At 38.4% G+C, this 72,089-nt stretch overlaps 1 protein-coding gene and 1 pseudogene across 6 annotated transcripts; both read left to right on the plus strand.

The window, feature by feature from the left end:
* The first annotated feature begins 12,773 nt into the window (after window positions 1-12,773).
* On the plus strand, window positions 12,774-27,798 carry LOC124408539 (homeodomain-interacting protein kinase 2). 6 transcript variants are annotated; one of them, XM_046885527.1, is made up of 18 exons: window positions 12,774-12,897; window positions 14,484-14,825; window positions 15,500-15,826; window positions 15,991-16,083; window positions 16,534-16,752; window positions 16,868-17,240; window positions 17,318-17,535; window positions 17,676-17,999; window positions 18,793-18,987; window positions 19,103-19,249; window positions 19,846-20,067; window positions 20,619-21,064; window positions 21,226-21,315; window positions 21,874-22,140; window positions 22,265-22,424; window positions 22,718-22,941; window positions 23,214-23,558; window positions 25,732-27,798. In XM_046885527.1, the coding sequence occupies exons 1-18, from the start codon at window positions 12,889-12,891 to the stop codon at window positions 25,898-25,900; spliced, it is 4,170 nt and encodes a 1,389-aa protein (XP_046741483.1). In that variant the 5' UTR covers window positions 12,774-12,888; the 3' UTR covers window positions 25,901-27,798. The 6 variants fall into 6 exon arrangements, with proteins under 6 accessions (XP_046741483.1, XP_046741484.1, XP_046741486.1 ...); XM_046885528.1 differs by having other exon boundaries at window positions 23,214-23,525; window positions 25,702-27,798; XM_046885530.1 differs by having other exon boundaries at window positions 23,214-23,525.
* A 13,422-nt stretch (window positions 27,799-41,220) lies between these two features.
* On the plus strand, window positions 41,221-42,681 carry LOC124409049 (annotated as a pseudogene).
* The last annotated feature ends 29,408 nt before the right edge of the window (window positions 42,682-72,089 follow it).

Here is a 72,089-nt window from a genome sequence, read left to right on the forward strand (position 1 = left end):
CATTTGAAAATTTGTGACATTCTGTTACCACAGAAACAAAAACTGATTCCGACATGCAAATTGACTAGTAAGAGTGGTAGCATTGATTATAATAATAATAAACAATGGAAATTTGTTTACTTTTCTATCTCAAATATGCGCTGCGGAAAAATTGTGTTACCAACAAAGTTGGGAGGAAAACTCGAAAGTTCTATTAACCTTTGGTTACTTAATCACTCAATCACCCAGCTCGATTCAGGTGGTAATGTTTTGCAATTGGATGTCGAATAAGGGTCCTATACTGAAACGTTGAGTGTCACATCGCTGATTTAAACCATTGGAATACTGATGCGGACAAAGTTGGATGATCTGCGGTTTTTCTTATGTTTTAGGTCTGACTCACGCGTCTTCGGTGGTCATCGCGCCACATGATGCGGCAGATCGGCATGGAATGGCATCGAGTCGAGAGTATAATTTCCAATGAATCAAACGCGGATAAATCTTAAACGGCTCCACACATTTCACTATATCGAAGGATCGACGGCACGGAGGTAAATTGCAGAATCCCGCGAAAAAATGTTTCTATACGATCAGATAAAATTATATGAAATTATATCTTGAATTTGAGATGGTAAAATTATTATACGCATATAATATGTAGCACTAATTTTGTGCAAGTTTAAATAAGTTTGAATAATTTTATCCAACTTCATAAATTTTTACAGAATCACACCAAACTTCGAAAAAAATGTAGGTTTGACATAATCTTACATGATTTCATAAATTTCTCTAGAATATTATAAAATCGTATAAAAACGCATAAAAAAAATGACATGCGTGTAATTTTATATAATTTTATCATGTTGTATGAAAATATTCTCTTCCTGGGATACCATGTAATCACTGAATCAGCGGATGTAACACAATCTGCTGATTGGACGTGATTACTTAAATCATTTAATGAAATTACTTATCTCGGTTTTCTTTCACGAAAGAAAAAGAAGAAAAGAAAACTAATTTATTATTCTGATTCAAAAGTACACTCACTTAATTATGTAACAAGTGAAATTGGCAATTTGGTCAAGGCCACTTTCACACCTCGTTTATTCGTCATCCTGTGACTCGAACTGCGAACGACCAAGTTTTCGTGGGCTGCACTGCCATTGAACGAGTTCGACAAATGGCGAGTATTTATGACCAACTAAGGGATAATGAGATCGTAGAGAAAATCGTCTTCTGCAGCCGGCAGTTGGGCTCGCTGCTTTGTCCACAAGAAAAAGCACAGGCCGTTTTACGATCGGTTTTCATACTGCAGGATGCAATTTGTCCCCTTCAGTCAAGGGATATAATAAGAAAACTTCGAAAGTCCCTTTTCGATCATCTTTGATGAAATTTTCGATGCAATCGACACTAAAATTGTTTTTACTGCCTTATTTTCGAATCACTGATAATTCTTTCGGTTCTCAAATCAAAGACGAACCTCAAAGAGTCGAGAGAATCTTTCGTTGCTTTTTCTCTTTATGACGCAGTTATGACTCATGTTATTGTTTAATTCATTATCTTGCCAGTCGCCGCAACGAACGAGCTGCAAAATCGCCGAAGTAACCGACCCCTACGACTTTCTGCTCCGATGGTTAACCACAGTTGGAATGGATTTTAATCAGGGCAACTTACAAACGGCTGCATGCTGTTTACGACAAATGTGGGATTCCCCACGTCGCTATTCGGCATGCGCTGCTTCTCACCACTTTGCTTTACTTTTTTTTCTTGGATTTGGTCTCTTTTCCCTGAACAAACAGCTCATTTTACATTAATGGTAAACCTCAAAAGAAAAACACAACATGCTCTAATCTGTCTTGCAGTGAATCTAAGGTTCAATTTCATATCGGAAAAAAACAACAACTTATCAATCATACGCGCCCTAACCACCATATCTTGATGGAATGGAAGAGAAATTTCGTAAGTATAAATTATTGGATCATATTTTTTTTTCTTCGCACTGACGGTGTGTTTAATAAATTATACACGTTATGGCAACAAAATCTCCGGTTATTTAATCCGTTGTTCGATTCAACGAAAAGATGGAACCGTTTACACGTAGGTGCGTCGGGTGTAATAGCTACATGTGTAGGTATATTGTATATATACAAGTTGTGCTGCAGGGCTGCGAAACCATGCCGAGCGATTGCAGCGCGGTAAGAAAAAGACTTGACCCTTCCACACTTTTTATACATCAATTCAATCCCCGACTCGTTTCTCTCCGAGCTCCAATCTCCTCGGTAAATCGATTTCAGGATTCATTAGAGGTGAATTAAAGCGTGCAGGTTACACGCATGCATTCATCGACGCGTGCTGGCACGCGGATCATGAATTTTCTCTGACTCAAAGCTGCAGCGGGGAGTTTGTAATAGTTTATATTGACCCGAAAACCGTTACGGTGTCCACAAATAGGCGGATGACTGAAAAGCCGAATCATGTGTGCAAAAGGCTGCACGCGTAGGCATAACAAACACCCTGCAGTGCCTGCAGGGTTGACGGGAATTCATGGTGAATTATTATATCTATACTTTGTTTCAACGTCACCGTGAACTGACGACACGCGTGAGGTGAAAATTCCTGTTTGTGCGGGGGTTTCTACTTTCTGGGATCGGGAACAGCTGAACCGTGACTTCACGCATGCCGGACAGATGTTTCTATTTTCCATAAATCAATGCGACGTTGGTTCACGCATTACTATCGTTATTATCGCAACGCCGTGCCGCACGCATTCTACGATGTGAGTGTGTGTTGACTGGCTCGCTAATTGTATCCCGTCATCGTTCTCCGCAGCGCTAAGTACCACGACAAACAACGATTAATAGACCGCCGCGCTGTCCCGAAAGGTACCTACGTACTGTGCCTATGCCTATGCCTACGCGTATGACTAACGAGCTCTTGTACTTATACTTCGACCCTATAATCGGTCAGCTATGATCGTTACATCAGCAATAGAGTCAATTATGCGCTGTGCCGTGCGGAGCCTTTGAAAAATTAATATAACTTTATATCTGCCAACGATTTCTCGACCCAGTTCATTCGATTATTTATCTTTCGATAAGCTCTCTCTATCTCACTCTCCGATTTTACCTGTGTAATTCACCCTTAGTTATTTTCATTGCAATTAGTCCTTTCTCGACTAATCAACGATTAATTATAGTGAACTCGGTTTTCCGTTGCGTTACAATTCGCTGCTGCAGCTGACAATATGCAGTCTATACGTATAATACGGTATATGACACGTCGGATATGCGTCTCTCGGTTATGTTATAATACACGCTGTATACTCGCATCCCGTACGGAATTGATCGGGTCAAGTTTCGAAAGTGTCATCTGCCCTGCATGGCTTGATGCATTATATACGCTTGTATGTATATATTGATAATTTGATCCATTACTATCGAGTTTCATCCATCCAAGCAGTAGGTACGTCGTCGCTTCGATCGTCGAAGAGAACGAAAAAAAAAATAAAAATAAAAAAAATAAGAAGAAAACTAAGAAGAAACAAATTTTGTGAAATATTTTATTAATGCAAAATACCGGACAATTTCATTTTCCTTACTAGGTTATAGTATTGTAATAACGAACAGTCTGCAAACAGCGAGAAAACGGTTCGAAAACCTGTTATTAATTCATTTAGATGCATTATGTATGTACAAGGCATAATGCATAAACACGGGATTTCTTCGATTCCCACAGAAATCAGTTCACGTTGACCGGAAGTTGGTCACTTTTAGCCCCGAATTCCCATCGCGCTGCCCTACGTATTTCACATGCATATATACCTGTCGTATTATTATTCATATAAGCAATATATGCACAGGTTTAAATTTACTTTATTTTGTTCTATTTTTATCACTATTTTGTGTATTAACACAACGTTTTGTAACGTGGGATGAAAAGTTTCGCAAGTTATTATCGAACTATTCTACAATGCAAAAATATGGTCTCTTATTTTTTTCTCTCTTCTTTCCTGTTATTCGTATACTTGTATACTATAAGTATACATGTATACTTATTCGTCATTCATTCGGTATTTCGTTTCCGGGAGGATGTCGGAAGTGGGTGGACATTTCTTAGATTCAAGATTAAGGACCGTGCAATAGCCGAATGACCTTTATAAACCTGCGGAAGTGAGGTGAGGCGAAACGGGACGAAAGGAACTCGGAAACTTCCTGACTTATTTCCACGCGTTATATTTGCGATCGACCGAAGTTTTTGTTTAAATGTAACATAAACTATCATCGTCGTTGCATTATCAATATATATGCTCAAGTTTGCGAACAATAAAAGATTGATACACGTGCAATCGAGTTTCGCCCACATACATCCGCAGCTTTATCTTTTTCCGGTTGTAATATAAAGTCGTGGTGAAAAAGTGTCGATAAGAAAATTGTGCTCGAAAATTATGCTTTAGGCCTGATCCAAAAACACGTGTATCTTTTTTTCCACCTTCTAACTCATGAGTGGGGTCGATAACGACCCCGCGGATTTCTCATTCGTAAAATCGTTCTAAAAGCAATAATGGGATTCGTAAGTAGTAAACTCACATTTTTGCGAGGTTACGACCTCATCCCATTGTGGGTATCCACAGCCCATGTATTAGACATCTAATAGATAATCAATCTTTGCGCTAGTTTTTTTCACGTTGAAGTCAACTTTCGTCCAAAATACGTCTTCAACCCTTAAGTCAGCTTTAAGATAACGGAAAACTGGCTCATCGGTTATCTATAAGACGTTTATTCGACGACTGATATCTGCTACAACAACTTATGCAAATATTTGTGATCGTAATATCGAATACTAGCAGATCATTTCAATTTATGCTACGCTTACGACAAAGTTTCTGCAATAAACCTATAGAATTTGTTGTAAAAACGTATTGGTGTCGCCCAAGCAGCACGAAAATATTTCCGATAAATCCAGGATTCTCCTCAAAGATTGTAAACATTTTTACTAATAATAATAATAATAATAATAATAATAAAATAAGCTGTTCAACAACTGCTACGAAGTACGGATGTAATTTCGAGAATACTCTGATACCTTGAGTATCTTCCTATAAAACTTTTAATTTGTCTTTCCATTAAAAGTAAGTAGATACTCTGAATATGTGTCTCAGCTTCCTTCCTGAGGTAAGTGAAAATATTAACCACACAGTCTTGTAATTAAACAAATAGTAGGTACCTGAAGTATCGTCATAAAAAAAAACTGTAAATTAAAGTTACATACATTATCTACAGTTACGTTAACAATCAAGACATGTTTTTCTAGTCTCGAGTAAGGCCAGATCTGCCGAGAATTCTCGCTTCGATAAGTCTCGACCAGAAATCCTAAATTCATTATCAACAATTCGTCGTCATCCATCAGGTGAATGGATGACAACGGCAGTTTTCTCTTCTACAGTAAATTTAAAAAAAATCGTTTATACGTTTTTACTTTTTTCCATTTTCTGTTTTGTTCTTCTCACTTAGCAATTCTCCAGCCAACGGTTATATTACAAAAATTTCCGTTATTTCCGGCCATGCGAGGTATGTTATACATGTAGAAGCTCGTGTTCTCTTATATACCGCATCCTCGATGAGAAACCCTTTAAGCGAACATCCGATATCTATAGATACTTCCGGATTGAACGGGAATAGGGTAGAGTATTATAAACCATTCACTCATCCGACGTACCGAACCGTTCGATCCAAAAACGCGGGGCTTCTCCTCGGGTCAACCCTAAACCGAAATATATATCTATACGGTATCTGTATGTTATATCTAACAGAATTTATCAAGAACGCCTTATTTTCTTTTCACATGTACACTTTTTACCCGGTAAAAATAAAATATAGGTATATCAATTTATTAGACTGCACTTGCACATATTCGGCAGTATTATACAATTCAGATCTTGTTCTACGAATAGCCTCAACGGGTGTTATAATTTTTAAGTCAATTAACAACCTGGATATATCATATTTTCTATAATCGCCTCTTGTCCGACTGTGTAATTTGTGATCAACGGTTCTGCAGCGCCTGAACTGTAAGGGCCATATTATAACGAGCTATTAATTCCATGCGGGGGACATGCGCGCTGGTACATCGGCCATATGGCGAATATGGAAGAGAACCCCAGGTAATGCATGCCTCCTTGGTCCTGCAGGCGACGAAACTCACGACCGATTTTTGTAACTTAAACTTCGCTCGTATTATAAGGTTTCACATCGAAAGGATACAGAATTTTTAACCCCTCCTCTTCTATTTGTGAACACCTCTTCCCTTCTCCTACATAATAATGGCACGAATGTACCGAGAGGAATTCGTGCCCCCTGCAATTATTACAAAATTAGCAACCGCATGATGTCATTCGTTTTAGCGATTAGATCTGGTAGAGAAACTGTAATTTTTTCTTCCAAGTACGGTTTTCCTGTGTATCATCTTTTCTTCTTTTGAATACAGTTTTGCAAAATTTTCTACAATTTTGCAGCAAAGGCGACAAGAAAATTTCGTTAATGTTTCTCTTGGGAAGGTTTTCCTTTATCAACGAATGATTGAATTTAAGAAAATGAATTTGAAAAAAAAAGTCGGCAAAGTTCACAGTTTCCCGGCTTTTTTTTCAAACTCATTTTATCGGTAATTTTTTGTAACGTGCAGGGTATGGGAATTAATATACACAGACCTGAAATGCAGCGACGGGATATTCGGCACCATACATTGAGCAGCGTGCGTGCCATGTGTCGCGCAACGGGGCATTAATTAATTATTATTTACACACGACTAGGTAGCCGGTAACGCGCGTATATTGCGCGATGCATTGGAAAATTCGCGGGTCGTATATCTGCACAACGTCTGGGGCCACCCAGATATCAGGTTATATAAATGGAGGGTTGAAAATTCGTTACAGAAATATATAGGTTTTTAATTTGGGGAATTTATTTTATAAATTTAAATTCATGCGATTGATCACTGAAATTTTCCTTGTCGCAATCTTAATATAATACCTCCATAAATATCGTACGAAAAATATTTGCAGCATGGTTTGACGCTAACCTTATGCACGATAACAGATAAACTTCGGTAAACTCTTTGCGGATTTTCCTCCTTTCGGGTAATGTAATGTTTTGTCGCAGTTAATTCTAACACAGCATTTAATTATTTATTTCAATCTTATCACTTTTTCCCACAGGCTTCCATAAGGCCACGTGTCTACACGGCAGTCTCGGATCTAGCGGGAGGTAAACAGGGGCGGCAGCTTAAGAGGGTGCAAAAATTCTACGGTTTGAAAAAAAAAATTTGTTTTGCTCAAGCGCTTAATTCAGGTTGTACGTGTAGGGGAAGGTCGAGCAATATGGCCACCCTGAACCTTGAATGACTGTCCATTAGATCAATATCAACATTGTTACGTTACTTTGTGAATTTATTCTCTCAAACTAATATAGTTTGGAATCTTATCGTTACTTTGACTTATATAATGATATTTGATAGTATTTCTGAGTTTAGAATCGAAATGGGAAATTAACCACTTTATCTACGGAGTCATTTACGTTTTACGTAATGTTATTTTTTACCTTTCGTTTTTCATTTTTACCCCCCTCCCCGTACCCGCCATTGTAACACAGCACATTGAAAATAAAACTGTTTATGAGACAAACTTTAACGACGTCGTAGATTCTTTCGCGGAAAGAAAAGCTTGCCGTGTAAAGTTATAGCAACACTAGATGGTAAATAAGTAACTAATAAAGATTACAAAATTCAAGTGTTTTTATCCCACCCAAAAATCCTACCCGTTCCACCAAGTAGATACTTATATTAGTTTTGTGAGTTTTCCAATATCATTAATCTCAAATGGTGGGGATGAGAGGCGCCAGTGTCAGATGTTTGCCCCCCCTCCTCGGAAAAATCATAGATCCGGGGCTGCTACACGATTATACCGTTCAAATTCTTCAAATCTTATTAAAAGAAATTCTCGTTCAGCTTTGAGGCGTATGGTCAGGTCAAGCAGGTATAATTCATATCCTCGGGCAATAATGCACCTAGAACAACTTTCTGAAATGGGGTTTACCACTTTTCGATAATCCTGGAACAAAACACGGGACGCGCCAATAACGATATATTTAGGTATACAAAATTTTGCATCTGCGTGACTAATTGTCTCGACCTCAATTCGCTTTATGCTTGCCAAATACAGCGTACTTTTGTCTATTCATGTATAAAACCCAGGTAGATAGATATTAATTTTATGCGTAGGTATGTGTTTCCTCGCTCTATTCAAATATTTCAAGAAGTCGCTTGTTGGGAATTACGGCCCTCTATGAATACAAGTAAAAAACTATTCGTCGATTCGAACAAGTACTTACAAATGATAAGTTGCGAAAGCTAAATAATTATCTTACCATATCTTTCATTGCTCTCTGTCGGTCGTGAGAATTTCGATCTCACCTACCGAGCACGGAACTTACGGATCACATCAATGCGTGTTGAGTTGCCTATTCCCAGGCGGATGCCATAATTATTTTTTTTTTATATACCTTTTATTGTTGCACGATCAAATGACCGAGCATTTGAATTAATACGCTAATTTCTTATTGGTTAAAAGGAACAATAAATACCCTGGGAAAGTACCTTCGTGTCTGTTCAAAATGAATTCTTACACACCTCAATGGACATTGCAAGCCCACTTTGTGCGAAATTTGAAAAGGAATTTCCTCTGGTTTGTCGCGACGCGTATACATAATATTCGATTCCTAGGGTATTTATAAGCGCACGGTCAGAAATACGCAGGCGGATTCTCGAAAGAGTTTATAGTATTTATTTATATGCATACAGATCACCGTGCATGGCGATTTTCATTTTCGCATGTAGAAATAGAGTGACAAAATTGAATCTAAATAAATACACTGAATTGAAGTATACAAAGAGAGAGTATATTTTGAGTTAACCGGGGTGCATACGAGTATTAACTCGCTCACCTATGTAATTTTAGATTTTCGTTGTATGTATGTATGGTATAGTTATAGTATGTATATAGCGTAGGTATACGTATCGCGGATTCTTTTATAATTTTGCGCACGGCACCTCCGAAAGATGCGAATCAGCCAAAAGAAAGAATAAAAGAAAATTTTGCCAGCTAATATTACCTGCAGTTCTGCACTAACAGAAAAGAAGAATAAGAAATGCACCAGTCAGACAAATATATATACATGTACAGTTATGATTATGTATTCTGGTTATACATACCTATCATGTACTGGTCAGGTAAGGTCGATGTAAGAAGGCTGGGGAGGGAAGGGGTAGGAAATTCTTATAAATAGAAATTTTTCTTCGAAAATCATATGTCGAATTTCAATTTTTTTTTCACTTTCATCTTTTTTTCCTTTTCTTTCCCTTTCAATTTCGGATCCTGAAACGTTTAATCATCCTATGCGGTGTTTATTTGTTATATACCCAATTCCTTGTCAATTTGACTGACAGTGAGAAAATGCTGTCCTTTATTGGCAGACGACGTCACGCGTGGAGAAACCCAATAGCGAACGAAACGGGCGCTATAGATTATTATGTACCTATAATTTGGAACGTTGGAAATGACGAAACCACTGAAAGTCAGCAAGAAATAAATGATTTTTATAGTCGCACAGGTGTAGACATGCGGTCTATAATTGAGATTTGATCAATCTCATATTAAAAATTCACTCATTCAATACGAGTGATCGAGAATCAAGTTCAGCGAGTTATACGATACACATATGTATATGTACAGACGCCCGCCGATAGTGTGGATTCCGGATTTTGCACGTATAAAAAATACGTACATACACACACGTATCTCCGGGCACGAAGAGCAGGGCAATAAACGGGTCAGCGATTGGGCAAAAAAAAAAAAAGAAAAAGAAAAATGGAGGTAACAAATAAGAAGCGGTACAGCCATAGTTCAATAGTCACTTTTTTCTTGATAGATGCGATTACAATATATTTAATTATCATCGTTAGTTCTTCTCGTTATTCGATTCGCAATATTGGAGGATAATTAACGAAAAGCGGCGGGCGGCTGGTGAAATCGTTGAGGGGCCCCTCCAGCCAGTCGCTTCGTCATCGTGACCGTCGCCGTCAGAGGCGTCGCGACGCACACGAACAGCTTCGCACACAATAACAGGTGAGCGGAAAGTGCGCGCACGTAAAGAGCCGAGGCTAGCCGAGTTCTGACGAAGTTTCCCGAACGGCCACGCACTGGCAGCACTGGCAGCAGCAGTCGTCGCCAGCTAGCGAGCGGCAGGCAGGCGAATTGTCGCCGAGAGTAGAGTCAGCCGTTTCGTTCGTCGCGAGAGTTTCGCGATCGTGGAAAAAGTAAGAAGGAAAAAGAAAAAGAACTGCCGGTGGGTGTAGTGTGTCTGGCGGTGCGCGGCGAGAAACGAAAGAGGATAGAGCCAGAGAGAGCGTGAAATGAGTACTGCTGAAGCGATATCGAGGGTGAATGGAAGTTGGACTCTCGTCCCTCGCTAAAATATTATTATTTATTTAAAGGATTAACCACAAAACGCGTGTAACTCGGCAGTGATACGCGGCGCACGTAGGTGCGATAATATGGATGAATATTCGTGCTCGCGCCGGTCGGTCGTGGTGCTGGTGACGATGATTATGATGACGATGATAATCTAAAGTTGAAGAATATTAAACGGTGCGTAACGTCTCTCTCTTTCTCTCCCGCTCTCTCTGCGAATGTGAGTGTGTCCTGCGCTGCGAGCGAGAGAGCGCACGTTCGCGATTGCGTTGAATATAAAGCACACACATAATAACATGGAAAATAACAATCATCCAGTAATATCGAGGCAGCAGCAGCACCAGCAGTGGTGGTGCGTTTCATATTCGATGTGAAAGGTGTGCGTGTGTGTGTGTGTGTGGGTGCAGTGTTTGTGCGTAGGGAAAGGGATGACGTAGGCTTCTCGCCTCTGTGACTTGTGTTTGGTTCTCTCTGTGTATGCGCGCGTGTTCTGTTTTTTTTTTCTTTGTTTTTTAAATATCGGACAGCAGCCGCGAGCTGCGACTGAACACAACTTTGTGGAAACCCGACTACAGGATCGTGCGTGTCTCTTTCGTGCTGTCCAAAAACAAACGACCCCGAACTCAGCACCAGCCCAGCAGCAGCAGCTTGCTTGGCTCATTTTTGGGGACACGACAAGATGGCTGAGAATATCGTCGTCGACTGTTACTGCTGGCGCTTCGCCGAAGGCTGACCCCGCCGACGAAGAGGAAACCTCGGCCAGTCTCGTTGCGGATAGAAAGAGAAAGAGAGAAGGAGTAACGTGAAAAAGTCATAAAACAAAAACAACTGGGGCGGAAAGTCAGAAGCGAAGGATAAACGCCACCTAGTGCGTTCTCCCTACCCTGTTGTTGTTTTTTTTTTAATTTGTTACGTGTTGGTTGGTTTTTTTTTTTTTTTTTTTTTTTCATTTTCGAACCTTTTATTCGTGTTCAGTTATTGTCGCATCCATGAGACAATACTGCTACGACTGCTACTACCGCTACTACTACGATGATGTTGACGATGTCGTTATGAAACTACTACTGGTGGGCTCCTCGGAGAGAGACCGGCCGAATTGTGAGAGGTAATAATATAGTAACCCTGGATTTGACAGCAAAACAACGCTAACCGTGTATTATTATCAGATCTTAATATACATGTTCGAATCTCGCCGAGTATCGAAGCGAAAGAAAAGAAAGAACGGCGGAGCTATGCGCAAAAGTTGAGCAAGCTAACATAAGGCTCAGCGTTTCGCGCTACATATATACCTGTGTTGAGTATACACGCATAGGTGTGACGTTATTCGTTTACGAAAAACAAGACCGTCGAAATGAACAATTGCTTAGCCGCATGCGGAGGAAAGAAAAACAAAACAAAAACGGAGAAGGCATGGAGAAATATGAAATGTTGAATGAATGGAGCGAGGAAGTTACGATATGAGAGATAGGTGTGAAAAAGGAAAAGAAAGGAGAAATTAACTTCGAACGAGACCATATTATGCGTCCGGTAAAGGAGGAACGTTTTAAAGACGCGAAAATACGTCCAGCTCCACAATATTCTCATCGCGGGTCGAATAATACAACGGAATCGTCGTCCTGGTCGGCCATATTGGAGGGGGGCGGGGAGCTCGATTACCCTCCTCACGTCTGTTCCTCCTCACAGGCTACGTAGAAGAATTCTCTGTCGCGATCATTCTCATTTCATGTCCATGTTATACGTTTGTGTTCTTACCTCGGCGTTGTTTCTTCGAAATTTTGACATCCTCTCGTCTTGTAAAAATACGTGTACGTATACATACATACATGTGCATATAAAACACATGCACTGCTGCTACCGTCCCTACCAACGCACTACGTATGGTTGTGTTGTGATGTGATGTTTTCCTTCACATTTTCTTCTTTTTCCGGTGGTTTTCGTCGACGTGTAGGAGCGGTTTATTCCTGATCTTGTGTTTTCATTTCAATTCCTTGTTGTTTATAAACTCCGTTTTAATTCTTCATCAATGGTTCGTTTTCACCGTCAATAAACACCTTCCCAAGTTTTCATCGTCATCCACGTTGTCATCGTGAAGCAGCTATCATTCGTCATCTGCTGGTGGATGTTCTACAGAGCTGCGAAGCTACCAGGCTTCGCACACCTCATGATACATATATCTTAGAATTTAGTTTTCCAACGATCGGACAACCGATATTATTCAACAATTGAAAAAACTAATATTATAAATAAATAAGTGAGAAGAAACAAACCAGTGAAGTAACAAAAAAAAACACAAACGTCCGCCGCTGACATTTATTTATTGAAATCTTATACAACAGAGAAAGAGGAAAGAAACTGTAAAAGAGATTCCCGTCTGCACAGCTGCTGAGCTAATGGAAAATGTAAACAAATATTAGTAATGCCAAAGTTGTTATCGTTGTTATTTTTTTTAGTTTTGTTACAAATTGCACATCCTGTGACACTTGTTTTAGCCTTTATCTGGTTACGCTCGCTCTACTTGCATTGCCTCCTATGTCTTTTGCTTGTGCTCTTTGTTGATCGCTGTTTTTTTTTTCTTCCATTCCTCTGCGTGACAGGAACCACTTCATTTCCACTTTGCCAAAGATCACAATTTATGCACACGTTGTTTGAACATTACTCATTTTTTATTACCAATATGTTGGATTTCTTGTTCAGAACTCTCCGTCTTACCTTCTTTCTTTTCCTTGTAAAATAATGGCTCACTTTTACTCGGCGAATGTCTTCTTGTTTAAACCATAGATTTTCTGGCTTACAGTTTCATTGCATCATGCTTTGTTCGTTCCCCTTGACAATATTTCATTTACCTTTGCGTATAGCTGATGAATGTAATGAATGCAGAGAAGAAAATAATTTTGTAGCGTTACATACTTACACTTCTTCATCTCGATTGCATGAACATAGTTGCAAAGAAGAAAGTGTTTTGATAGTTGATTCGAGAATGGTTAAGTAACTTTGAAAGAGTAGTTCTTAAACTCGGCTAGCCATGACATGTCGTTATTTAGTGATCAGTTATTGGAGTAATAATTACGATATTCACGGCGCGATTTGTTATTTTATATACGTTTGATTAATCGGTCGATGAAAATGGTACCACAAAATCAGAATAGATCTCCAACTGAGTTTTCCATTGCAATCAAAGTTCTTGCTGTGTTCGTCAGTTCAATAATTTTGATCGGGTTTATTGCCTTGGGTGTTTACCTTGTCAATCATTAAACATATTCATCGTTATCTTAAATTCTGCATAATTTCACTCACTTCAAGGTACAAGAAAATGGCTGATGGATGTTTGGTTCCGATATTCGATATTATGGTGAAATCCGCTGAGAAAAATATATTCAAACTTCTCCAAGCGTCAGTTTTTCAAGTTAACTGAATCGTGGGCCTTGCTAAATTGGCGTTGTGCCAAGAACAAATAACTCACTAATTCGTATTCTTGCACCTTTATATATATCTGCGAGTTTTGAATAATTTCTGATTTGAGATTTGCGATATGGTTGATACGCTCAGATGAAAATATCGTTTTATTCTACAGTATCAGATGAATGTGAAAGGAAACTCAGGATTGTACTTGAGGCGACTGGATAGTTTATTTTAAGAGTCAGACTTTAGTACTCTCTCATCTCGTATTGTTTTTCGTTATGGATCGTATCCTCAGACAGGACACGGAACGTTACTTTTCGAACAGTTTGTACAATTGTCAATAGTTGATGAGCATATAGTGTATTTTTAAACCTCAGCGACGACGACGAATGTCTAATTATTGTTTTAATAGCCTGCTGTATGATATTTTTTTGTAGCTGGCCGTTTTTATTGCTAGTTGAAAAGTTAATTTTATTTTATTTTACATCCAAACGCTGTTACCAGACTAGACTTATTGTTAGCACGTTAAATATAGTTATTGATAACAAAGAAGCTGTAAATGATACTGAAATTCCAACTCTTTCAGGGAATGCGTGACATGTTCATCCAAGCTCAGCAGACGAGCAGCAGCGTCAACGGCAGCAGCAGCAACAGCAGCAGCAGCAACAACCCTGCTCACCAGCATAGCAAGAAACGAAAGTTGGACTACAACATTAGTCAACCAGTTATCCAGCAGCACGGACAAGTCCAATCTGCCGATTACCAGTTGGACAACGCAACTAGCATCCAACAGTACGCTGTGAGCGGGGTGAACACTGTGTTTGGTCCGTTGCATAATAATGCGCTGCAGAAGAGCCCGAACCAACAGACTCTAGTCCGCGCGTCGACTATTAAACTTTTAGACACGTACCAGCGCTGTGGTCAGAAGGTACTGTGATAAATCTGTAGTTTTACTTCGTGTCATGTTTTTCTCAACCCCCTTTAGTATTATGAGCAGGCGATTCGAAACAACTTTATGCCGTTGGAAGCGTTCCACGTAACTTTTATGCCTGGTAGATAAGTTCTCTATTTCTCAAGTCTAAAGAGGTAGCAGAAGTTTACTAAAGATAACAGAGTCGATATAGTAATCAACTTGAGATAAAATTATATTGTACCTTTGGAAGCCGTAATCCCCTATGCGTGTGTACGCGCGCACACCTTTTGCCCATTACTTCGTTTCGATGAACCTAACAAGCGACAAAAGTTTTTAAAGTCTCGAGTTTTGCATTTGAGCAGTCAAAAGTATTATAGGAAAATTCTAAAATTCTGTCTTTGCATAAGATACAATGATTTTCTATCAAACTGAACAATTTATCTCTAAAGACTCTATATTTTGGATAACAAAATTATTTGTATGGTTCAGCAGTTGGTCAGATTCAAAGTTTTTTCGGCATAAGATTATGCAAGCTCACTATTGGTATTTTGAAACCAACTTCAACGCAATGTAACTGCTTGCTTATCAGTCGTTATTTGTTCATAATGAAGAACGAAAAAAAAAAATGGTACTTTACCAGATTTTATTGACAACATAAAATTTTTTTATAAGGTGTATTCCTTCTACAGAGAAAGTCTTGGTCACGAGAAGGAGGTAATGGTGAAGGACTGGCGATCCAATCGACTAACACTAACACGACAAACGCCACGACCAGTGCCGTAAGCTCGCAGCACCATTCTTCACAACAACAACAACAGCAGCAACAACAGCAGCTTAATAATAAACAATCAAGCATGACTTCGCACAGTAAACAAGTTGCCAATGGGGGCAACGGCGGCGGTGGGAGTAATCCGCAAGGGGATGGCGATTATCAGTTGGTTCAGCACGAAGTTCTTTACTCTATGACCAATCAGTACGAAGTTCTGGAATTCTTGGGCAGAGGAACATTTGGACAGGTAAACATTCCTTTTTCTCTCTTTCTATCCACTGGGAAATATAGAAAAGAATGAAAACAGCACAGGATCGACCTTCACTCGAAGGTCATTTCTAGGGTTGATCACTCACCTACCGCCTGTAAAGGGTAGTAACATTCTCATGGTTGTTGTTGATGTGTTTTCAGGTTGTGAAATGTTGGAAAAAGGGTACCAATGAAATAGTAGCCATTAAAATATTGAAGAATCATCCATCATACGCGCGCCAAGGCCAGATTGAGGTGAGCCACTTGATCCTCTTATATTCCAGTTCATTGTACTGTTGCGAATCAATGTCAGTCATAGTTAAAAAAAAATTGTTGCAAATGATTGTTGTATAATTTTTACTGGTAGTGTCATTTACTCGTTTCATTAAATTCAATCTTTGGTACTAATGGTCAACGAGAGCACTGAGACAAGAGAGTATCGTGTTCAATTGGTGCCAAAGTGGTAGATACTTAAATAGGTCAACAACTTTCATTTAACTTGGAGGGGAAGAAACTGCCCGCCCCTAAAAAGATACGACACTATGACCTTCATTTTACTTTCCCCAATTTTGTTACTCAAGCTTCTCTGTCAAACACACTGAAATGGATCGAAGAATACATATGAACAATGTTTCATTGTTGGAATAAGATTTACCCTTCGTTTACTCGTACAAATCCAAAAGTCGTAATGTTTTCTATTTTTAGGTCTCCATCCTGTCACGACTTAGCCAGGAAAACGCGGACGAGTTCAACTTTGTGCGTGCTTACGAATGTTTTCAGCACAAATCTCATACTTGTTTGGTGTTTGAAATGCTGGAGCAGAACCTCTATGATTTTTTAAAGCAAAATAAATTCTCACCGCTTCCTTTAAAGTATATCAGGCCAATTCTTCAACAAGTGCTTACCGCTCTTCTCAAACTTAAGGTAAACAACAACTTTTCGTACAATTTTGTTGCCCGTATAATGCGTTTTTTTTTTTTTTTTTTTTATTTTTAAATTTATTTCTATAAATTTAACTATGCCGTCTTTGTTTTTTCAGCAATTGGGTCTAATTCACGCCGATCTTAAGCCTGAAAACATAATGTTGGTAGACCCTGTGCGACAGCCGTATAGAGTTAAAGTCATTGACTTTGGTTCTGCCTCTCACGTTTCAAAAGCCGTTTGCAATACCTACTTGCAATCCCGTTACTATCGTGCGCCAGAGATCATACTCGGACTTCCTTTCTGTGAAGCGATAGACATGTGGTCTCTAGGCTGCGTTGTGGCTGAATTGTTTCTCGGTTGGCCGTTGTATCCGGGCAGTTCGGAATACGATCAGATACGCTACATCAGTCAAACCCAGGGACTTCCCACCGAACATATGCTGAATAATGCTAGTAAAACTACAAAATTCTTCTACAGAGATATGGACAGTAAGTTTAGTTGATCATTTCCCCAATATTTTTATTCAATTCGACGTGTAATAGTAATCATCTGTATCGATTTCCAGGCACATATCCATTCTGGAGACTAAAGACTCCGGAAGAACACGAGCAGGAGACTGGAATAAAGTCCAAGGAGGCTAGAAAATACATTTTCAACTGTTTGGACGATATTGGTCAGGTGAATGTTCCGACCGATTTGGAAGGGGGTCAGTTATGCGCGGAAAAGGCCGACAGACGAGAGTTTATAGATCTATTGAAGAGGATGCTCACAATGGACCAGGTAGTAATATCTAATTCACGTTTAAATTCGATCAGCGGCGATAAAAAAGTTGATGATGAAAAGTTGTTTCGATGCCGGTCAGATTTGGCGAGAGCATTTTTTCTAACGGTAGAGCGTAACATACAATTCATTTTCTTTCTAAGGAGCGCCGAATCACACCGGGAGAAGCATTGAACCATGCTTTCGTAACGCTAGCTCACCTCGTCGACTACGCTCATTGCAACAACGTCAAAGCCTCCGTTCAAATGATGGAAGTCTGCAGACGAGCTGGCGACTTTACTGCCAGTCCGGCTCACCATCAAGCCCCACCCGCGCCTCAGCCAGCACCGCCGACTTCGCTGGTTGCCAATTTTGTGCCGACGACAAACGGAAGCGCGGTCACTCTCACTTTCAACAATCAACTGACGAATCAGGTGCAGAGACTCGTCAGGGAACACCGCACAGCTCCGTCGGGATACGACAATCTGGTAAATATCCATTTTTTCTCTCTTATTCGTCTGGTCCGAGATGTGTGTCGGTTTGGGTGTTTCACTTAAAAAAAATTCAGATCTTTCTATGGGTGCATGCAAGAAATGCTTGCTTTCGCTCTAAAAAGAAGCCTCGAAAATACAGCAGACTGAGCAGGGTGTGCGAAAACGATTTTTTTTAAATTTGGAAAAATCGACTTAGCATCCCTTTAATACGTCATATCTCCCTTACATTTAAAAAAAAAATGCATTATGGCCAAAAAGACTAGCTAAAGCGTATTACAGAGAAATGCTGATATGCAAGGATCGTAAAAAATTGTTATACTTTCACATTTGCAATATCTTGTGTCTCTTATATATCTTATATTTTACATAGAAACATATTACAGTATTTTTTGGCAACCAATTTTCCCCTAAAAATCCGTACTCGACTTGTACTCGGAATATTTTAGGCAATCAGTTCTATAGATAGAAAAAAAATTACCGACTAATTTTTCGCTGTAAAATTTCACCAATAAGATCACGAATCCTGAAAACTTGAACTTTTTCAAATACCATTTGAAACATAACCAAAGTCTAAATGAGATATTCATATGATATACTTAAACTGATGCTATGTATCCAGAATAAAAACAAACTTGCGAACGAATAAGTACTGTTATAATGGATGGTATTCAGTTTATTGAAAAAATACTCATTGAATGATACAAAACTTACGCAATCGAAGCTGAACCTTTGTGTTCGTTATTACATACTGTATCTAACTGGCCTGTTTCTTTTTATTTGACAATAGTATCAAATATACACAAATACCAGTCGGAGAGCAACACAGTACAGTGGTTCGTCTAATGGTTCCAACAGCGGTCGTGGCGCGGTGCACGATTTTCCGCACCAATTAGTACCTGGGATTCTTTGCCCACCGCCTGGCTACCAGCCGATGCCTAGTCCGGCAAAACATGTTGTTGTTGCACAGGTCAGTGTCGAAATGGTAAAGAAACACATTGACGCCATGATTTCTCGTACGAAAACCAAACAGATAGACTATATATTAGCAAAGGAATAACGAATCTCGTTAATAATTGTGAGAAATTATTCTTTCGCAGCCACCTCAAGCTCAGCAAGCTCCCCTACAAATCCAGCCGTCCATTATATCTCAACAAGCTGTTGCAGCCGCTGCAGCAGCGGCGCAACAGCAATACGCCGCGGTTCCAGTTTCCATGGTGGAAAGCGGCAGACAAATGCTACTCACGGTGAGTTTCACGTGATTTATTATTCAATTATTCTCTTATTTCAATGTCTATATAATGTCACTTTACTCAGCAAAGGTTTCTGAGCAGCGCTGGTCACGGATTATTTTGCCAACTTTTAGGCACATCTTTTTTCTCTAAATGGTCGCTTGTTTCACATTAACATTGAGAATAATTCGTCCAGACACACCAATCAAAAAAAGTTTTGTTATTAGAATTTCTTTTTTTTTGCTGTCTTGAGCCACGATGAATTGCACTTCCTTTAAAACCGTTTGCAGGCTAAAAGCTCTGTACCAACTGACCTCCATCTCAATCCTGTAGTTACCAATACTCAACGGAATAATAATATATTTACTTTGCTTCTTTCTTCATGATTCGCACTCACAAAGTTTACAATGGTAAATATCTGGAACATGCAAATTATGCTAAATAACTATTTTTCGTATTGCTAACACCCCATTTTCTTATGAATATTATAACATTCATAGTGGCGCTTTGAAAATTGATGCTAATTTATAAACGTTAGTATGCAGCTACTTGTTTATGTACAATTTTATTTATGTTTTTTTTTTTCAAACTTACCGGCGAAAATCTTTAAGAAAACTGAATTTAACATTCTCCCGTGTGTACATAAGTATCCCATGGTTGGGTTACAGAACGCGGTACAAACGTCGTGGCCAGGTGGTAGTCGACAAATGGCTGCCATCGTACCGTCTTGGCAACAATTACCACCACAGCATGCCGCTATACAACAACCCCTGCTTAGTGACGCAGGAGAGTGGGGCAGACCACTCATCGTCGACAGTTCTGCCATACTACAGGTAGGATTCATTTTGCGCAATCATTTTCCTCGCACCATACCTAGAACATACCAAATTGAATGCCTTGAATTTTTTTCCACTGGTTTATCTGCTCCCGAGAACATTGATTACACTCATGTTTAAACGTAATTATTAGGCAACTAGTGTTCCGAAATAAAAACAGTATGTGTAAAACTTTCTTATCAGTTCGATATATATTGTATAAAGGGATCTTTGAGACACGGCAGAGGCAAGAGACGAATATTAGCCTGTGTGTTAGATGCCTTGGGAAGAGGATTTCGTTTAGAATGGAAGAAATTGTGAAATATCTACCGTCAGAACAGGAATCGGGTAAATTTTGCGGTTATAGAACCAATTCTCATGTTTGATATACGATATTCGTAGACAAACGCTATATATTGTATTAGTAATGTGCAAATACATTCGAAGAGGGATCAGGTAGCCAGAAAATCCTCATTCCTTTATCCCGTATTGTCCCAATATCTCTGACGAATGTAAAACAACAATCAGAAAAGCGAACTTCTGAACTAATATTCCTTGTTTCGGGCAAGGATCAGAGGCCCGTGTTCCCGGTAACCGAAGTTTACAACACAAGCGCGCTCGTCGAACACCCGTCGCAAAGCTGGGGGAAACGAAGCGTGACAAAACATCACCAGCACCACTTGACTGTGCCGCAACAGCCCCAGCATAGACACGAACACAAAAAGGAAACTCAGCAGTTGAGTCCTGTTAAAAAGAGAGTCAAGGAAAGCACACCGCCCAGTAATATGAGGCGTCATTCACCTGCGAACAGTCACTGGCAGCAACAGACCAATCAGTCTCATCATCATACCGGCAGCAACACCAGTAGCAACAAACATGGAAGTAATAATCATGCTAACGAACATCAACAGGTCACAACTGTCAGGCAACAGACTATAACCATACACGATACGCCTTCGCCAGCTGTTTCCGTCATCACCATAAGCGACAGCGAAGACGAAAGTCCTGGCAAATGGTGAGCCATGAAAATGTTTTGTTTACGTATTATAAAATTATACATATCGCTAAGTAATGAATCTTTGAAACACAGGTCGCGTTTCGTATAAACGTTTTACACATTTAGTTAGATTGACTTTTTTAGATAGTTGTAGAATTATGCATGAATATTATTGACAGCTGCGGAGACCGTCAATGCGGGGCTTGCCAAGGTTTGGCGCCTCGCTTGTCTGGCGATGGAAGGCCCGTTCGCGAGGATGTTATTCGAAGGTATATTTATACAATAGAATAAACAACCTGTTACGTGGGTACTTTTTTCGGTTTTCACTCTGTAACAGATGTAATACTTTGAGGCGATTGAATAACTGGTGTCGTTATCGGGATTATTGCCCTTGTATCAGTCTAACCCTATAATTCATTGCAGGCCATCCACCAAACTTATTTCCATCACTTCTTTCTTTGCAAAGGAATTGTTAAAACTTGAATTAACCAAAAACTATCAAGTTTCCTTAAAGGATCCCTGGTTTCGAACAGTAAATTAAAAAAAAGCGGTACTTAGGTCGTCAATTGGTCAGTATATTTAAATTTCTGGCAGGTCTGCAATCGTAACTAATTGTAACAATTTCATTTCTAAACGCGATCGTGTTTCTCACGTTCACCCATGTTTACTGGTTGTGGAATTTGGAACATAGCGGTGTACTAACAGGTGGTCTATGATACTTTTATTGATTAACATAGTTGTATTCAACAGTAACAACGAATTTGGTGGCAAAAAACAGAGTCTCGGTACAACGATTAAATCTTCATTTCGAGATATTCTTTTTACAGCACGCAGTCTACGCCTCGTGTTGTACAGAGCTCGCACCAGACTCATTCAAGCAGTCAAACGCATACGAACGGTCACAGCGGTTCCCTCAGCTCTTCGCAAAGGGCGCAACGTAAGAATGTCATCAGCTGCGTTACGGTGGGTGACAGCGACGGGGAGGCAAGTCCAGGTCGAGTCCACGCTCACTTGTATCACCAGGTCCCTCAACATCAGCATCAGCAGCCTGCCCAGCACATAAAGCACGAACCGCAGCCCCAGCATCATGTCAGGTAAAAGAATCAATCTTTCTTCAATGTTAATATTTGCAATGAACCAAAGAAAAATTCATCAACTAAGACGAAGGAAATTGATTTTTCAATGGAATTTCTTAATTTTTCTCATCCTGCAAAACAGTTCTGGCTATTCTTCGCAATCGCAAAAAAAACGACTACTGGCCAAAGTTCAGTCGGAATGCAACATGATCAACGTCGCCACCAAGCCCGAACCTGGCGTCGAATATCTAGCTCCGCATCCCTGCCATGCACCCGCCTGCAAAGAACCTCCAACTTATCAGGTTGGTCTATCATATTTTTTAACTGACAATTGTTGGTCAATTAGTGATTTCTGAAAGTCGGTACTTTGGTGTTGGTACTAATATTCATCAAACTTTCCCTCTAAATCAATTTCTTATTTCAATGTACCGCCTGATTAAATTCATGTTTTCACTTGTTTCCCCCCGGTTGAATTGATTTCACCGTGTATACAGTAGAATTTCAGCGTCAACAACATTCGATGGACGAAATATCGGTCGTATAATAGAAAATTGTGATTTATTAACGTTTCTTTTTTTGGGTAATATTCTTCTAGGATGACGCCTATGACATGCATGACTACTTCTTGCAGTATGTGACTACTAGCAGTGCTCATCCCCACCTTCAGGAACAGCACATCGTCTACACAACGGGTGCCGACAAGCGAGTATCTTGGCCCGGTAAACGAGCTGAATACAAACACGAGTATGTTCAACCGCCGGCTGCACATTCGAGGGATCATCAGAAATGGGCGGTAGCAAATCCCGTTCATCAGTACAGGTAAAGCTTTGATTTTCTTCTTTATTTATTTCTATCATCTCTACTCTGATCTTCTTCCTTCTCTAAACATTCAAATGTTTTGCACGATTATTATTAAACTAAAGAACGTTATTCGGACGCGAATGAAATGGGATGTTGGGGAAAATTTTATCTGAAACTATTCTCACACCTCTCCCCGCTCACAAACACATGTCACTGACTGGAATCAAGATGCAAGAGTAGTAACGACGATGTCGATTAGAAGAAGCATGAGAGTTTGACATTAAACAAAGGTATGGGTTTGTTTGTGGCTCTTGTAGGCAGAGCCAGGTGGTGGGTTCGACGGCTCATCACGGCCACCACGGTCATCCGGCTCATCTGAGTCCAGGAGGCGGAGGAGGTGGGGGTAGGAGCCCGGCTGCTGGCCCGGTGGTCGGGGGTGCCCAACACCTGGGTCAGCCTCTGTACCAGGAATACGCCCATGTACGATCACGGGGACATCCTGTGGCGCCCCCACCTGCGGTTTACGTTACCGCAGCTCCTTCTCAGGCACCGAGTGCCATCCAGCAACAGCAAGTGCCCACCTACCAGGGATTCACACCCGGGTGGGTACCTAGACGTCTAGTAGATGCATGCATGTGTGTATCTTTCATTATATTATTATAATTTCTTATATATTATATTTATACTATGTCTGAAGTTTTTTCTTCTGGTAATAATGTATCAGTTCGTTGATCGTTGTGAGAACACGCTACGTGTATATTCTGTTTGCGTAATTGTCGCAGACGTTTACCTAACAGGATGTCTAGCATTACGGGAATTTTAGAGAGAATTCTGACAATAGTACACAAATGTAAGGGAATGTGACTAGACGTTTTGTTAATTCTATGGAAAAGGGTCTTGCAGGATAAGCATGGCAAAAATGCTCTAGAAGCTTTTTCTACGTGCACTTGGAGCAATATGTTTGACACGATGAGACATAAGTTACCATCAAGTTTCAACCACGTTCCTTTTCTACTCAAACCTCATTCATAAGAACTTTTGGATTTGAAAAATTTCACGACGATGTACAAAAATCTTATTACGTTGTAAAAATATTTTTTTTTATTTTGGCTGGAATTCCGAATAGGGGAAAATACGAGAACTTTCTTTCTGATGATTCACTGTGATCGAGTTACGCCCACTGTTGTTTGTTCTTAAAAAGTGCTTTTAAAAACTACACGACCTCGTATTTTACTCTTATAGATCAAATTGACTCGGGAATTTTCGTGTACGTAGAAATCAAATGCCTGACTATCAAACTATCAGATCACACAACACAAAATAAATTTTGATCCAACTAACTGAAACTATGTGCTGACGACTAATCTATTGTCCAATAGGTTCAAACACTCGTGTGTTTTTACCATAATTAAAGCACCTTTACACGTAATGTAAATATTTATTTATTTTTTTTTTTTTTTCTACAACTTACTATTATCAAAATGTTCACAAAATAAAAATTTCTGTAGCTTTTAAAAACACTGCTCAAGAAAAATAAAATAGTGGATGCAACTCGACTTGATCACAGAGAAAATCATACTCATGATCAATAATCATTTTACATACGTAAAATTTTTCCGATGTAATAGCTCCAATGAAATATGGTTAAATTAAAGCGGTAAAGCGTTAAAACTTGATGGAAAATTTTGGTTCTGGATGACCAAAATTTTGCCCCGATTGCATATCTAAAACATTCAGAGGCATTTTTAAAATGCTACTCTGGCTAGACCTTTGATATGCGATTGATGCTAGACATTCTGACTAGGTTTGAACTGGAATTTTGAACTATCTCTAGTAGTTGAATTACTATCATGCAACATTTCCCACATGATGATGAATTTTTTTTTCACACTGAATCTTGTGTATATGCGACTTTCAACAACGTTTGACCCACATGCCTTTCGATTTTGACATTAATTTTTCACCTTGCAGTATTATTTCAAATACGAAGCCGTGATTTTTTCAAATTTTCCAATCCGCACTGGAGCGAGAATGTATTTTTTCCATTTTTATAAATCTTCATACTTCTTACGTTATAGCTTGTTGTCTGTACACTATATCGTAATGAATTGAATGATCATAAAATTAAGGATTTATATGACCTTTCTGATGAACGTAAAAAAAAGTTTTTCACTAATTGCAAATACTTTTTCATTGCAAAATAAGTATATAATTACTCTTTATCTTTAATAATACACTTACGATTTTTTTCTTTTTTTTTTTTCAAATAAGTAGGGAACATTCTGCAGCTGAAAATTGACCCAATCTATTGACACAGTTATTTAATCATTTGCAATTTACATTGCGGACAGCTGGAGAGATATATTCTGGATTTGGAAAATAAGCAGTCTTGGAAACGATAACTGGCAGAGAACTGCAGTAAATTCCACAACTTGTGGAATAGAAGAAACCATTTTTCTCAGTTGGAGATGACGCGAAAAATGTGGAGAAAAAAAATCGTGGCTTTTCATTTTCAGTAATACTATGACGCGAAGAATAAGGGTAAATTCGAAGGGAGTGAAGGTTAAAGAGTGGTTCAAATTTTGGTTCAAATTTTTTGTTTTTCTGAAAAATTTATTGTGTCGTTTTAAATCTAAAGTAATCAGTCTGACAACAAGACGATGTAATACGCTATTTTGGCACTACAGAAAAAACAAATTTCTGATGTTTTAAACATTAACCAATGTCAAGTTGAAGGTGGAACAATAACTAAAGTGGTTATTATCCGGTTTTTTACAGCTCGTCACCATTAACGTTGTATGATTCTAGTCGAGCATTACCGCCACCCGCTCATCACAGTTCAGCCAGACCGCTACTGGCTAGTCATGCGGCGCATCCGCTTCCTGCTCACATGCAGCCGACGGCTGTTTACGGATTGGCGCCGCTATCGCCAGCTAAGCATCAGTACCAGCCTTCTGGCTTGTGGTTTACCGAATAATTGTTTATATCAATAAAAGCTACAGCTTTTCATTAGATTACTAAGTATAAGTTATCACACAGCGTGGAGACGCTCTGAGACGCTAAGTTTAGCTCGTATGTTTGCCAGTCGAAAATGAAAGGCAGAGAAACTGACAAACAAGAAGAAAAAAGTACACCACAAGAGAAAATAAACTCAAAATTCGTAACAACGTTACCATGTCTTGTATTGCAAAGTTCTGCCTCATGTCTACAATGTATAATCGATAGATCGATCATTTCGTAAGTAGGGTTTTTATAAATTTCTTCTTTTTTTTTTTTTGTTTTTAATCGACCGCTGAATCCTTGAGCAAGATTTGACGGTAAAAGTATTTTTATATTTTAGACGGTATGGTTATTATTATTATTATTATTATTGTCTGCGCTGTAGAATATGAAACAATGGTTTACAATACTAAAACAAAGGAAGAGGAAAAATCTACACTTTCACGAAATGATCAGCATTAGTCAAACATAGAGGAGAGTCGCGTTCGTTTATTTCTAATTGGCAGTCATGTTAATTCATTAGCGCTAACTTAACTGCAGATGATTGCATATTAGCAATTTAATTGTAAATAGTGACAGAAACAGTGGTAGAGAGATAGAGAGGGAGAGGAATAGTGGAGGGAAGGAGGGAGGGAGTGAGGGAAAAAGATACGGAGAGTGCGAGTGTGAGAGATAATAAAGTCAGGTGTTACTCTAAATTAGAGGAAATACGGTTGATTAAAAAATTGTATGATAGTTCAAATTTAGAAGTGATGATGATGCTGATCTTTAATGACAACGGAAAACGATCGAATAAAGAAATGAAAATAAAACACAAGAAGATAAGTCTGAAACTAAGTGTATAGAACCGAGTATGTAAAAGGACCGGTATCGAGGGAGCAAGAATCCGTCGGGAAATCAAGATGATACCGATTATCGAAAGAGCTAAGAAAAATATATATAATAATGTTAGTTGTTTGAAAAAAACTAAGTAGGATTTAAGAATTGGCTGGGGTTAGATTCATAAATAATAATTGAGGAAGAGGAGCTATGCAAATGTAAATAATTCTAATGATATGTATGTGTATATATATATATACACAACATATATAGTCCTCAATACCAAATTACGAACTGGAATTTATTTGTAGAAATAGGCCACGTAAAAAAAAAAAAAAAACTATCAGGCTGCTTCTTTAAGGAACAAACTAAGGAAAACTTAAACGCTACTTGCTGTGAAAGCCGAACATTAATGGGACTTAATTTAGGAGAAGAAATGTTTGAAACCAGTGTTTGAGAAACCTAAAAAAAAGTTGAAATACAACTGTTTAGTACGTCAAGCGGAATCGAGTTAATGGATTGTACCCATTATCGTGGCCCTTAAAACAAAGTTTTCAAATACTGTTGAACACTAATTGCCGCTTGAGCAAGTTTTTTGGTCATTAATTTTTTTTTATTTTTTAACGTTATCTCCAAAAATTATTAGCAGACGCTGTTTGTAATAGATATATATATATATATATATAGGTGGGGAGGGGGGTTTGCATTTCCTATGATATATATTTCGAGTATCATAAACACCTAAAAATATTATTTTAACAGTTGTTAGCAACAACAATAACAATAAGAAAACAAGTAAATCGAAAATTAAAAAAAAAAAAAAAAAAATTGTGCTGCATTACACACGTGATTCAGAAATATATATGTATTCATAATATATATACATATATACTTTCACTATCGATTTATAAATATTTAATCTTGCACCAGGCATATTTCTATACTAATATTTTCACAAGAATTATGAAATCCCATCATCACTTTTGTTGACATTACTTTTATCGAAGAAAGAAGGTGTATTCTTTACTGATTACGTCGTGTATTAACAAAAAAAGAAAAGAAAGAAAAACGAAAAGGGGGAAAAAAAAGTACCATTAAAATGCATATATAATACACTTGGAAACTTTTATCGGAATTTGGTTTGGTGTTTAGCGTTATAATGTAGGGTATTAGATGATTAGTTTAAGTTTTATCAAATATGAATGGCGGCGCTGGTCCAACTTGTACAAAGTGTATACTGTAGAAGCGAAGCAAAAAAAACTAAACTATGTTACTACACGTTAACTAATATCATAAATATACTAATAATTACGAGGGAGCTAAAAAGGAAGATAGAAGAAAAAAAACGAAAAAATATTTAATAGCTTTACTGACAAGAGGTGTGTCGTATTAATGCGTTAACTTTGCCTCACTATTTATTCTATATAAGATATATATATATGTAAGATACACACACACATATATATATATATGTGTGTGTGTGTATCTTACATATATATATATATGTGTATCTTGTAAATATACGTACACATTTCAGGTATACACCTAATATTATTATCATTATTATGATTAACACTTCGAGATCCAAGCATAATAGGTAATTAACAATGTTAGCAATATTCAGGTTGTTATTTTAAACATAGAAACACAGCATAATGGATATTGAAAGAAGTAATGAGAATGTAAAAAGAAATATTCTAACAAAGTCCTTTTTTCTCTTTTCGTCTTTGTGTATCGTGTGTGTATGTATTTTTTTCCTATTTGCAGTAAATGCAGCTTATTTAGTTAAGTAAGAAAATTTAAGAAGCAGACCTATGTATGTATGTACATATAATAGTTATAAATTCAAAAAAATTAGCAGAATGAAGGGAAAATAACCGCGAACGGTTGAAGATTGAATTTGAATTTAATTAGAATGAGAGTAATGGAAGAATTTATTGTGAATTAACGATAAAAATCTCTAAATCTAAGTGGAAAATAAGGTTTAAAAATTAAAAAAAAAAAAAAAAAAAAAATTGAAAAAAAATTATCTAATTTCAAGAGTTCATACTAAAGCACACGAGGCTAGCTTGATATCTGTTTTCAGAATACGAAAATATAAGGCATGTTTGAAAAAAGAAATGATAAAGAGGTCGACGATATTTATGTGTTTTCCGGGCTCTTATTAGTTCACATCGTCGTTTGGAAACGATCAGTACTAATATTGATTATATTAGCTAATTATTACACGTGGGTAGAATTCTTACACAAAGTATTAGTGATTTTCACGGTTATACACTGTACCCGCAATGGAAATTGTAGGCCAATAGCAAAAGTTTTTCTTGAAAGAAGAAAATACAAAGAAAAAAATCTGTATGTTCGACGTTATTTTCTAGCCAATTCATTTCGCGACGTATTCTGAACAATATTAATCGATCAATAACACACCATTTTATTGCATCGCTTAATAATCAATGGTGTATTATTGTTATTAATTTCATCATTATGATTATTATTATAATTATTATTATTGTCATACAATAACGTGGTATTTATATTACTAGTAATTGTATGGAAACGTGATGTGGCACATTGCATAATCGTTATTATCGTTAATTATCACTGTCTATTATTATTGATTACATATTTATTAATGAAGAAAAAAAGTGACAACAAGAATTGAAACACAAACATTTCCAAATCGTGGTAACTTTAAAACTGATGCTGCTCAGTGAACGATATCTATTGGAACAATATTTATTCTCTTTTATTTCATTTCTTTCTACTCTGTGTGTGTGTGGATGCGTACAACTCATTTGTTAATCGTATAGCGAGCCATTTTTTTTATACACTGCCCATCTTCATTCAATTTCCTAATACGTATGCTAACTTTCATACACAGACATTTTTTTTTTCATTCAAAAACGTAAATACCTGTTAAAGTACGGAAAGAAAAAACGCGAAAAAAATTTTTTCCAATGAAAAACTACAAAAATTATTATATCAAGTGCACGTCGGTTTCCCATTTATTACATATGTATATATATATAAACGTTTTTATTCTGTACATTTATATAATTTTGTTGGAATGAAAATTCAGTGTCTCTGTGTGCGGTGTGTATGTTTTCACTTCTAGCTACAGTGTTACATTTGACTTGAAATTTTTTTTTGCACGTAAATAATAATATTGAAACAACTTGCGTTATCACTTTATAAAGAATTGACGTTCCTTCGCTCGAAATTTTAAACTTGTAACACAAAGTACGCCACTCTACTTGCCTATTATTCCCCGTTTACTCTTTCAATATTCAGCGAACTGTCGTTTGTATACAATCGAAATATTTTTTGTCTTTTAATCATGGATGTCCGTTTCGATTTTATCACCTAATTGAATTGAAACTGACGGCATGCATGAAATTTCAGCATGCATCGATCAAAGTTTGGTACAACAAATTTAAATGTAGAATGATAAAACTTGTCTATAGTATTATTAATATTATTATTATTACTATTATTATTATTATTATTATCATTATCTATGACAGGAGAAATCTTGAAACCTTAAACCATGATAATAAATTGTAATTGCCTCGATATCGATAAATCATTAATTAATAAGAGTAAAGTGTCAGGGATTTAGGAATTTGATCCGATTGAGGTAGACTTTTCTGTTAACCAACGCTTGAGGAGGCTTCACAGTCATACTCGTTTTAGCATAATAATAAATTCCTAAAATCATTTCGTTGCTTTGCCAAGTGTTTCGATGTCCGTGCGATGTTACTAACATCATCGATTGTGTATTACACAAAATTTGAACATCCTCGTAAATGCAATTCACGAATGTTATTTCGAATTATCTTTAAATCACCCTATAGAAATGTTATGTATATATTTATATCTATATTTACCCGGACTGTGAATATTTACTATGAATTACAATAATACATTATACATAAACGTAAATACGTATAAGGGGCATTCCATGCCAACTCAGAAAACGTTTTACCACGACATTATTTAATTTCACCAAGTATTTTTCCTATGTTATTACGATTCTTGAAATCCTTTCAAAGTAAATTTTCAAATATTTTTTATTCACCCGTCATGACCATATGAATTTTTAAACCCATCTAAAAAACACTCAGATTAATTATTATAATACATATCGCATCTCCGATTTGATGACGTGAGTTTTTCGATTCTTTCTCTAGATCTAAAACATACTCGTTGAATAGATTAAAGAAATAGACAACAATTATTCAAAAAATAGAAAAGACGTCCTTAAACTCTGAATCCTGTGTGAAATGTTTTTTTTCTAGGCTCATAAAAATCAATTTGAGTTTTTCAGAGCTTTTCAGATGAGTTTAAAAATTCATAGGGTAAAGGTGAGTGATGAAAAAAAAACCGAAATTTTTTTGGAAGGTTCTCAGGGATCGTACCAACATGAGGAAAATTTTTGATGATATTAAAGAATGTCATGGTCAGCCGTTTACTGAGTTGGCGTGGAATGCCCGATACATAGATACAAACAAACATATGTATATATATAACCAAGTCGATGTGCCTGTTTACAAAAAAAAAATTAAAAAGGAATAAATAAAATCTAGAATAACCGTATGTACGTAGATACAATATTATCATTAATACTAATATTATGTATAATTTACTACTAAATGTATAATGTAACAGATTATCTGTTAACATTGAAAAAAAAGCTGAGTTAGACACAAGATAAACAAATTATGGTAGTCATAATATTCTTCGATGCAAAGGTACATGTATGGTTTACAAAAAGTTAATCGAATCAAATGCGCTGTACATGTTTGCCGACAACGTTAATTATTATTCTTCAAAGTATAATAATCTCTCAATATTTCGACCCGGTATAATTTGGTCTATTTTTTGGCTCTTTTTTCAAATTTATTTTGCACTATCCTTATGTCTAGTAGAAATCATGTGACTACGACCGTGCTACATTTAGCGATCATTCATACGACGCATGCTTGTTGACGCAATAATCTAAGTCGGTTTACTCATTTAATCGTTTATTATCGAATTGCTGCAATATAATTCTGGTTGTGTTCATTGGTTAATGGTATTATTTATATATTTATGTATAGAAGATGTGTACAACTATTAGACGATACGTAGAAATTGTCTCAACGAACCATCCAATTTTTTTTTCCTCTGTTTTTCCGCTAGCCAATCGAACACTCGATATCTTGCCGTTTTTTGGTACAATTTTCGACGGCTGAATTTTTCACTCTCTACATTCTTTGGTCATAAAATACAGTTGCTGATTTAAGATTGGAGTAACGTATTTTATACGTGTATATATATATATATCGGTGGTTCTAGTTGTGATATTTTATTAATATATTAATTATTTACTAATATTCGTGTATATTATAAAACAATACAACGTTAAATCTAATAATGGGGATGGAATATTCTTTGATTGATAATAGATTAGTTTTTATATAGATTATGACCGTGTATTAATATATACACATTATACCGTAATGATGCCGAATGAATAGTTGATAATTGTTCTTAAAATATGGAACACAAAGAATGTTCTTCTCTATTCTTTACCAGTTGGAAGAATCGACATGTTTTAGTGGTGGTAGTAATAATTAATTCACAATGAATAACAAACAGATTGGGGCAAAGGGAATGAGCGATGACGAAAGGTAATAGATCTGATCAAATCGCGCATTAATTATACATGAATTGCGTTTTATTGAATTAGCCAACCGAGCAATCTATAGAGATAATATGCACATTAGCGTGTGCCAAATGAAAAAAAAATTTCAAACGTGAACAAATATTGATGCGCATTTGAAAACGTATAATTTTTTTCTGACCACCTTAATACACATATTCTGTTTATCCTTCATTATTCCGATTATGAAAGTAAAAATTTTTCCGTCAGTTCAGAACAGATTGAATTCAATGAAAAAGTAAATAAATATTTGGCAGTCATTTTCCTACACAAATCTAGATCTTATCACACACATAATAGTAAGTGTAAATAGAAAACGTGGTAATTTTCTTTTTATTAACTTTCGCCTTTTTTGTGGTGAAATTATGAAATGTGAAATGAAATCAAAAAAGTAAAGTAAAGTAAAGAACAGCGTTTGAATTTCATTAGGGTGGTGGATAATAATCTAGTTGATGTCGTTTATTGATGTAAGGAAATATTAATTAATCATGAATTACGTATGTATAACTGTTATATATAGCATAGAGTGCGATATGTAATGGCGTTCAATGTTCGTCGCGTTGTATTATATATAACATAGGAATAAATGATGATGATAATAATGATAATAATAATAATAATGATAGTGATGATGATGACCACATTATATGTGTATATATATATAGGCGAAGAGATGAAAAGAATATTTTTAAAGTTAATAATAGGGTGACAGTTGTGAATTCTTATAATAGATACGTTGGCTTGGGTTAATTTAGGACTGCTCTCCGTCGTTAGAATGTAAATGAGAAAAAGAAGAACAAGAAGAAAAGAGAATATATTACTAATTTTATCACTTTAACAATTCATTGAAGACTTAATAAACGTTACGCAAACTAGCTTAAATTACGCATCCTTTTCTTCTCAATCTCAATTTCAATTTCTATGCAGTAGCAAGGGGAGAAACAGTTATTGTAACGATACTATAGAAATTGAAATAAAATTTGTTGCAGACGGAGAGTGGAAGAATATTTTAGGGCTCATAGGCAACGGACGCAGGATATGATTTAGCGGATAGAATAACTAGACTAGGGTAATTCAACTGTCTTGACTGTTTTTCGATGTCTCCTCTTTAATGTTCACTGATGCTATTATCGCGACGACGAAAATACACAATGATGTTTAACATACATATATATCTATGTATACAAATTATTATTATAGAACGTATGTAAATTATTACCGTTAACGACAACGTATCCTATAATTATACTTATTATAAATACACTACTACTACTACTACTACTACTACTACTACTACTACTACTACTACTACTACTACTACACTACTACTAATAATACTACTACATTTACTATTATACATGAATAATATTATATCTGTACATTGTTACTCTGTATGCTGGAGAAAATTAACGTTCTCTTCTTATTATACAATTGTTTCGTCTTTTTGTTGTTTTTTTTTTCTTTCTTGTTCTATTCTACAACGATATTATTTATATGTATGTACAGGTCCGTAGTTGTTATTATTGCAATTATTTACGATAGTTGATTTTACCTGTCGCAACGTTTGGTGGTCTAAATATTTACCTTTATCTAATACTAATGCGTATATTGTTTCTTTGAATAATTAGATTAGTACAAGTGGGATGGAAGGGATGTTAGATTTTTCAATTATATTCGGTTGCAATCATCGATCGTTTATTTTTTCATCTCTTTTTTTTCGGCTTTCCTTTTGTCAACGATTCTGGAACAGTTAATCACTATTATTAATTTAAAAAAAATAAGAAAATAAATGAAAACAATCTTAAACTGCTCAATTAAACGCGGCTTTTGATCGCGTTCACCAATCCCGTATAATATACGCAGAATTATTCTTTCACATACGCTTTTAAAACGCTTTATCATACATACATACATACATACATACGTGAATATAATAGATTTGACATTAGTAATAATAATAATAATAAAAACAACAACAGTGCAACGGAGTATCTTCTAGATTTTCACCGTTTCACCGCTGCAAAGATTATTATTATTGTTATTATTATTACATATTACTTATTATTATTATCAACTGTTATTATAAATAGACGACATAATGCGTGGTTTGTAACTAAGGAAATTTTTTTTTTTTTTTAATTCTTCTATCGGTTGCATGAAAGAACTAATTGACCCAAATATACAGACTTATAAGATATACAACGCGTTAGTTATGATTATGAAATCAGTGAAAAAAAAACAAAACAATTGGAAAGAAATTGTAATTCTACTATACATATATACATATAATAAATTATGCGTGTACAGTTGTAGAGAAATTCTTAAAGTGTAATCGACTGGTGTTTTATATATAATATAATGTGTAGAATAATGTTAAAGTAATGCCGTATACTAACGAATATATTAATAAGTGAAGAAAGGACACAAAGGACAAACAAACAAAACAAAACGAAAAAAAAACGTGGGGAAATAAAACTAGAAACTATAATAATACTGAATGTATGCATACAGAGTGACTTCCTACGACTGCAGGGTCCGTTCTCTGCTAAAATTTAATGCACAGCGGCTGATTGCCACGGCGACTAACCGTCATAAATGTAACCTCAAAAATTTGACAGTTGTCAATGGCAGTTGTGCTCAACACCGACAACTGTCAAAATTCTTGAGGCTAGATACGTCGTGTCGAATTGTCGTATAAATTTATTACGGTTGGTCACCCTGGGGAACAGCCGCTCTCTGATTGTAACGCATGCAGATTAAATTTTCGCAGACGATGGACCATGCAGTCGTTAGGAATCCACTATGTATATATATAATACGAATTATCCTATATTCTTTAATACTTGTACTATAACTTGTATACGCTTTTTACTATTTTATTATAACTGTTATTGCTACGTCATTATTTTATTTCTGTAACTTTGATATAATTTTGTGTGATGTGTGTAAAATTTTCTTTCATTTTCCTTAATTGAGACTAAAAATGTCAAGAAAATCAAGAAATCATAAAACTTGACGCAATATTAAATGATAATAATATACGTACACAATTCGGGGCTTAATTCGGCGATAAGAAATTACAATTTTCAATTTCGGGTAACTATAAACACACTTTTGTTCTTTTTCATCTTAACGAAGATTTTCAACTCATTGAAATGTATACAAAGATGTAACCACGTACACACATACATTATATGTATAATTTCATGTTAATAATTATAGGCGGTTTACGTATGTTGTATATAGATATGTTTTCAATTGGTCGGCTATACGCGTTATGGGGCTGCGGATTTATTATTATAATAATTGTATTATATATTATCGTGGATTATCACTGGATTTAATTAATGCTGTTCAAATTAATGTTACACCGAATTATATACAAATATAAATGCATACAGACACCACAAGTATATAAAATAACTGCTGGAACTAAAAAAAATGAACAATAATTGCGCAAGAATCTTTGCGATTTAACGACTTAATACGATAGTAATAAAAAAATTTGAAAGCCAAAAACGTGGAAAAATTGTCATCAACCTGCACGAAAGTATTATAATTATTATAATAAACACATATAACAGTGTATAATTATTAATGTACGTGGAATTATGTATCCGTACTTCCTACACACATATATCACGCGTGTATCGCAGATTATTTCCTACATTATAGTTTGACAATAGTACAAACCTGAGAGGTAAATTTGAAAACGTAGAAGCGCGAGAAAATAGAAGCAGAAAGTGGAATGAAGTGTAGAATACTAACTCTGAAGATTTACAGTCATCGTTATTCTTAGATTCAATCATTGAGCAATGACAAATTACAAATTTACATGTTGTACTTCTAAAATTAGAATTCGCTTCAAAAACTTGTTATGATTGTTCAAAAGCAAAACTACCAAAATAATGTCGAAATGGAAAAGAGAAGTGATGAAACGGATAAAAAATAAATATTGTGTGTGAACGGCGATTCGGACTGGATCTGGTTAAAATAAAATCAAGATTTACATCCTTGATGTGTTTGACATATTATTTATTACGTTAGATAGACAGTTGAATTTTCAGCAAATAATAATCGGTCGTGTTCGTTTGTAAATCGGGTCAATTACACGTATATAATTACGCAGATAAGTAATAACGTTAATAATATTAATAGTAATAATAAATAATAATGATAATAATACGCGTTGGTAAGAAGGAAAGTCGTTCCGATTGATTGTTGATTGTTGAATATGCAATGTTGTAAAGAAAATTTGACAAGTTTTTCCTCATTTAAACTCAAAAATAAACGACGTCACAATTTATAGGACGGGAAGAGAGAGCTACGGAACAAAATAAACTGAGATCTGCGGTTCACTTCTCAATTCGGGCATTTTGAACAGCAATTATTCAAAATATTAAATTTTATTTTCAACACTTATCATCTTCAATTCTTTTATTATAGATGCTCTTCATTACTCTTTTTTTCTTCTTCCACCGTTATAATGCACATTCACATTTTAAATTTTCTAACATCATTCTGATTTATACCAAGTATCAATGTTAATAATGACGGTCACGGTCAGTGGATGAAATATTCGTTTTTGCCGTTATTATTATCATTATTACTTGTAAGAACAATTTTGATATTAAATTACATGCGGCAACTGAGTTAATGAAAGATTTAAAGAAAGAGGCAAGTAAAGGAAATGGATCAGCATTACAATAACTTTTGTAGAGTTAACATTCTATGACGTGAATGTTTGAAAAATCAGTTATTTCATCCGAATGCAGAATAATACACGTATTGCATATTATATATATGTAAATGTTAATCGAATTTAGCGATGCGCGGTATTAATTATAACCGAATTCCTCATGCCTTCGTGTATAAATATATATATACCTACATAATTATTACGACATAATCCGTCTCCTTGGTATACATATACATTGTAAATACACGTACCTAGTCGTCGTATATAATGTACAATTATTGAAAAAAAAAAACGTAATTCTTTAGTAAGTAAAAATTCCGAACTAACTCTTTCTCTTTATACCATACTCTGACCCTTTATCCGCGCGGATATAATTGCGAGATTTATTATTAAATATTTCCGAGATAATCGATATAGCGTTTCACTTTAATTAACTTTGTTTTGCATATTAATGTATTATAATTACTCTCGTTATTATACTTCGGGAAAATTCAATTTGGCAACCAAATTGATACGTTTTCCATACTCTTAAATTTTTATTATATATATTCAAATTGCGCTAGATTTTTTATTTAGCTCGTTCGTTCGTTGTTCTTTGATTAAAGTAATTGTTGCAAAGTTTCGTCAAGATTAAGATAAACTTTTTTTTAATTCTATCGAGACAGAGCCAAAGGCAAAAATTGTTTTCCAGATTTTCGAACATTAGTCAGTGAATTTATTTATTGATTGGTTTTATTTTTATAATAACTTAAATTAACTTTGATTTGTTGCATATTTTAATTTACCTGTCGAGGCTTTCGAGTGCGTTTCAATCTGTTCAATTAATATGATGATCTAGTTGCAATATTGAAGCCCTTTCAGATAAGCCGATAGTATTTTCTCTTAAATCCTGTTACTTTTTTTCTCTCGACGAAACAGATCCTGTACCGAATCGATCTTGTGTATCTAGTCAAATTTAATGATGCAACAAGAATTTCGCCAACGGCATTCTGTAGGTTTTTTTTTCAGGCTTTCGTCGACGTCCAAATTTCGCGAATAATTTAAAAATAACATTATTATCGTAGTTTTCGTTCGTTTTAAATAACGCTTATTAATTAGTTACTCCCGAAATTATAATAAACCCGAAATGAAAATCGAATTCCATTTTTCACCGGCGATTCTGGAGTCTCTTAGTAAATATAAAATAATCTATCAATCCATTAAAATGAAAATAAAACTCGTGTAAAGTAAAAACATATCAAATTCGAAACACTTATAATTAAAAATAATTCAGACATCTATTGAAATACTTTAAATGTGGGTATGTATATACATATACGTTACGTATTTAGCATGATATTAGCACTGCATTTATGATTATAAGGTAAATCCGCGTAATTAATTGATATAGTATAACCAACAAACAAATGAATAAATAAGTATATGAATAACATACTAAAGAAACCAAAAATTTTGCGAATGCTCACAAGGCAAATTGAATAAATTTATATCTGGAAACGTTGAAACATTATAGGCTCAGATGGCATAATAATAACAACAACAATAATAATTATAATTATAATAATAATGCGACTGAATAATCAACTCACACTATTATACGTATTATATTGTAATATTGTACTACTAATACAATTATATATATATATAATAACTTATGCTGGTATGTATATTGTATACATATATATATATATATATACTATCAAATTAGAAGTTCGATTATAAGTTATAAACTATTACGATATATCGTTATTTCACCATATTTAATATTGATAAAAACCAGGGTAATGTGTTGTGTATAATCTAGTAATGTATTTCTAGCGGCACAATCCGTTTATGTATTACACTTATACATACGTATAGATGTATACGCTGAACTACGAATGCAAAAAACTAATCATCAAAATTTATGCAACTGCAGTTCAATTTACGAATTATTATTATTTAATTGATAATAATAATAATAAGAATACACACAAATTGTATACACATACATATGTTATAACATACTTCAGAGTTTTAATCTAGATCGATAGATGTTATTATAGAATAAACTATCGTTGCATAAATACTAGATAAAATTAATGTATATCTATGTACGATAATTTTAGTCAAGCTTGGTAAGATTGCGGTACTGTTGCGCTCCTGCTTATTTTCAATCTTGACTGTATTATCTTATTGTTAGTGTTAGCAATGCCAGCAACTACAATAACAACAACAACAACAACAACAACAACAACAGCAACAATAATAATAACATTAGTAATGTATAGTATAACACGTCGGACCAAGTCGTTGTGAGCACTTGCCAAACTAATTGTCATGTATGTATGTATGTAATCATTTTTCAAACCTTCGTCGATACACTTCAATATGTGTATAGTATAGGTATATGTATACACACATGTGAAATTGGATGTGGTCATGGTTTTCCGATGAACTATTTCAACACAATTATAGTTTTACTTTTATTTCCGGTTTCTGTTTTAATACACAACTGCAAAAAGATATTGCGTATTCTCTTACGGAAGCAGGAATAATTTTCAGCCGAATTACACTTAATATAAATTTACAGAGTTCATCAATTTGCAATTTTCTCATTATAATTAACATACGTGTAGATGAAATTTCAGCGTAACAATCAAAGGGTCGCTCGCTTTGAACATATTAGTGTATAATTAAGTACCTGAATAATCTACAGCCATATACATACCTATATACATATAACGTATACCTATATATTGTACTGTGTGTAATGAAATTTTTAAATAATAGACACAGTGTATACGGAAATTTGCGGTTATCATATAGAGCTCTGTAATATTATGTAATCTTTTATTATATCCAACCGGTGGATCCTCTTCTTCAATATTTACAAACTATAAAATATAGGTATGCCGGGATAATAGATATTCGCGTATATCACGCTCTAATCGTTTTGTGTGTAAAATAATGAAATTAAACATATATAAATAGACGAATAAAGTTATTAAGAAAGTGTCGACTCTAAATCGACGGTCATTAAACATGTTATGACGTCCTTAAGTAACGGTGTACCGTCTAGAACGAGGCTATCGTTATTCTACAATATAATATAAATGTGTGAAGGCTTTTGGGCGTGTAAACGTGCATCCATACGTAGAATTTTCGTATTTTATAGTATTTTGTATTATAAAAACACACAAAAATAAAAACGTATACTTACCAATTTCAATTTTTTTAAGAGAAAAATTCCTCGATAATAACACGTGTCTTTCAGCCTTTGTAATTTATTAGCTCAGTAATAATATTTGATCAGTTTTTTCTTCTGCTTTGCGTTTTCCTTCTCCGTGCGAACGGGGAATTGGTCACTATTTTATGCGTGGGAAAAAACTAAAACAAAAAATCAAACAAGAAATGAATATTATTCAACTATTACTTTGTCTATACATATTATATTCGCCCATGTAATATAATGTGTACTTGTAATTGTAACGGATTACAAATATTGTTCACAAATAAATGTAAAAAAAAAGGAAATTAAACTAAAATACGAAGAAACGTAAAATATTATATAAAATAAAGAATCACTATATTATTTCAATTATTACAATGATATAAATTGATAATAATTATATAACAATACCTAAACTACCTATTATACATACATACCTATAACAATTGTATATTACTACAAAATAAATGTTGCCTTTTGTCACCATATTGGTTATTGGAATGAACAATACATATTTTAACTATGTATAATAACAACAAAAACAACAATAATAATTATTATAATTACTCAGAAATAATTTATTGTATGAATATGATAATATTATACATATGAAATGTAATGACAGATTAATATTGTCAATTTTTTTAATCTGTTGATATGTCACGCATATATACCTATAGGTACAGCATATTAGTATATCATATGTATTTCGGCCTCTCCTTCATCTTCATTCCAGAATCTTGAGATATATAAACGTTGCGCTGAGTTTCCTTTGTTTACCTTTGGTTCTTAGTTCGTCTCGCGCTTGTAATTACGCAAATTTTTACTTTGAGATTTTAGGCGACGGTAAATCCTGCAATGTAATTCACCTATTATGTCCACCTTTTGCTCCACCCAGCCGCGCTTATGCCCTTACTTCACTACAACTGCTCTCGTCATCTCAAGTTTTTCCTGTGCTCGGTATTTGCTTCAGTTTGTATGGAGCACATAGTAATGCAGGTACCAGCCCGCAAGACCCTCTGTCTCTCAGTTCGTACAGATTGTGAGCCCGCGTTGTCCAGCCTCGGTCTTCCAGCCGCACATGCGATCGGAAAATTTGACAACTTCCGTCAGCCTTTGCTGATCTCGGATTTTCCTCTACAGGCAAATCTGTCGCTCTGCGTGCAGGCAGTGCGGAGAAGATTTTACCGCCGGCATCGATACCGTTTCTTCAGCCATCGGTCCAAGATTCCTCAGCAATGGCCGGTGGGCTAGCCGATGTAAACAGCTCAGCCGATAATACCGGTTTGAGGTAGCAACCTGCACCATCATCAGTGGCCGTCTTACTTCGTTCAAACGCCTGACGTCGATACGGTAATTTTTTTTTACTACCAGTCGAAGTGATGCACGACGACGAAATAGTTTACGACAGATGACATTTGGAAACCGCACGCAACGACTGCAAAACGTGACATAATTAAATAATTAATTTCAGGTAACCTGCGTTCCTAGACGCGGTTCCGACACTCCGACACTGGTTCTCTGATACAAACTGTTTTGGGTTGCTTACACGGTTCTTGGCGCGGTGGGACCGGAAAATTTGAGCTACGCCACAGACCCCACACAAGAGAATGAACCAAGCTACGTTCAGGTATTTTACCACATTTATTCATTTATTTATTTTCATGCTTTTGCAACCGAAAAAATTAATCCCGCAATACTGTGAAAGGCACTAATGCTTTTGATATTTATATAGTAATTTTCATCGTTTACTAATGGGTTGATGCAAACAACGATTCTTGCCATTTAACAGGTTCACGATAGGCTGCGAAGCATTTGTTGCACAGTTTGGTCATGGCTCGGTAGACGTTTCTTGGTCCTTACGAGCAGCGCCTGGTGGGCTATTTTGTGCGAGTTGGTTACTCAGCGCGAGAAACCACGAGAAACGAGTGGAGCAGCGAGGCCTTTCACAACATCTCGCCGTATCTCTTCGGCGGTGAGAAAAACACCCCGAAGTACTGTCTCGAGTTTAGGGGTAGGCTTGAAATCGGAACAAAACGGCAATTTTACAAAAGCTTCTACATACATTTAATATTACTATTATTCTATAGCCTACGATATTTTTTGTATATATTTCGTATAAATTGAAAATAAATAACCTCTTCTTTTTCTACACTGTGATGTATGTACATTGGTATGGAGATAGATATTATTTTTCCTTAGTTATTGATGCGTATCATGAGAAAGAAGCGATTTAGTGGTCGGGTTGAACGTCTAAAGAAAACTGTCGACAATCCGCCACTATCTGGATCGGTATTACAATCTGTGGACAGTCGGCTCACCTAATTTACAAAATGTGGATATTAGCTAGGTTTATCAGTATTGTAAGATACAAGTAGAATCTGAGCACGGTTTGGGAGACACAGATGTTTGAAGTACCACGTATTACACTTTTAAATCATCGGGATGGGGTTTTTTCGGTTGGTGTTTTCTGATGTGCTGGAAATGACTACATGCTTCGGTTCCGTCGACTTGGAATCGCGAGTAACAAACGTTTTTTTAATGTGTTTTCTGAGTTCCTGGGGTTTCAATTAGCCAAGAAACGGTCATACAAATCAATTCGAAGACCAGAAATTTTCGTATCCAAAAATCGCACAAAAAGTAGGGCTAACCCCTTTGGATTTTTGGCGAAAATTTCGACGACTTTGGGAAGTGCTGCAATTGATTCTGAAGGGCTCTATTCCGACGTAATTTTGCGAGAGAAATCGATTGAGCGCAGTCCCAATACGCTGCGAGGGACGGATCAAAAGTTACAGCCAAAAAACTGCAGATTTTCATCGTCATTTCTCTGCTGTTGGCCCAACGCTCTTTTTAATGTGTTTTCTGAGTTCCTGGGGTTCCAATTAGCCAAGAAACGGTCATACAAATCAATTCGGAGACCAGAAATTTTCGGCTCCAAAAATCGCAAAAAAAGTAAGGCTAACCCCTTTGGATTTTTGGCGAAAATTTCGACGACTTTAGGAAGTGCTGCAATTAATTCTTTAGGGCTCTATTCCGACGTAATTTTGCGAGAGAAATCGATTGAGCGCAGTCCCAATACGCTGCGAGGAACGGATCAAAAGTTACAGCCAAAAAACTGCAGATTTTCATCGTCATTTCTCTGCTGTTGGTCCTACGCTCTTTTTAATGTGTTTTCTGAGTTCCTGGGGTTCCAATTAGCCAAGAAACGGTCATATAAATCAATTCGGAGACCAGAAATTTTCGGCTCCAAAAATCGCAAAAAAAGTAAGGCTAAATCTAACCCCTTTGGATTTTTGGTGAAAATTTCGACGACTTTGAAAAGTGCTGCAATTGATTCTTTGGGGCACTATTCCGACGTAATTTTGCAAGAGTAATCGATTGAGCGCAGTCCCAATACGCTGCGAGGAACGGATCAAAAGTTACAGCCAAAAAACTGCAGATTTTCATCGTCATTTCTCTGCTGTTGGTCCAACGCTCTTTTCAATGTGTTTTCTGAGTTCCTGGGGTTCCAATTAGCCTAGAAACGGTCATACAAATCAATTCGGAGACCAGAAATTTTCGTCTCCAAAAATCGCAAAAAAAGTAAGGCCCTTTGGATTTTTGGCGAAAATTTTGACGACTTTGGGAAGTGCTGCAATCGATTTTTTAGGGCACTATTTCGACGTAATTTCGCGAGAGAAATCGATTGAGCGCAGTCCAAATACGCTGCGAGCAACGGATCAAAAGTTACAGCCGAAAAACTGCAGATATTCATCGTCATTTTTCTGCTGTTGGTCCTACGCTCTTTTCAATGTGTTTTCTGAGTTTCTGGGGTTCCAATTAGCCTAGAAACGGTCATACAAATCAATTCGGAGACCAGAAATTTTCGGCTCCAAAAATCGCAAAAAAAGTAAGGCTAACCCCTTTGGATTTTTGGCGAAAATTTCGACGACTTTGAAAAGTGCTGCAATTGATTCTTTAGGGCACTATTCCGACGTAATTTCGCAAGAGAAATCGATTGAGTGCAGTCCCAATACGCTGCGAGCAACGGATCAAAAGTTACAGCCAAAAAACTGCAGATTTTTATCGTCAGTTCCCTGCTGTTGGTCCTACGCTTTTTTTAATGTGTTTTCTGAGTTCCTGGGGTTCCAATTAGCCTAGAAACGGTCATACAAATCAATTCGGAGACCAGAAATTTTCGGCTCCAAAAATCGCAAAAAAAAGTAAGGCTAACCCCTTTGGATTTCTGGTGAAAATTTCGACGACTTTGAAAAGTGCTGCAATTGATTCTTTAGGGCACTATTCCGACGTAATTTTGCGAGAGAAATCGATTGAGCGCAGTCCCAATACGCTGCGAGCAACGGATCAAAAGTTACAGCCAAAAAACTGCAGATTTTTATTGTCATTTCTCTGCTGTTAGTCCTACGCTTTTTTCAATGTGTTTTCTGAGTTCCTGGGGTTCCAATTAGCCTAGAAACGGTCATACAAATCAATTCGGAGACCAGAAATTTTCGGCTCCAAAAATCGCAAAAAAAGTAAGGCTAACCCCTTTGGATTTCTGGCGAAAATTTCGACGACTTTGAAAAGTGCTGCAATTGATTCTTTAGGGCACTATTCCGACGTAATTTCGCGAGAGAAATCGATTGAGCGCAGTCCCAATACGCTGCGAGCAACGGATCAAAAGTTACAGCCAAAAAACTGCAGATTTTCATCGTCATTTGTCTGCTGTTGGTCCTACGCTCTTTTCAATGTGTTTTCTGAGTTCCTGGGGTTCCAATTAGCCTAGAAACGGTCATACAAATCAATTTGGAGACCAGAAATTTTCGGCTCCAAAAATCGCAAAAAAAGTAAGGCTAACCCCTTTGGATTTCTGGCGAAAATTTCGACGACTTTGAAAAGTGCTGCAATTGATTTTTTAGGGCACTATTCCGACGTAATTTTGCGAGAGAAATCGATTGAGCGCAGTCCCAATACGCTGCGAGCAACGGATCAAAAGTTACAGCCAAAAAACTGCAGATTTTCATCGTCATTTGTCTGCTGTTGGTCCTACGCTCTTTTCAATGTGTTTTCCGAGTTCCTGGGGTTCCAATTAGCCTAGAAACGGTCATACAAATCAATTCGGAGACCAGAAATTTTCGGCTTCAAAAATCGCAACAAAAGTCAGGCTAACCCCTTTGGATTTTTGGCGAAAATTTCGACGACTTTGAAAAGTGCTGCAATTGATTCTTCAGGGCACTATTCCGACGTAATTTCGCGAGAGAAATCGATTGAGCGCAGTCCCAATACGCTGCGAGCAACGGATCAAAAGTTACAGCCAAAAAACTGCAGATTTTCATCGTCATTTGTCTGCTGTTGGTCCTACGCTCTTTTCAATGTGTTTTCTGAGTTCCTGGGGTTCCAATTAGCCTAGAAACGGTCATACAAATCAATTCGGAGACCAGAAATTTTCGGCTCCAAATATCGCAAAAAAAGTAAGGCTAACCCCTTTGGATTTTTGGCGAAAATTTCGACGACTTTGAAAAGTGCTGCAATTGATCCTTTAGGGCACTATTCCGACGTAATTTTGCGAGAGAAATCGGTTGAGCGCAGTCCCAATACGCTGCGACCAACGGATCAAAAGTTACAGCCAAAAAACTGCAGATTTTCATCGTCATTTGTCTGCTGTTGGTCCTACGCTCTTTTCAATGTGTTTTCTGAGTTCCTGGGGTTCCAATTAGCCTAGAAACGGTCATACAAATCAATTGGGAGACCAGAAATTTTCGGCTCCAAAAATCGCAAAAAAAGTAAGGCTAACCCCTTTGGATTTTTGGCGAAAATTTCGACGACTTTGAAAAGTGCTGCAATTGATTTTTTAGGGCACTATTCCGACGTAATTTTGCGAGAGAAATCGATTGAGCGCAGTCCCAATACGCTGCGAGCAACGGATCAAAAGTTACAGCCAAAAAACTGCAGATTTTCATCGTCATTTGTCTGCTGTTGGTCCTACGCTCTTTTCAATGTGTTTTCCGAGTTCCTGGGGTTCCAATTAGCCTAGAAACGGTCATACAAATCAATTCGGAGACCAGAAATTTTCGGCTTCAAAAATCGCAACAAAAGTAAGGCTAACCCCTTTGGATTTTTGGCGAAAATTTCGACGACTTTGAAAAGTGCTGCAATTGATTCTTCAGGGCACTATTCCGACGTAATTTCGCGAGAGAACTCGATTGAGCGCAGTCCCAATACGCTGCGAGCATCGGATCAAAAGTTACAGCCAAAAAACTGCAGATTTTCATCGTCATTTGTCTGCTGTTGGTCCTACGCTCTTTTCAATGTGTTTTCTGAGTTCCTGGGGTTCCAATTAGCCTAGAAACGGTCATACAAATCAATTTGGAGACCAGAAATTTTCGGCTCCAAAAATCGCAAAAAAAGTAAGGCTAACCCCTTTGGATTTTTGGCGAAAATTTCGACGACTTTGAAAAGTGCTGCAATTGATTCTTCAGGGCACTATTCCGACGTAATTTCGCGAGAGAAATCGATTGAGCGCAGTCCCAATACGCTGCGAGCAACGGATCAAAAGTTACAGCCAAAAAACTGCAGATTTTCATCGTCATTTGTCTGCTGTTGGTCCTACGCTCTTTTCAATGTGTTTTCTGAGTTCCTGGGGTTCCAATTAGCCTAGAAACGGTCATACAAATCAATTCGGAGACCAGAAATTTTCAGCTCCAAAAATCGCAAAAAAAGTAAGGCTAACCCCTTTGGATTTTTGGCGAAAATTTCGACGACTTTGAAAAGTGCTGCAATTGATTTTTTAGGGCACTATTCCGACGTAATTTTCCGAGAGAAATCGATTGAGCGCAGTCCCAATACGCTGCGAGCAACGGATCAAAAGTTACAGCCAAAAAACTGCAGATTTTCATCGTCATTTGTCTGCTGTTGGTCCTACGCTCTTTTGAATGTGTTTTCTGAGTTCCTGGGGTTCCAATTAGCCAAGAAACGGTCATACAAATCAATTCGGAGACCAGAAAATTTCGGCTCCAAAAATCGCAAAAAAAGTAAGGCTAACCCCTTTGGATTTTTGTCGAAAATTTCGACGACTTTGAAAAGTGCTGCAATTGATTCTTTAGGGCACTATTCCGACGTAATTTTGCGAGAGAAATCGATTGAGCGCAGTCCCAATACGCTGCGAGCAACGGATCAAAAGTTACAGCCAGAAAACTGCAGATTTTCATCGTCATTTGTCTGCTGTTGGTCCTACGCTCTTTTCAATGTGTTTTCCGAGTTCCTGGGGTTCCAATTAGCCTAGAAACGGTCATACAAATCAATTCGGAGACCAGAAATTTTCGGCTTCAAAAATCGCAACAAAAGTAAGGCTAACCCCTTTGGATTTTTGGCGAAAATTTCGACGACTTTGAAAAGTGCTGCAATTGATTCTTTAGGGCACTATTCCGACGTAATTTTGCGAGAGAAATCGATTGAGCGCAGTCCCAATACGCTGCGACCAACGGATCAAAAGTTACAGCCAAAAAACTGCAGATTTTCATCGTCATTTGTCTGCTGTTGGTCCTACGCTCTTTTGAATGTGTTTTCTGAGTTCCTGGGGTTCCAATTAGCCAAGAAACGGTCATACAAATTAATTCGGAGACCAGAAATTTTCGGCTCCAAAAATCGCAAAAAAAGTAAGGCTAACCCCTTTGGATTTTTGGCGAAAATTTCGACGACTTTGAAAAGTGCGGCAATTGATTCTTTAGGGCACTATTCCGACGTAATTTTGCGAGAGAAATCGATTGAGCGCAGTCCCAATACGCTGCGAGCAACGGATCAAAAGTTACAGCCAAAAAACTGCAGATTTTCATCGTCATTTGTCTGCTGTTGGTCCTACGCTCTTTTCAATGTGTTTTCTAAGTTCCTGGGGTTCCAATTAGCCTAGAAACGGTCATACAAACCAATTCGGAGACCAGAAATTTTCGGCTCCAAAAATCGCAAAAAAAGTAAGGCTAACCCCTTTGGATTTTTGGCGAAAATTTCGACGACTTTGAAAAGTGCTGCAATTGATTCTTTAGGGCACTATTCCGACGCAATTTTGCGAGAGAAATCGATTGAGCGCAGTCCCAATACGCTGCGAGCAACGGATCAAAAGTTACAGCCAAAAAACTGCAGATTTTCATCGTCATTTGTCTGCTGTTGGTCCTACGCTCTTTTCAATGTGTTTTCTGAGTTCCTGGGGTTCCAATTAGCCTAGAAACGGTCATACAAATCAATTCGGGGACCAGAAATTTTCGGCTCCAAAAATCGCGAAAAAAGTAAGGCTAACCCCTTTGGATTTTTGGCGAAAATTTCGACGACTTTGAAAAGTGCTGCAATTGATTTTTTAGGGCACTATTCCGACGTAATTTTGCGAGAGAAATCGATTGAGCGCAGTCCCAATACGCTGCGAGCAACGGATCAAAAGTTACAGCCAAAAAACTGCAGATTTTCATCGTCATTTGTCTGCTGTTGGTCCTACGCTTTTTTCAATGTGTTTTCTGATTTCCTGGGGTTCCAATTAGCCTAGAAACGGTCATACAAATCAATTCGGAGACCAGAAATTTTCGGCTCCAAAAATCGCAAAAAAAGTAAGGCTAACCCCTTTGGATTTTTGGCGAAAATTTCGACGACTTTGAAAAGTGCTGCAATTGATTTTTAAGGGCACTATTCCGACGTAATTTTCCGAGAGAAATCGATTGAGCGCAGTCCCAATACGCTGCGAGCAACGGATCAAAAGTTACAGCCAAAAAACTGCAGATTTTCATCGTCATTTGTCTGCTGTTGGTCCTACGCTTTTTTCAATGTGTTTTCTGATTTCCTGGGGTTCCAATTAGCCTAGAAACGGTCATACAAATCAATTCGGAGACCAGAAATTTTCGGCTTCAAAAATCGCAAAAAAAGTAAGGCTAACCCCTTTGGATTTTTGGCGAAAATTTCGACGACTTTGAAAAGTGCTGCAATTGATTTTTTAGGGCACTAATCCGACGTAATTTTGCGAGAGAAATCGATTGAGCGCAGTCCCAATACGCTGCGAGCAACGGATCAAAAGTTACAGCCAAAAAACTGCAGATTTTCATCGTCATTTGTCTGCTGTTGGTCCTACGCTCTTTTCAATGTGTTTTCTGAGTTCCTTGGGTTCCAATTAGCCTAGAAACGGTCATACAAATCAATTCGGAGACCAGAAATTTTCGGCTCCAAAAATCGCAAAAAAAGTAAGGCTAACCCCTTTGGATTTTTGGCGAAAATTCCGACGACTTTGAAAAGTGCTGCAATTGATCCTTTAGGGCACTATTCCGACGTAATTTTGCGAGAGAAATCGATTGAGCGCAGTCCCAATACGCTGCGACCAACGGATCAAAAGTTACAGCCAAAAAACTGCAGATTTTCATCGTCATTTGTCTGCTGTTGGTCCTACGCTCTTTTCAATGTGTTTTCTGAGTTCCTGGGGTTCCAATTAGCCTAGAAACGGTCATACAAATCAATTGGGAGACCAGAAATTTTCGGCTCCAAAAATCGCAAAAAAAGTAAGGCTAACCCCTTTGGATTTTTGGCGAAAATTTCGACGACTTTGAAAAGTGCTGCAATTGATTTTTTAGGGCACTATTCGGACGTAATTTTGCGAGAGAAATCGATTGAGCGCAGTCCCAATACGCTGCGAGCAACGGATCAAAAGTTACAGCCAAAAAACTGCAGATTTTCATCGTCATTTGTCTGCTGTTGGTCCTACGCTCTTTTCAATGTGTTTTCCGAGTTCCTGGGGTTCCAATTAGCCTAGAAACGGTCATACAAATCAATTCGGAGACCAGAAATTTTCGGCTTCAAAAATCGCAACAAAAGTAAGGCTAACCCCTTTGGATTTTTGGCGAAAATTTCGACGACTTTGAAAAGTGCTGCAATTGATTCTTCAGGGCACTATTCCGACGTAATTTCGCGAGAGAACTCGATTGAGCGCAGTCCCAATACGCTGCGAGCAACGGATCAAAAGTTACAGCCAAAAAACTGCAGATTTTCATCGTCATTTGTCTGCTGTTGGTCCTACGCTCTTTTCAATGTGTTTTCTGAGTTCCTGGGGTTCCAATTAGCCTAGAAACGGTCATACAAATCAATTCGGGGACCAGAAATTTTCGGCTCCAAAAATCGCAAAAAAAGTAAGGCTAACCCCTTTGGATTTTTGGCGAAAATTTCGACGACTTTGAAAAGTGCTGCAATTGATTTTTTAGGGCACTATTCCGACGTAATTTTGCGAGAGAAATCGATTGAGCGCAGTCCCAATACGCTGCGAGCAACGGATCAAAAGTTACAGCCAAAAAACTGCAGATTTTCATCGTCATTTGTCTGCTGTTGGTCCTACGCTTTTTTCAATGTGTTTTCTGATTTCCTGGGGTTCCAATTAGCCTAGAAACGGTCATACAAATCAATTCGGAGACCAGAAATTTTCGGCTCCAAAAATCGCAAAAAAAGTAAGGCTAACCCCTTTGGATTTTTGGCGAAAATTTCGACGACTTTGGAAAGTGCTGCAATTGATTTTTTAGGGCACTATTCCGACGTAATTTTCCGAGAGAAATCGATTGAGCGCAGTCCCAATACGCTGCGAGCAACGGATCAAAAGTTACAGCCAAAAAACTGCAGATTTTCATCGTCATTTGTCTGCTGTTGGTCCTACGCTTTTTTCAATGTGTTTTCTGATTTCCTGGGGTTCCAATTAGCCTAGAAACGGTCATACAAATCAATTCGGAGACCAGAAATTTTCGGCTTCAAAAATCGCAAAAAAAGTAAGGCTAACCCCTTTGGATTTTTGGCGAAAATTTCGACGACTTTGAAAAGTGCTGCAATTGATTTTTTAGGGCACTATTCCGACGTAATTTTGCGAGAGAAATCGATTGAGCGCAGTCCCAATACGCTGCGAGCAACGGATCAAAAGTTACAGCCAAAAAACTGCAGATTTTCATCGTCATTTGTCTGCTGTTGGTCCTACGCTCTTTTCAATGTGTTTTCTGAGTTCCTGGGGTTCCAATTAGCCTAGAAACGGTCATACAAATCAATTCGGAGACCAGAAATTTTCGGCTCCAAAAATCGCAAAAAAAGTAAGGCTAACCCCTTTGGATTTTTGTCGAAAATTTCGACGACTTTGAAAAGTGCTGCAATTGATTCTTTAGGGCACTATTCCGACGTAATTTTGCGAGAGAAATCGATTGAGCGCAGTCCCAATACGCTGCGAGCAACGGATCAAAAGTTACAGCCAGAAAACTGCAGATTTTCATCGTCATTTGTCTGCTGTTGGTCCTACGCTCTTTTCAATGTGTTTTCCGAGTTCCTGGGGTTCCAATTAGCCTAGAAACGGTCATACAAATCAATTCGGAGACCAGAAATTTTCGGCTTCAAAAATCGCAACAAAAGTAAGGCTAACCCCTTTGGATTTTTGGCGAAAATTTCGACGACTTTGAAAAGTGCTGCAATTGATTCTTCAGGGCACTATTCCGACGTAATTTCGCGAGAGAACTCGATTGAGCGCAGTCCCAATACGCTGCGAGCAACGGATCAAAAGTTACAGCCAAAAAACTGCAGATTTTCATCGTCATTTGTCTGCTGTTGGTCCTACGCTCTTTTCAATGTGTTTTCTGAGTTCCTGGGGTTCCAATTAGCCTAGAAACGGTCATACAAATCAATTTGGAGACCAGAAATTTTCGGCTCCAAAAATCGCAAAAAAAGTAAGGCTAACCCCTTTGGATTTTTGGCGAAAATTTCGACGACTTTGAAAAGTGCTGCAATTGATTCTTCAGGGCACTATTCCGACGTAATTTTGCGAGAGAAATCGATTGAGCGCAGTCCCAATACGCTGCGAGCAACGGATCAAAAGTTACAGCCAAAAAACTGCAGATTTTCATCGTCATTTGTCTGCTGTTGGTCCTACGCTCTTTTCAATGTGTTTTCTGAGTTCCTGGGGTTCCAATTAGCCTAGAAACGGTCATACAAATCAATTCGGAGACCAGAAATTTTCGGCTCCAAAAATCGCAAAAAAAGTAAGGCTAACCCCTTTGGATTTTTGGCGAAAATTTCGACGACTTTGAAAAGTGCTGCAATTGATTCTTTAGGGCACTATTCCGACGTAATTTTGCGAGAGAAATCGATTGAGCGCAGTCCCAATACGCTGCGAGCAACGGATCAAAAGTTACAGCCAAAAAACTGCAGATTTTCATCGTCATTTGTCTGCTGTTGGTCCTACGCTCTTTTCAATGTGTTTTCTAAGTTCCTGGGGTTCCAATTAGCCTAGAAACGGTCATACAAACCAATTCGGAGACCAGAAATTTTCGGCTCCAAAAATCGCAAAAAAAGTAAGGCTAACCCCTTTGGATTTTTGGCGAAAATTTCGACGACTTTGAAAAGTGCTGCAATTGATTCTTTAGGGCACTATTCCGACGCAATTTTGCGAGAGAAATCGATTGAGCGCAGTCCCAATACGCTGCGAGCAACGGATCAAAAGTTACAGCCAAAAAACTGCAGATTTTCATCGTCATTTGTCTGCTGTTGGTCCTACGCTCTTTTCAATGTGTTTTCTGAGTTCCTGGGGTTCCAATTAGCCTAGAAACGGTCATACAAATCAATTCGGGGACCAGAAATTTTCGGCTCCAAAAATCGCAAAAAAAGTAAGGCTAACCCCTTTGGATTTTTGGCGAAAATTTCGACGACTTTGAAAAGTGCTGCAATTGATTTTTTAGGGCACTATTCCGACGTAATTTTGCGAGAGAAATCGATTGAGCGCAGTCCCAATACGCTGCGACCAACGGATCAAAAGTTACAGCCAAAAAACTGCAGATTTTCATCGTCATTTGTCTGCTGTTGGTCCTACGCTCTTTTCAATGTGTTTTCTGAGTTCCTGGGGTTCCAATTAGCCTAGAAACGGTCATACAAATCAATTGGGAGACCAGAAATTTTCGGCTCCAAAAATCGCAAAAAAAGTAAGGCTAACCCCTTTGGATTTTTGGCGAAAATTTCGACGACTTTGAAAAGTGCTGCAATTGATTTTTTAGGGCACTATTCGGACGTAATTTTGCGAGAGAAATCGATTGAGCGCAGTCCCAATACGCTGCGAGCAACGGATCAAAAGTTACAGCCAAAAAACTGCAGATTTTCATCGTCATTTGTCTGCTGTTGGTCCTACGCTCTTTTCAATGTGTTTTCCGAGTTCCTGGGGTTCCAATTAGCCTAGAAACGGTCATACAAATCAATTCGGAGACCAGAAATTTTCGGCTTCAAAAATCGCAACAAAAGTAAGGCTAACCCCTTTGGATTTTTGGCGAAAATTTCGACGACTTTGAAAAGTGCTGCAATTGATTCTTCAGGGCACTATTCCGACGTAATTTCGCGAGAGAACTCGATTGAGCGCAGTCCCAATACGCTGCGAGCAACGGATCAAAAGTTACAGCCAAAAAACTGCAGATTTTCATCGTCATTTGTCTGCTGTTGGTCCTACGCTCTTTTCAATGTGTTTTCTGAGTTCCTGGGGTTCCAATTAGCCTAGAAACGGTCATACAAATCAATTCGGGGACCAGAAATTTTCGGCTCCAAAAATCGCAAAAAAAGTAAGGCTAACCCCTTTGGATTTTTGGCGAAAATTTCGACGACTTTGAAAAGTGCTGCAATTGATTTTTTAGGGCACTATTCCGACGTAATTTTGCGAGAGAAATCGATTGAGCGCAGTCCCAATACGCTGCGAGCAACGGATCAAAAGTTACAGCCAAAAAACTGCAGATTTTCATCGTCATTTGTCTGCTGTTGGTCCTACGCTTTTTTCAATGTGTTTTCTGATTTCCTGGGGTTCCAATTAGCCTAGAAACGGTCATACAAATCAATTCGGAGACCAGAAATTTTCGGCTCCAAAAATCGCAAAAAAAGTAAGGCTAACCCCTTTGGATTTTTGGCGAAAATTTCGACGACTTTGGAAAGTGCTGCAATTGATTTTTTAGGGCACTATTCCGACGTAATTTTCCGAGAGAAATCGATTGAGCGCAGTCCCAATACGCTGCGAGCAACGGATCAAAAGTTACAGCCAAAAAACTGCAGATTTTCATCGTCATTTGTCTGCTGTTGGTCCTACGCTTTTTTCAATGTGTTTTCTGATTTCCTGGGGTTCCAATTAGCCTAGAAACGGTTATACAAATCAATTCGGAGACCAGAAATTTTCGGCTTCAAAAATCGCAAAAAAAGTAAGGCTAACCCCTTTGGATTTTTGGCGAAAATTTCGACGACTTTGAAAAGTGCTGCAATTGATTTTTTAGGGCACTATTCCGACGTAATTTTGCGAGAGAAATCGATTGAGCGCAGTCCCAATACGCTGCGAGCAACGGATCAAAAGTTACAGCCAAAAAACTGCAGATTTTCATCGTCATTTGTCTGCTGTTGGTCCTACGCTCTTTTCAATGTGTTTTCTGAGTTCCTGGGGTTCCAATTAGCCTAGAAACGGTCATACAAATCAATTCGGAGACCAGAAATTTTCGGCTCCAAAAATCGCAAAAAAAGTAAGGCTAACCCCTTTGGATTTTTGTCGAAAATTTCGACGACTTTGAAAAGTGCTGCAATTGATTCTTTAGGGCACTATTCCGACGTAATTTTGCGAGAGAAATCGATTGAGCGCAGTCCCAATACGCTGCGAGCAACGGATCAAAAGTTACAGCCAGAAAACTGCAGATTTTCATCGTCATTTGTCTGCTGTTGGTCCTACGCTCTTTTCAATGTGTTTTCCGAGTTCCTGGGGTTTCAATTAGCCTAGAAACGGTCATACAAATCAATTCGGAGACCAGAAATTTTCGGCTTCAAAAATCGCAACAAAAGTAAGGCTAACCCCTTTGGATTTTTGGCGAAAATTTCGACGACTTTGAAAAGTGCTGCAATTGATTCTTCAGGGCACTATTCCGACGTAATTTCGCGAGAGAACTCGATTGAGCGCAGTCCCAATACGCTGCGAGCAACGGATCAAAAGTTACAGCCAAAAAACTGCAGATTTTCATCGTCATTTGTCTGCTGTTGGTCCTACGCTCTTTTCAATGTGTTTTCTGAGTTCCTGGGGTTCCAATTAGCCTAGAAACGGTCATACAAATCAATTCGGGGACCAGAAATTTTCGGCTCCAAAAATCGCAAAAAAAGTAAGGCTAACCCCTTTGGATTTTTGGCGAAAATTTCGACGACTTTGAAAAGTGCTGCAATTGATTTTTTAGGGCACTATTCCGACGTAATTTTGCGAGAGAAATCGATTGAGCGCAGTCCCAATACGCTGCGAGCAACGGATCAAAAGTTACAGCCAAAAAACTGCAGATTTTCATCGTCATTTGTCTGCTGTTGGTCCTACGCTTTTTTCAATGTGTTTTCTGATTTCCTGGGGTTCCAATTAGCCTAGAAACGGTCATACAAATCAATTCGGAGACCAGAAATTTTCGGCTCCAAAAATCGCAAAAAAAGTAAGGCTAACCCCTTTGGATTTTTGGCGAAAATTTCGACGACTTTGAAAAGTGCTGCAATTGATTTTTAAGGGCACTATTCCGACGTAATTTTCCGAGAGAAATCGATTGAGCGCAGTCCCAATACGCTGCGAGCAACGGATCAAAAGTTACAGCCAAAAAACTGCAGATTTTCATCGTCATTTGTCTGCTGTTGGTCCTACGCTCTTTTGAATGTGTTTTCTGAGTTCCTGGGGTTCCAATTAGCCAAGAAACGGTCATACAAATCAATTCGGAGACCAGAAAATTTCGGCTCCAAAAATCGCAAAAAAAGTAAGGCTAACCCCTTTGGATTTTTGTCGAAAATTTCGACGACTTTGAAAAGTGCTGCAATTGATTCTTTAGGGCACTATTCCGACGTAATTTTGCGAGAGAAATCGATTGAGCGCAGTCCCAATACGCTGCGAGCAACGGATCAAAAGTTACAGCCAGAAAACTGCAGATTTTCATCGTCATTTGTCTGCTGTTGGTCCTACGCTCTTTTCAATGTGTTTTCCGAGTTCCTGGGGTTCCAATTAGCCTAGGAACGGTCATACAAATCAATTCGGAGACCAGAAATTTTCGGCTTCAAAAATCGCAACAAAAGTAAGGCTAACCCCTTTGGATTTTTGGCGAAAATTTCGACGACTTTGAAAAGTGCTGCAATTGATTCTTCAGGGCACTATTCCGACGTAATTTCGCGAGAGAACTCGATTGAGCGCAGTCCCAATACGCTGCGAGCAACGGATCAAAAGTTACAGCCAAAAAACTGCAGATTTTCATCGTCATTTGTCTGCTGTTGGTCCTACGCTCTTTTCAATGTGTTTTCTGAGTTCCTGGGGTTCCAATTAGCCTAGAAACGGTCATACAAATCAATTTGGAGACCAGAAATTTTCGGCTTCAAAAATCGCAAAAAAAGTAAGGCTAACCCCTTTGGATTTTTGGCGAAAATTTCGACGACTTTGAAAAGTGCTGCAATTGATTCTTCAGGGCACTATTCCGACGTAATTTTGCGAGAGAAATCGATTAAGCGCAGTCCCAATACGCTGCGAGCAACGGATCAAAAGTTACAGCCAAAAAACTGCAGATTTTCATCGTCATTTGTCTGCTGTTGGTCCTACGCTCTTTTCAATGTGTTTTCTAAGTTCCTGGGGTTCCAATTAGCCTAGAAACGGTCATACAAACCAATTCGGAGACCAGAAATTTTCGGCTCCAAAAATCGCAAAAAAAGTAAGGCTAACCCCTTTGGATTTTTGGCGAAAATTTCGACGACTTTGAAAAGTGCTGCAATTGATTCTTTAGGGCACTATTCCGACGCAATTTTGCGAGAGAAATCGATTGAGCGCAGTCCCAATACGCTGCGAGCAACGGATCAAAAGTTACAGCCAAAAAACTGCAGATTTTCATCGTCATTTGTCTGCTGTTGGTCCTACGCTCTTTTCAATGTGTTTTCTGAGTTCCTGGGGTTCCAATTAGCCTAGAAACGGTCATACAAATCAATTTGGAGACCAGAAATTTTCGGCTCCAAAAATCGCAAAAAAAGTAAGGCTAACCCCTTTGGATTTTTGGCGAAAATTTCGACGACTTTGAAAAGTGCTGCAATTGATTCTTCAGGGCACTATTCCGACGTAATTTTGCGAGAGAAATCGATTGAGCGCAGTCCCAATACGCTGCGAGCAACGGATCAAAAGTTACAGCCAAAAAACTGCAGATTTTCATCGTCATTTGTCTGCTGTTGGTCCCACGCTCTTTTCAATGTGTTTTCTGAGTTCCTGGGGTTCCAATTAGCCTAGAAACGGTCATACAAATCAATTCGGAGACCAGAAATTTTCGGCTCCAAAAATCGCAAAAAAAGTAAGGCTAACCCCTTTGGATTTTTGGCGAAAATTTCGACGACTTTGAAAAGTGCTGCAATTGATTCTTTAGGGCACTATTCCGACGTAGGTTTGCGAGAGAAATCGATTGAGCGCAGTCCCAATACGCTGCGAGCAACGGATCAAAAGTTACAGCCAAAAAACTGCAGATTTTCATCGTCATTTGTCTGCTGTTGGTCCTACGCTCTTTTCAATGTGTTTTCTGAGTTCCTGGGGTTCCAATTAGCCTAGAAACGGTCATACAAATCAATTCGGGGACCAGAAATTTTCGGCTCCAAAAATCGCAAAAAAAGTAAGGCTAACCCCTTTGGATTTTTGGCGAAAATTTCGACGACTTTGAAAAGTGCTGCAATTGATTTTTTAGGGCACTATTCCGACGTAATTTTGCGAGAGAAATCGATTGAGCGCAGTCCCAATACGCTGCGAGCAACGGATCAAAAGTTACAGCCAAAAAACTGCAGATTTTCATCGTCATTTGTCTGCTGTTGGTCCTACGCTTTTTTCAATGTGTTTTCTGATTTCCTGGGGTTCCAATTAGCCTAGAAACGGTCATACAAATCAATTCGGAGACCAGAAATTTTCGGCTCCAAAAATCGCAAAAAAAGTAAGGCTAACCCCTTTGGATTTTTGGCGAAAATTTCGACGACTTTGAAAAGTGCTGCAATTGATTTTTAAGGGCACTATTCCGACGTAATTTTCCGAGAGAAATCGATTGAGCGCAGTCCCAATACGCTGCGAGCAACGGATCAAAAGTTACAGCCAAAAAACTGCAGATTTTCATCGTCATTTGTCTGCTGTTGGTCCTACGCTCTTTTGAATGTGTTTTCTGAGTTCCTGGGGTTCCAATTAGCCAAGAAACGGTCATACAAATCAATTCGGAGACCAGAAAATTTCGGCTCCAAAAATCGCAAAAAAAGTAAGGCTAACCCCTTTGGATTTTTGTCGAAAATTTCGACGACTTTGAAAAGTGCTGCAATTGATTCTTTAGGGCACTATTCCGACGTAATTTTGCGAGAGAAATCGATTGAGCGCAGTCCCAATACGCTGCGAGCAACGGATCAAAAGTTACAGCCAGAAAACTGCAGATTTTCATCGTCATTTGTCTGCTGTTGGTCCTACGCTCTTTTCAATGTGTTTTCCGAGTTCCTGGGGTTCCAATTAGCCTAGGAACGGTCATACAAATCAATTCGGAGACCAGAAATTTTCGGCTTCAAAAATCGCAACAAAAGTAAGGCTAACCCCTTTGGATTTTTGGCGAAAATTTCGACGACTTTGAAAAGTGCTGCAATTGATTCTTCAGGGCACTATTCCGACGTAATTTCGCGAGAGAACTCGATTGAGCGCAGTCCCAATACGCTGCGAGCAACGGATCAAAAGTTACAGCCAAAAAACTGCAGATTTTCATCGTCATTTGTCTGCTGTTGGTCCTACGCTCTTTTCAATGTGTTTTCTGAGTTCCTGGGGTTCCAATTAGCCTAGAAACGGTCATACAAATCAATTTGGAGACCAGAAATTTTCGGCTTCAAAAATCGCAAAAAAAGTAAGGCTAACCCCTTTGGATTTTTGGCGAAAATTTCGACGACTTTGAAAAGTGCTGCAATTGATTCTTCAGGGCACTATTCCGACGTAATTTTGCGAGAGAAATCGATTAAGCGCAGTCCCAATACGCTGCGAGCAACGGATCAAAAGTTACAGCCAAAAAACTGCAGATTTTCATCGTCATTTGTCTGCTGTTGGTCCTACGCTCTTTTCAATGTGTTTTCTAAGTTCCTGGGGTTCCAATTAGCCTAGAAACGGTCATACAAACCAATTCGGAGACCAGAAATTTTCGGCTCCAAAAATCGCAAAAAAAGTAAGGCTAACCCCTTTGGATTTTTGGCGAAAATTTCGACGACTTTGAAAAGTGCTGCAATTGATTCTTTAGGGCACTATTCCGACGCAATTTTGCGAGAGAAATCGATTGAGCGCAGTCCCAATACGCTGCGAGCAACGGATCAAAAGTTACAGCCAAAAAACTGCAGATTTTCATCGTCATTTGTCTGCTGTTGGTCCTACGCTCTTTTCAATGTGTTTTCTGAGTTCCTGGGGTTCCAATTAGCCTAGAAACGGTCATACAAATCAATTTGGAGACCAGAAATTTTCGGCTCCAAAAATCGCAAAAAAAGTAAGGCTAACCCCTTTGGATTTTTGGCGAAAATTTCGACGACTTTGAAAAGTGCTGCAATTGATTCTTCAGGGCACTATTCCGACGTAATTTTGCGAGAGAAATCGATTGAGCGCAGTCCCAATACGCTGCGAGCAACGGATCAAAAGTTACAGCCAAAAAACTGCAGATTTTCATCGTCATTTGTCTGCTGTTGGTCCTACGCTCTTTTCAATGTGTTTTCTGAGTTCCTGGGGTTCCAATTAGCCTAGAAACGGTCATACAAATCAATTCGGAGACCAGAAATTTTCGGCTCCAAAAATCGCAAAAAAAGTAAGGCTAACCCCTTTGGATTTTTGGCGAAAATTTCGACGACTTTGAAAAGTGCTGCAATTGATTCTTTAGGGCACTATTCCGACGTAGGTTTGCGAGAGAAATCGATTGAGCGCAGTCCCAATACGCTGCGAGCAACGGATCAAAAGTTACAGCCAAAAAACTGCAGATTTTCATCGTCATTTGTCTGCTGTTGGTCCTACGCTCTTTTCAATGTGTTTTCTAAGTTCCTGGGGTTCCAATTAGCCTAGAAACGGTCATACAAACCAATTCGGAGACCAGAAATTTTCGGCTCCAAAAATCGCAAAAAAAGTAAGGCTAACCCCTTTGGATTTTTGGCGAAAATTTCGACGACTTTGAAAAGTGCTGCAATTGATTCTTTAGGGCACTATTCCGACGCAATTTTGCGAGAGAAATCGATTGAGCGCAGTCCCAATACGCTGCGAGCAACGGATCAAAAGTTACAGCCAAAAAACTGCAGATTTTCATCGTCATTTGTCTGCTGTTGGTCCTACGCTCTTTTCAATGTGTTTTCTGAGTTCCTGGGGTTCCAATTAGCCTAGAAACGGTCATACAAATCAATTCGGGGACCAGAAATTTTCGGCTCCAAAAATCGCTAAAAAAGTAAGGCTAACCCCTTTGGATTTTTGGCGAAAATTTCGACGACTTTGAAAAGTGCTGCAATTGATTTTTTAGGGCACTATTCCGACGTAATTTTGCGAGAGAAATCGATTGAGCGCAGTCCCAATACGCTGCGAGCAACGGATCAAAAGTTACAGCCAAAAAACTGCAGATTTTCATCGTCATTTGTCTGCTGTTGGTCCTACGCTTTTTTCAATGTGTTTTCTGATTTCCTGGGGTTCCAATTAGCCTAGAAACGGTCATACAAATCAATTCGGAGACCAGAAATTTTCGGCTCCAAAAATCGCAAAAAAAGTAAGGCTAACCCCTTTGGATTTTTGGCGAAAATTTCGACGACTTTGAAAAGTGCTGCAATTGATTTTTAAGGGCACTATTCCGACGTAATTTTCCGAGAGAAATCGATTGAGCGCAGTCCCAATACGCTGCGAGCAACGGATCAAAAGTTACAGCCAAAAAACTGCAGATTTTCATCGTCATTTGTCTGCTGTTGGTCCTACGCTTTTTTCAATGTGTTTTCTGATTTCCTGGGGTTCCAATTAGCCTAGAAACGGTCATACAAATCAATTCGGAGACCAGAAATTTTCGGCTTCAAAAATCGCAAAAAAAGTAAGGCTAACCCCTTTGGATTTTTGGCGAAAATTTCGACGACTTTGAAAAGTGCTGCGATTGATTTTTTAGGGCACTATTCCGACGTAATTTTGCGAGAGAAATCGATTGAGCGCAGTCCCAATACGCTGCGAGCAACGGATCAAAAGTTACAGCCAAAAAACTGCAGATTTTCATCGTCATTTGTCTGCTGTTGGTCCTACGCTCTTTTCAATGTGTTTTCCGAGTTCCTGGGGTTCCAATTAGCCTAGAAACGGTCATACAAATCAATTCGGAGACCAGAAATTTTCGGCTTCAAAAATCGCAACAAAAGTCAGGCTAACCCCTTTGGATTTTTGGCGAAAATTTCGACGACTTTGAAAAGTGCTGCAATTGATTCTTCAGGGCACTATTCCGACGTAATTTCGCGAGAGAAATCGATTGAGCGCAGTCCCAATACGCTGCGAGCAACGGATCAAAAGTTACAGCCAAAAAACTGCAGATTTTCATCGTCATTTGTCTGCTGTTGGTCCTACGCTCTTTTCAATGTGTTTTCTGAGTTCCTGGGGTTCCAATTAGCCTAGAAACGGTCATACAAATCAATTCGGAGACCAGAAATTTTCGGCTCCAAAAATCGCAAAAAAAGTAAGGCTAACCCCTTTGGATTTTTGGCGAAAATTTCGACGACTTTGAAAAGTGCTGCAATTGATCCTTTAGGGCACTATTCCGACGTAATTTTGCGAGAGAAATCGGTTGAGCGCAGTCCCAATACGCTGCGACCAACGGATCAAAAGTTACAGCCAAAAAACTGCAGATTTTCATCGTCATTTGTCTGCTGTTGGTCCTACGCTCTTTTCAATGTGTTTTCTGAGTTCCTGGGGTTCCAATTAGCCTAGAAACGGTCATACAAATCAATTGGGAGACCAGAAATTTTCGGCTCCAAAAATCGCAAAAAAAGTAAGGCTAACCCCTTGAGATTTTTGGCGAAAATTTCGACAACTTTGAAAAGTGCTGCAATTGATTTTTTAGGGCACTATTCCGACGTAATTTTGCGAGAGAAATCGATTGAGCGCAGTCCCAATACGCTGCGAGCAACGGATCAAAAGTTACAGCCAAAAAACTGCAGATTTTCATCGTCATTTGTCTGCTGTTGGTCCTACGCTCTTTTCAATGTGTTTTCCGAGTTCCTGGGGTTCCAATTAGCCTAGAAACGGTCATACAAATCAATTCGGAGACCAGAAATTTTCGGCTTCAAAAATCGCAACAAAAGTAAGGCTAACCCCTTTGGATTTTTGGCGAAAATTTCGACGACTTTGAAAAGTGCTGCAATTGATTCTTCAGGGCACTATTCCGACGTAATTTCGCGAGAGAAATCGATTGAGCGCAGTCCCAATACGCTGCGAGCAACGGATCAAAAGTTACAGCCAAAAAACTGCAGATTTTCATCGTCATTTGTCTGCTGTTGGTCCTACGCTCTTTTCAATGTGTTTTCTGAGTTCCTGGGGTTCCAATTAGCCTAGAAACGGTCATACAAATCAATTCGGAGACCAGAAATTTTCGGCTCCAAAAATCGCAAAAAAAGTAAGGCTAACCCCTTTGGATTTTTGGCGAAAATTTCGACGACTTTGAAAAGTGCTGCAATTGATCCTTTAGGGCACTATTCCGACGTAATTTTGCGAGAGAAATCGATTGAGCGCAGTCCCAATACGCTGCGACCAACGGATCAAAAGTTACATCCAAAAAACTGCAGATTTTCATCGTCATTTGTCTGCTGTTGGTCCTACGCTCTTTTCAATGTGTTTTCCGAGTTCCTGGGGTTCCAATTAGCCTAGAAACGGTCATACAAATCAATTCGGAGACCAGAAATTTTCGGCTCCAAAAATCGCAAAAAAAGTAAGGCTAACCCCTTTGGATTTTTGGCGAAAATTCCGACGACTTTGAAAAGTGCTGCAATTGATCCTTTAGGGCACTATTCCGACGTAATTTTGCGAGAGAAATCGATTGAGCGCAGTCCCAATACGCTGCGACCAACGGATCAAAAGTTACAGCCAAAAAACTGCAGATTTTCATCGTCATTTGTCTGCTGTTGGTCCTACGCTCTTTTCAATGTGTTTTCTGAGTTCCTGGGGTTCCAATTAGCCTAGAAACGGTCATACAAATCAATTGGGAGACCAGAAATTTTCAGCTCCAAAAATCGCGAAAAAAGTAAGGCTAACCCCTTTGGATTTTTGGCGAAAATTTCGACGACTTTGAAAAGTGCTGCAATTGATTTTTTAGGGCACTATTCGGACGTAATTTTGCGAGAGAAATCGATTGAGCGCAGTCCCAATACGCTGCGAGCAACGGATCAAAAGTTACAGCCAAAAAACTGCAGATTTTCATCGTCATTTGTCTGCTGTTGGTCCTACGCTCTTTTCAATGTGTTTTCCGAGTTCCTGGGGTTCCAATTAGCCTAGAAACGGTCATACAAATCAATTCGGAGACCAGAAATTTTCGGCTTCAAAAATCGCAACAAAAGTAAGGCTAACCCCTTTGGATTTTTGGCGAAAATTTCGACGACTTTGAAAAGTGCTGCAATTGATTCTTCAGGGCACTATTCCGACGTAATTTCGCGAGAGAACTCGATTGAGCGCAGTCCCAATACGCTGCGAGCAACGGATCAAAAGTTACAGCCAAAAAACTGCAGATTTTCATCGTCATTTGTCTGCTGTTGGTCCTACGCTCTTTTCAATGTGTTTTCTGAGTTCCTGGGGTTCCAATTAGCCTAGAAACGGTCATACAAATCAATTCGGGGACCAGAAATTTTCGGCTCCAAAAATCGCAAAAAAAGTAAGGCTAACCCCTTTGGATTTTTGGCGAAAATTTCGACGACTTTGAAAAGTGCTGCAATTGATTTTTTAGGGCACTATTCCGACGTAATTTTGCGAGAGAAATCGATTGAGCGCAGTCCCAATACGCTGCGAGCAACGGATCAAAAGTTACAGCCAAAAAACTGCAGATTTTCATCGTCATTTGTCTGCTGTTGGTCCTACGCTTTTTTTAATGTGTTTTCTGATTTCCTGGGGTTCCAATTAGCCTAGAAACGGTCATACAAATCAATTCGGAGACCAGAAATTTTCGGCTCCAAAAATCGCAAAAAAAGTAAGGCTAACCCCTTTGGATTTTTGGCGAAAATTTCGACGACTTTGGAAAGTGCTGCAATTGATTTTTTAGGGCACTATTCCGACGTAATTTTCCGAGAGAAATCGATTGAGCGCAGTCCCAATACGCTGCGAGCAACGGATCAAAAGTTACAGCCAAAAAACTGCAGATTTTCATCGTCATTTGTCTGCTGTTGGTCCTACGCTTTTTTTAATGTGTTTTCTGATTTCCTGGGGTTCCAATTAGCCTAGAAACGGTCATACAAATCAATTCGGAGACCAGAAATTTTCGGCTCCAAAAATCGCAAAAAAAGTAAGGCTAACCCCTTTGGATTTTTGGCGAAAATTTCGACGACTTTGGAAAGTGCTGCAATTGATTTTTTAGGGCACTATTCCGACGTAATTTTCCGAGAGAAATCGATTGAGCGCAGTCCCAATACGCTGCGAGCAACGGATCAAAAGTTACAGACAAAAAACTGCAGATTTTCATCGTCATTTGTCTGCTGTTGGTCCTACGCTTTTTTCAATGTGTTTTCTGATTTCCTGGGGTTCCAATTAGCCTAGAAACGGTCATACAAATCAATTCGGAGACCAGAAATTTTCGGCTTCAAAAATCGCAAAAAAAGTAAGGCTAACCCCTTTGGATTTTTGGCGAAAATTTCGACGACTTTGAAAAGTGCTGCAATTGATTTTTTAGGGCACTATTCCGACGTAATTTTGCGAGAGAAATCGATTGAGCGCAGTCCCAATACGCTGCGAGCAACGGATCAAAAGTTACAGCCAAAAAACTGCAGATTTTCATCGTCATTTGTCTGCTGTTGGTCCTACGCTCTTTTCAATGTGTTTTCTGAGTTCCTGGGGTTCCAATTAGCCTAGAAACGGTCATACAAATCAATTCGGAGACCAGAAATTTTCGGCTCCAAAAATCGCAAAAAAAGTAAGGCTAACCCCTTTGGATTTTTGTCGAAAATTTCGACGACTTTGAAAAGTGCTGCAATTGATTCTTTAGGGCACTATTCCGACGTAATTTTGCGAGAGAAATCGATTGAGCGCAGTCCCAATACGCTGCGAGCAACGGATCAAAAGTTACAGCCAAAAAACTGCAGATTTTCATCGTCATTTGTCTGCTGTTGGTCCTACGCTCTTTTCAATGTGTTTTCCGAGTTCCTGGGGTTCCAATTAGCCTGGAAACGGTCATACAAATCAATTCGGAGACCAGAAATTTTCGGCTTCAAAAATCGCAACAAAAGTAAGGCTAACCCCTTTGGATTTTTGGCGAAAATTTCGACGACTTTGAAAAGTGCTGCAATTGATTCTTCAGGGCACTATTCCGACGTAATTTCGCGAGAGAAATCGATTGAGCGCAGTCCCAATACGCTGCGAGCAACGGATCAAAAGTTACAGCCAAAAAACTGCAGATTTTCATCGTCATTTGTCTGCTGTTGGTCCTACGCTCTTTTCAATGTGTTTTCTGAGTTCCTGGGGTTCCAATTAGCCTAGAAACGGTCATACAAATCAATTCGGAGACCAGAAATTTTCGGCTCCAAAAATCGCAAAAAAAGTAAGGCTAACCCCTTTGGATTTTTGGCGAAAATTTCGACGACTTTGAAAAGTGCTGCAATTGATTTTTTAGGGCACTATTCCGACGTAATTTTGCGAGAGAAATCGATTGAACGCAGTCCCAATACGCTGCGAGCAACGGATCAAAAGTTACAGCCAAAAAACTGCAGATTTTCATCGTCATTTGTCTGCTGTTGGTCCTACGCTCTTTTCAATGTGTTTTCCGAGTTCCTGGGGTTCCAATTAGCCTAGAAACGGTCATACGAATCAATTCGGAGACCAGAAATTTTCGGCTCCAAAAATCGCAAAAAAAGTAAGGCTAACCCCTTTGGATTTTTGGCGAAAATTTCGACGACTTTGAAAAGTGCTGCAATTGATTTTTTAGGGCACTATTCCGACGTGATTTTGCGAGAGAAATCGATTGAGCGCAGTCCCAATACGCTGCGAGCAACGGATCAAAAGTTACAGCCAAAAAACTGCAGATTTTCATCGTCATTTGTCTGCTGTTGGTCCTACGCTCTTTTCAATGTGTTTTCTGAGTTCCTGGGGTTCCAATTAGCCTAGAAACGGTCATACAAATCAATTCGGAGACCAGAAATTTTCGGCTCCAAAAATCGCAAAAAAAGTAAGGCTAACCCCTTTGGATTTTTGTCGAAAATTTCGACGACTTTGAAAAGTGCTGCAATTGATTCTTTAGGGCACTATTCCGACGTAATTTTGCGAGAGAAATCGATTGAGCGCAGTCCCAATACGCTGCGAGCAACGGATCAAAAGTTACAGCCAAAAAACTGCAGATTTTCATCGTCATTTGTCTGCTGTTGGTCCTACGCTCTTTTCAATGTGTTTTCTGAGTTCCTGGGGTTCCAATTAGCCTAGAAACGGTCATACGAATCAATTCGGAGACCAGAAATTTTCGGCTCCAAAAATCGCAAAAAAAGTAAGGCTAACCCCTTTGGATTTTTGGCGAAAATTTCGACGACTTTGAAAAGTGCTGCAATTGATTTTTTAGGGCACTATTCCGACGTAATTTTGCGAGAGAAATCGATTGAGCGCAGTCCCAATACGCTGCGAGCAACGGATCAAAAGTTAGAGCCAAAAAACTGCAGATTTTCATGGTCATTTGTCTGCTGTTGAACCTACGCTTTTTTCAATGTGTTTTCTGATTTCCTGGGGTTCCAATTAGCCTAGAAACGGTCATACAAATCAATCCGGAGACCAGAAATTTTTGGCTCCAAAAATCGCAAAAAAAGTAAGGCTAACCCCTTTGGATTTTTGGCGAAAATTTCGACGACTTTGAAAAGTGCTGCAATTGATTTTGGAGGGCACTATTCCGACGTAATTTTGCGAGAGAAATCGATTGAGCGCAGTCCCAATACGCTGCGAGCAACGGATCAAAAGTTACAGCCAAAAAACTGCAGATTTTCATCGTCATTTGTCTGCTGTTGGTCCTACGCTCTTTTCAATGTGTTTTCTGAGTTCCTGGGGTTCCAATTAGCCTAGAAACGGCCATACAAATCAATTCGGAGACCAGAAATTTTCGGCTCCAAAAATCGCAAAAAAAGTAAGGCTAACCCCTTTGGATTTTTGTCGAAAATTTCGACGACTTTGAAAAGTGCTGCAATTGATTCTTTAGGGCACTATTCCGACGTAATTTTGCGAGAGAAATCGATTGAGCGCAGTCCCAATACGCTGCGAGCAACGGATCAAAAGTTACAGCCAAAAAACTGCAGATTTTCATCGTCATTTGTCTGCTGTTGGTCCTACGCTCTTTTCAATGTGTTTTCCGAGTTCCTGGGGTTCCAATTAGCCTAGAAACGGTCATACAAATCAATTCGGAGACCAGAAATTTTCGGCTTCAAAAATCGCAACAAAAGTAAGGCTAACCCCTTTGGATTTTTGGCGAAAATTTCGACGACTTTGAAAAGTGCTGCAATTGATTCTTCAGGGCACTATTCCGACGTAATTTCGCGAGAGAAATCGATTGAGCGCAGTCCCAATACGCTGCGAGCAACGGATCAAAAGTTACAGCCAAAAAACTGCAGATTTTCATCGTCATTTGTCTGCTGTTGGTCCTACGCTCTTTTCAATGTGTTTTCTGAGTTCCTGGGGTTCCAATTAGCCTAGAAACGGTCATACAAATCAATTCGGAGACCAGAAATTTTCGGCTCCAAAAATCGCAAAAAAAGTAAGGCTAACCCCTTTGGATTTTTGGCGAAAATTTCGACGACTTTGAAAAGTGCTGCAATTGATCCTTTAGGGCACTATTCCGACGTAATTTTGCGAGAGAAATCGATTGAGCGCAGTCCCAATACGCTGCGACCAACGGATCAAAAGTTACATCCAAAAAACTGCAGATTTTCATCGTCATTTGTCTGCTGTTGGTCCTACGCTCTTTTCAATGTGTTTTCCGAGTTCCTGGGGTTCCAATTAGCCTAGAAACGGTCATACAAATCAATTCGGAGACCAGAAATTTTCGGCTCCAAAAATCGCAAAAAAAGTAAGGCTAACCCCTTTGGATTTTTGGCGAAAATTCCGACGACTTTGAAAAGTGCTGCAATTGATCCTTTAGGGCACTATTCCGACGTAATTTTGCGAGAGAAATCGATTGAGCGCAGTCCCAATACGCTGCGAGCAACGGATCAAAAGTTACAGCCAAAAAACTGCAGATTTTCATCGTCATTTGTCTGCTGTTGGTCCTACGCTCTTTTCAATGTGTTTTTTGAGTTCCTGGGGTTCCAATTAGCCTAGAAACGGTCATACGAATCAATTCGGAGACCAGAAATTTTCGGCTCCAAAAATCGCAAAAAAAGTAAGGCTAACCCCTTTGGATTTTTGGCGAAAATTTCGACGACTTTGAAAAGTGCTGCAATTGATTTTTTAGGGCACTATTCCGACGTAATTTTGCGAGAGAAATCGATTGAGCGCAGTCCCAATACGCTGCGAGCAACGGATCAAAAGTTAGAGCCAAAAAACTGCAGATTTTCATGGTCATTTGTCTGCTGTTGAACCTACGCTTTTTTCAATGTGTTTTCTGATTTCCTGGGGTTCCAATTAGCCTAGAAACGGTCATACAAATCAATCCGGAGACCAGAAATTTTTGGCTCCAAAAATCGCAAAAAAAGTAAGGCTAACCCCTTTGGATTTTTGGCGAAAATTTCGACGACTTTGAAAAGTGCTGCAATTGATTTTTGAGGGCACTATTCCGACGTAATTTTGCGAGAGAAATCGATTGAGCGCAGTCCCAATACGCTGCGAGCAACGGATCAAAAGTTACAGCCAAAAAACTGCAGATTTTCATCGTCATTTGTCTGCTGTTGGTCCTACGCTCTTTTCAATGTGTTTTCTGAGTTCCTGGGGTTCCAATTAGCCTAGAAACGGTCATACAAATCAATTCGGAGACCAGAAATTTTCGGCTCCAAAAATCGCAAAAAAAGTAAGGCTAACCCCTTTGGATTTTTGTCGAAAATTTCGACGACTTTGAAAAGTGCTGCAATTGATTCTTTAGGGCACTATTCCGACGTAATTTTGCGAGAGAAATCGATTGAGCGCAGTCCCAATACGCTGCGAGCAACGGATCAAAAGTTACAGCCAAAAAACTGCAGATTTTCATCGTCATTTGTCTGCTGTTGGTCCTACGCTCTTTTCAATGTGTTTTCCGAGTTCCTGGGGTTCCAATTAGCCTAGAAACGGTCATACAAATCAATTCGGAGACCAGAAATTTTCGGCTTCAAAAATCGCAACAAAAGTAAGGCTAACCCCTTTGGATTTTTGGCGAAAATTTCGACGACTTTGAAAAGTGCTGCAATTGATTCTTCAGGGCACTATTCCGACGTAATTTCGCGAGAGAAATCGATTGAGCGCAGTCCCAATACGCTGCGAGCAACGGATCAAAAGTTACAGCCAAAAAACTGCAGATTTTCATCGTCATTTGTCTGCTGTTGGTCCTACGCTCTTTTCAATGTGTTTTCTGAGTTCCTGGGGTTCCAATTAGCCTAGAAACGGTCATACAAATCAATTCGGAGACCAGAAATTTTCGGCTCCAAAAATCGCAAAAAAAGTAAGGCTAACCCCTTTGGATTTTTGGCGAAAATTTCGACGACTTTGAAAAGTGCTGCAATTGATCCTTTAGGGCACTATTCCGACGTAATTTTGCGAGAGAAATCGATTGAGCGCAGTCCCAATACGCTGCGACCAACGGATCAAAAGTTACATCCAAAAAACTGCAGATTTTCATCGTCATTTGTCTGCTGTTGGTCCTACGCTCTTTTCAATGTGTTTTCCGAGTTCCTGGGGTTCCAATTAGCCTAGAAACGGTCATACAAATCAATTCGGAGACCAGAAATTTTCGGCTCCAAAAATCGCAAAAAAAGTAAGGCTAACCCCTTTGGATTTTTGGCGAAAATTCCGACGACTTTGAAAAGTGCTGCAATTGATCCTTTAGGGCACTATTCCGACGTAATTTTGCGAGAGAAATCGATTGAGCGCAGTCCCAATACGCTGCGACCAACGGATCAAAAGTTACAGCCAAAAAACTGCAGATTTTCATCGTCATTTGTCTGCTGTTGGTCCTACGCTCTTTTCAATGTGTTTTCTGAGTTCCTGGGGTTCCAATTAGCCTAGAAACGGTCATACAAATCAATTGGGAGACCAGAAATTTTCGGCTCCAAAAATCGCAAAAAAAGTAAGGCTAACCCCTTTGGATTTTTGGCGAAAATTTCGACGACTTTGAAAAGTGCTGCAATTGATTTTTTAGGGCACTATTCGGACGTAATTTTGCGAGAGAAATCGATTGAGCGCAGTCCCAATACGCTGCGAGCAACGGATCAAAAGTTACAGCCAAAAAACTGCAGATTTTCATCGTCATTTGTCTGCTGTTGGTCCTACGCTCTTTTCAATGTGTTTTCCGAGTTCCTGGGGTTCCAATTAGCCTAGAAACGGTCATACAAATCAATTCGGAGACCAGAAATTTTCGGCTTCAAAAATCGCAACAAAAGTAAGGCTAACCCCTTTGGATTTTTGGCGAAAATTTCGACGACTTTGAAAAGTGCTGCAATTGATTCTTCAGGGCACTATTCCGACGTAATTTCGCGAGAGAACTCGATTGAGCGCAGTCCCAATACGCTGCGAGCAACGGATCAAAAGTTACAGCCAAAAAACTGCAGATTTTCATCGTCATTTGTCTGCTGTTGGTCCTACGCTCTTTTCAATGTGTTTTCTGAGTTCCTGGGGTTCCAATTAGCCTAGAAACGGTCATACAAATCAATTCGGGGACCAGAAATTTTCGGCTCCAAAAATCGCAAAAAAAGTAAGGCTAACCCCTTTGGATTTTTGGCGAAAATTTCGACGACTTTGAAAAGTGCTGCAATTGATTTTTTAGGGCACTATTCCGACGTAATTTTGCGAGAGAAATCGATTGAGCGCAGTCCCAATACGCTGCGAGCAACGGATCAAAAGTTACAGCCAAAAAACTGCAGATTTTCATCGTCATTTGTCTGCTGTTGGTCCTACGCTTTTTTCAATGTGTTTTCTGATTTCCTGGGGTTCCAATTAGCCTAGAAACGGTCATACAAATCAATTCGGAGACCAGAAATTTTCGGCTTCAAAAATCGCAAAAAAAGTAAGGCTAACCCCTTTGGATTTTTGGCGAAAATTTCGACGACTTTGAAAAGTGCTGCAATTGATTTTTTAGGGCACTATTCCGACGTAATTTTGCGAGAGAAATCGATTGAGCGCAGTCCCAATACGCTGCGAGCAACGGATCAAAAGTTACAGCCAAAAAACTGCAGATTTTCATCGTCATTTGTCTGCTGTTGGTCCTACGCTCTTTTCAATGTGTTTCCTGAGTTCCTGGGGTTCCAATTAGCCTAGAAACGGTCATACAAATCAATTCGGAGACCAGAAATTTTCGGCTCCAAAAATCGCAAAAAAAGTAAGGCTAACCCCTTTGGATTTTTGTCGAAAATTTCGACGACTTTGAAAAGTGCTGCAATTGATTCTTTAGGGC

This window comes from Diprion similis, chromosome 8 (assembly GCF_021155765.1).
Source record: "Diprion similis isolate iyDipSimi1 chromosome 8, iyDipSimi1.1, whole genome shotgun sequence".
NCBI classification, from domain to species: domain Eukaryota; kingdom Metazoa; phylum Arthropoda; class Insecta; order Hymenoptera; family Diprionidae; genus Diprion; species Diprion similis.

Bases quoted from the DNA above. Each gene is read 5' to 3' on its own strand.
- LOC124408539 (XM_046885526.1), top strand. The intron at 14,826-15,499 runs GTACTGTGATAA...TTCCTTCTACAG, and splicing joins ACCAGCGCTGTGGTCAGAAG to AGAAAGTCTTGGTCACGAGA. The intron at 21,316-21,873 runs GTATATTTATAC...TTCTTTTTACAG, and splicing joins CGCGAGGATGTTATTCGAAG to CACGCAGTCTACGCCTCGTG.